At 40.2% G+C, this 60,948-nt stretch overlaps 1 protein-coding gene and 1 non-coding gene across 3 annotated transcripts; one reads left to right on the top strand and one right to left on the bottom strand.

Moving 5' to 3' along the window:
• Window positions 1-4,016: 4,016 nt before the first annotated feature.
• On the bottom strand, window positions 4,017-4,123 carry LOC148864977 (small nucleolar RNA R71). Its single transcript, XR_016112141.1, has one exon. It is a non-coding gene; the product is annotated as a small nucleolar RNA R71 (small nucleolar RNA).
• A 7,125-nt stretch (window positions 4,124-11,248) lies between these two features.
• Window positions 11,249-17,674, top strand: LOC148864976 (actin-depolymerizing factor-like). 2 transcript variants are annotated; one of them, XM_088977030.1, is made up of 4 exons: window positions 11,249-11,841; window positions 11,969-12,083; window positions 12,918-13,183; window positions 17,248-17,674. In XM_088977030.1, the coding sequence occupies exons 1-4, from the start codon at window positions 11,687-11,689 to the stop codon at window positions 17,396-17,398; spliced, it is 687 nt and encodes a 228-aa protein (XP_088833156.1). In that variant the 5' UTR covers window positions 11,249-11,686; the 3' UTR covers window positions 17,399-17,674. The 2 variants fall into 2 exon arrangements, with proteins under 2 accessions (XP_088833156.1, XP_088833155.1); XM_088977029.1 differs by lacking the exon at window positions 11,249-11,841 and having other exon boundaries at window positions 11,891-12,083.
• Window positions 17,675-60,948: the final 43,274 nt, after the last annotated feature.

Genomic DNA, 60,948 nt, shown 5'->3' with positions numbered 1-60,948 from the left:
TAATTAGGTTAGATTTTAACTCACAACCCATAAAGAAAATATGGTTCTTTGAAAATTTTTCTAAAACCGAGAGAGATTGCACCAGAGAATTATGGTATAACGACATGATAAAAGCAAAAGACAATATTCCATTTTGGGACTGGTTCTTAAAACAAAAGCAATTAAAAAAATAAAACCTCCTATAGAAGAATTGGATCTCTGTGTTATGGAAAAACTTTCTAGGGCATGGAAAACGGTCTTTGCTGGAAAGATAGTAGAGTCACTCCATCCATCGTTAGAAGCAATAAAGATAGGGAAAGAGGAGCTAATTGCAAACCCAATAAAAAAATTCAACAAAAATAAAAGAATAAAAAACAGTTATTCCAGAACATTGCTCTCAAATTATAGAGCAAAATAATTATACAAATATATGTCTTAACATGTTACACAAACAAATCAATAGAATAGAAACCCTCTTAAGTTCCTTAGAGGTTTCTAGACCTAGGACAATAAGTAAAAGAGAAAAGCCCATGGCAGTAATGTCAAGTTTCCCAAAAGACATGAAAATATAGAAAACTCCTCTAGATCTATCAAAGGTAAGCTATAAGGAGCTATCTACGAGACTAATTTCCTCATAAAAATGGGAGCAATGAGAAACATCTAAACCTTCTAAAAGTGAGAAGGAAGATAAGGCCTCAGACTCATACCCAATTAATTAACTGAGTGAAGGATTTGACGAAGAAAAAGAATAAAAAAAAGAATTAGAAAACTCATTAGATCTAGATAAGCACACCCCCGTGAACCTATTATTTGAAGAACCAGCTAAGCCCCAGGTTGGCTATGACTGGAATAATTGTTTTGAGTGAAATTTGGATAGAAAATTTAGATATCAGATTCATGAAATGATATATCATATGACGATGTATGCTAGTGCTAGCAAATTGGCTGGGAATGGTGAAAAGGTAATCGCCACAATTACTGATGAATCCTTTACAGGACAATTAAAGGGATGGTGAACTCACTATTTGACTGAAGTAGAAAATGATTTTATTTTGAATGCAGTCAAAAGAGATGAAGATGGAGAAGTGGTCTTAAGTCAAGGCCAACCCATTCAAGATGCAATCATGACTCTAATTTTGAATATCCTTAGTCATTTTATATGAGAGTCAGATAATATGGCAAAAAGATTAAGTGAACAATTAATAAACCTTAGATGTAAAACACTATCTGATTTTAGATGGTATGAAGATGTTTTCTTGTCCAAAGTTCATAGACTTACCGGCTCCAGACAAAATTATTGGAAGGAACAAGTTATCTATGGCCTTCCTCCAGTATTTGCTGAAAATGTTAGAAATTACCTTTGAATCATAGGAGGCGATAGAATGCTATATCCTCATTATACCCATGGATATCTGGTCCAAGTAATTAAGTAACTTGGATTAGACTTATTATGTAATGATTTATGCTTAAAAAGGCAAATTAAGAAAGAGAGTTAGGAGATTTCTATTTCCAGTTTGGAATGGCCCCTGAGCCATCTCGTCCTAAACCGATATACAAGTTTATAAAAGGAAAGAAGAGAAGAAAAACAAGAAACCAAATTTCTCTAAAAGAAGAGAAGAAAAACAAGAAACCAACTTTCTCTAAAAGAAGAGAAAACAAAAGCCCCACTTGTTTCAAGTGTGGAAAAAATGGACATTATGCTAATAAGTGTCTTAAAAATACAAAAATGATTAATGAATTAAGAGAATTTAAAGAAGAATATATATCTAAAAGAGAATTGTCAACCTCTTCAGAAGAATGTTGCGGCCATAGAATATGTACTTGTAAAAATGAGACAAGTATAGATGAAGAAGAATCAGGGGAAATCAATGTATTAACCCTGGATGAAGAACACCTCTTAGAGATTCAGGATGAAGTTCCTGATGAAGAATCAAAGAAAAAGCACTTGCTTATGGCCTTCCAAAACAAAGAAAAGTAAAGTAAAGAAAAATCTAAAAGATCATTCGAAGTAAAAAATATAATATCATATAGTGAGATTATGAGAAGAGCTCAATTAGGAACCTCTAAGCCCCCTTCTTTGAATTACCTCAGACAAGAGGTTAATGGCTCAAAAAAGAAATTAAAACCCTAAAAGCTAGGGTTGACCAGTTAGAAGTTGAAAATTTCTGGACGAAACAATCTGAAAAATCCTCAAAATTAGAACCCGTTGAATTTATTGGAGATGATGAAGAGTTTATATACTCCATTGAGGAAGTCAAGTACCAAAAATGGTATTCAAAAATCACCATTAGAATAAAAGCTTTCAATTTCTTAGTTATCACCTTAATTTATTCAGGTGCTGATATAAATTGTATTAGAGAAGGAATTGTACCTTCTAAATACTTTGAGAAAACCTCTCAACAGGTAAATGTGATGAGAATGAAAATTATCATATTTGTATCCCTTAATATTCAGTCTTTTTAAACTTATTTAGTGCCTAATTGAACTCACTATTCATATATTTCGATTTAGGGCACGAAAGGAGGCGTTAGGTGAAAAATAAGGCTAATCGGGTAATTTTGCATAGTTTCAGCACTGTGCGGTAATTTAGGAATAAGTCTCTCATCCGGACTCCGATTGAGATGATTCAAAATGCATTAAAAATATAAGGAAAAAATATACAACTTTCATGTTTTGAGTTTTGATAGATTTGGACTTAATCAATGTCAAAATCAGGCCCAAAATCTCTGCAAATTCGTAGAAAAGCCCCAATTCGCTGGAGAAGACCAACCCAATTCAGCATGCAGTAATAGGGCCCACCCACCACTCCTAATAGAATTCGGTTAAGAGTCTTAATCAGATCTGATTTTTATTGTAATCTTAAAGAAAGAAAAGAGTTAGAGTCCAACTTAATTAAGAGTTTCTATCTAGAGATAAGGGTAAGATTAGATTTGAATTAAGCTTTATCCCATTAGGAGATAAGACTTTCTATTTTTGAGAAGGAACTCCTAAGAAGAGTTGGAAACGGCCCCTCCCCTTAAGGCTATAAAAAGGGGGGTGGATTATCAAGAAGGCACCACTCAACCTTGGGGACAAGAACTCAGCAAGAAAGATAGAAAGAAAGCAGATTTGGAGCAGTCGAATCTCTTTTCTCTTCTCTTCTCTATTCTATGATTTTTCTTGAGTTTTCACCATGACCATGCATGGCTAAACTCTAATACTTAGTACAAGGAAACAGAAGCCTCAGAATCCACCAAACTATGAGATCTAATTTGATTTTTATTGTTTGATTTATGCTTTGAATATCGAATGTTCTTCTGTATTCTTGTTCATGATTGCTTCGTTTGATTACTAGGAGGCCTAGTAGTTTATTATTCGTTACGATCTACTGCTAGATTAGATATCAAATCCATAATTGTTTGATCCCTCTAATCTGTGAAGCAACTATGCTTTAATGATTTGCTACATCAGAAATCGTTAGATCTAAGGAAGAACACTCGACTAAATTAAGTTTCCTTGATTTATGCATGTAGCTCAATTCTCTAAGAAAGGTGATTTGCAGTTTGATCCAGAAATAGAGGGGACTTTGCGCAAGTTAAGGAGGGAAGCTTGGAGTCATTTTGAAGAGAACGAACCAGATCTTGATTCCTTATTTGTTAATGGTTCTGATTTGAGAGAAGAGGACATCATGATTGGAACGAACCTTGAAAGAGCTTGTTGCACCTGATTTGAATAAGCAACCCTTATGCATAACTTTTCCTGCTTTAGATGTTGATGCTAATTTTGAATTGAAATATGGATTGATACATCTCTTACCCACTTTTCACGGTCTTGCAAGTGAGGATCCTCACAAGCATCTAAAGGAGCTCTATGTGGTATGCATGAGTATGAAACCCATGGGGGTGATTGAAGAACAAATCAAATTGAGAGCCTTTCCATTTTCTCTAAAGGATTCAGCTAAGGATTGGTTCTATTATCTATCCTCCAGGAGTGTTACCACATGGAACGAAATGAAGAGGCTATTCTTAGAGAAGTATTTCTTAGCTACAAGGGCGGTCAACATCAGAAAAGAAATCTGTAGTGTAAGGCAATACAACGGGGAGTCCCTACATGAATACTGGGAATGTTTTAAGAAATTATGTGCAAGCTGCCCCCATCATCAAATCAGCGAGCACCTACTGATCTAGTATTTCTATGAGGGTCTTCAACCCACTGATAGGAGCATGATTGATGCTTTTAGTAGATAAAACTCCCAATGCCACGAGAAATCTGATTGCAAATATGGCGGCCAACTCTCAATAGTTCAGCTATAGGCTCAACCCTCCATCAAAGCATACTAATGAGGTAAATATCTCTTCCATAGAACAACAAATTGCAAGTCTAATTTCTCTTATTTGTCAAATGGCTATAGGTAACATGCAAACGATAAAGGCTTGCGGGATATGTTCGGTAGTAGGGCATCCAACTGATATGTGCTCAACTCTTTAAGAGGAGCCCGTTGAGCAAGTAAATGCAACATGTGGTTTTCCAGGGCAACCGCATAGGAAATATGATCCCTATTCAAACACGTATAATCTGGGATGGAGGGATCACCCCGATCTCAGCTATGGGAATCCATAAAACTGCCTGACTTTTCAGTAGTATCAGCCGCACCCCCTTGACAACAGCTAGCCCAAACTTCTAATTCAGGTATGTCTTTAGAGGATATTGTCAAATCTCTTGCCACTAACACTTTGCAATTTCAACATGAGACAAGGGTCAGTATCCAATGTTTGGACAATCAGATGGGCCAAATGGCGACCGTAATTAATCGGTTAGAGGCACAAAGTTCGGGGAAATTACCCTCTCAAACGGTTGTGAATCCAAGAGAAAATGCAAGTGCGATCGTTTTGAGAAGTGGTAAAGAGGTTAAGACTCCAACAAGGGCATCCCTCGCATTGTCGAACCAAGAAAAGGAGAAAGACATCACTCCCGATGGTGATGAAGTACCTAAGCGTAAGTTTCCGCCTCTTTCCGATTATAAACCGGTACCTCCTTTTCCTAATGCTTTAGCAGGTTCTAGGAAAGATAAGCAGTTCAAAGAATTTTATGAAACTTTCCATAGATGTGAGGTAAACATCCCACTCTTAGATGCTATTAAACAAGTACCTTGTTATGCTAAATTCCTTTAAGAATTGTGTACACATAAGAGGAAACAAAAACGAAGAGGATGTGAAAAGGTGAGAGTAGGGGAAAAAGTTTATGCAGTGCAAATGTACAGGTATATTCACTATCCCTTGCATGATAGGTAGCACTAGAATTGAGAAGGCCATGTTAGACTTAGGAGCTTCTATCAATGTCACAGCATATTCTATATATGCTTCTTTGAAACTTGGACCTTTAAATAAGACTGGTGTAGTGATTCAATTGGCTGATAGATCTAACGCTTATGCTAAGGGTGTAGTTGAGGATGTTCTAGTAAAAGTAAATGATTTGGTTTTTTCCTGCTGAATTTTATGTGCTTGATATGGATAATGGTGAACAAACCACTCCTATTTTGCTAGGGAGACCATTCTTAAAGACATCCAAGACAAAGATAGATGTTCATAATGGCACACTCACCATGGAATTTGATGGTGAAATTGTTAAGTTTAATATTTATGATGCCATGAAATATCCTGCTGATGGTAATCCTATCTGTTCTATTGATGCGATTGATTCTTTGGCACAAGAGGTTTTTGAACTTGATGGGAATGATGGATTAGAAGTTTCCATTAGTAAACATCTTGAGAAAGAGGAGCCAATGCTGAATGCTGATTTGCAGTAAACTATTGCAGCATTGGATGATTCTCCAGAGTTACAACAATCAGGTAATGCTCCTAATAGTATGTTGCCGAGTTCTGACAAGAAGCCTTTACCCTCTGTTTTGTAGGCCCCCATTCTAGAATTGAAGCCTTTCCCTAATCACCTCAAGTACGTATTCCTTGGAGACGGAGAGACATTACCGGTGATCATCTCTAGTAGCCTTAACGCACCACAAGAAGAGCAGCTTGTGCAGGTTCTCAAGGAGCATAAGACAACTAAAGAGCAAAGCCATAACACCTTCGAAGTCTAGCACAATCCTTCTTTTGATCAAGCTTCCAAAAGGAATCTTAATCAAGCTCGAATAAAGCAGTTCCTCTTTGCCTTTCTCTAGAATCCTCGACAGTCTCTATAAAATGAACGCTTCCTCCAGTTCTCGGTGTGCAATGCTTTTTGGTGCAAAAATCTCGAGCAAAAGAAGAGTCCAGTAGTCTTATTTTCCTTATGGGTGTTTATAATAAGGATTGTTGTAAAAATTTTCTAAGCGTTATTGTACTTGTGAGTAGACCTGTTCATGGGCCAGGTCGGGTCGGGTTTTTACTATTCATTAACAGAAATATGTTAGGCCCGAGCCCGAGCCCGACCCAACCAACGGGCCTACAACTTGGGCCCGAGCCTGGCCCTAATAAAAAGCCCAAAGCCTGAGCCCGAACCCAAAGACCGACCTAATAAAAAAATTAGAAAATTTCCCTATTCAATAATCAATATACATAAGAATTTATTTACATTAAAAAATATATAAATTCAAAAATTATTTATATTAAAAAAATATTTAAAGAAGGGAAAGAGGTGAAAAAAAGAGGGGTATTCAACTAGGTTTTCTAGGTTTATTTATAGGTCGGGCTGGGCCGGGCTCGGGCCAGGGTATTTTGGCAAATCCCTAGCTCGGCTCGAATTTATTGCGAGCCAGGCTTTTTGGCTCGAGGTTAAGCCCACGGGCCTATATACCTATTCAAGCCCGTTCGGGGACCGGGTCGGGCTGGGCCGGCCCGTCGGGCCACCCGGCCCATGAACAGGTCTACTTGTGAGAAAGAGTGTTGTTTTTAAAGTATTCTCGATATCCTTCTATAAGTACTATCAATAATATATTTCCATTACGTTGCTTTCCTACTATTTCTGGTTTTCTCTACATATTTCCATCGTTATGGTTTTTCTTAGCCTATTGATACTCTACATATAGCAATCGTGGTGACTTTTTCTTGAGAGGATTGGTATGAGAGCCATTGATACCACAATTGGTATCACACCACAATTGGTATCAGAGCTAATTCAAGCCAATACATCACCTACTCCGATTTTGTGGTAATTATTTCTCGAGAGGAAGCCTCCTCTGTTTCTTCTCATGCCAATCCCGAAGGGGCGATTCCAATAAACCCAGATTCATCACCAAGCCCATTGGCAGAAGACCTAGGATGTTCAATTATTGGAATTATCAAGATGCTTGGTATAAGGTTTTTGTTGTTACAAAACTCCATTTTCAAACATTCGTGTTTCATCAGATTTTCAAAAGAATTCTAGGGTCCCTATCCTAACTGGGCCTATGTGTGGTGGACCACATGGAGAGCCTCGGACGACATCTTTCCCCAGCAAGAGATAATTAACAAATATAGAGCTTTTGGGAAAGGAAAAAGTTATTTATAATTTGACCATGTAAAACAGATCGAATTTTTTTAAACTTTTTTTCTCCCGTGGATATTAACATGGAGTTACCATTTAGATGTCTCTTGGATGCCTCCAACCATTAATAGAATTATTGAAATCAAGTGGTTGGATAAATTTGATCTCACTGAGACCCTAAAGCCATCAATAGATGGATATGACATATTTCAGTCTCTCTTTGAATCCTACATGGACAAGCTTCGAAGCAAGTTTCTTAACTTAGACCCCTTGGAGCTTGAAGATATGTCTCTCCACTTTGCTGAACGGATGAAAGAGAGAAGTAAAGGAATCTCGAAGGACTTAGAGATAGAAAGCATTAGGTCACTTATCCCCCACTAGGGACAATTATTAGAAAACTGTTGAGAGATTCTCTTTTATCATCAACAGTAAAAGAAGATCAATAATGCAAAAGCATCACCAATCGGTCCTGATAGGACAAAAGAAAAAGATAAGGTCGGAAGAAAGCATCTCAATTATTTAGATGCTCAAAAGAAAAGTCCAAAAGGAATCTTAATAATATAGGCCTTCAGGATAAGCTCGAATAAAGCAGTTCCTCTCTACCTTTCTCTAGAATCCTCGATAGTCTCTATAAAAGGAACGTTTCCTCTAGTTTTCGGTGTGCAATGCTTTCTGGTGCAAAAATCTCGAGTAAAAGAAGAGTCCAATAGTCTTTTTTTCCTTCTGAGTGTTTGTAGTAAGGATTGTTGTAAAAATTTTCTGAGTGTTATTGTACTTGTGAGCAAGAGTGTCGTTTTCAAAGTATTTTCGATCCCTCTTTGTAAGTACTATCAGTAATATATTTCTGTTACGTTGCTTTCCTACTATTTTTGGTTTTCTTTGCATATTTTCGTCATTATGATTTTTCCCAACATATTGATACTCTACATATAGCATACACATATATATTCACATTACTTAACTGTTCACTATTACTATTAATTATTACTGTTCACTTTTAATGTTCACACCACATTTGGTATCAGAGCCATTAATCCCTATCTAACCTTCCTTCTCCGGTACCTACCTTATTAGGATTTCCTCTTAACTAGATACCTCTTAGAACCTTTGGCTAGAACCCAAAGACTGTAGTTTCTTTGGAGATATCACTTGGCTAGAACCCAAGTTGGATAGCCTAGACATCTGCCAGTTTCACCAAGGCTATAACCCTTGAACCAAGGTCGAAGTCACGTTTAGGCCGTGAAGAATTGAAGGCCGTTGTAGTTAACTAACAATTAATTGGTAAAAAACCATAACGACGAGAATATGCTCTTGTACTTCAAAAAATGGTGGATATTTTTCCTTCAATTGGGCTTTGAAAGCTTGATCAAAAGAAGGATTGTGCTAGACTTTGAAGGTGTTGTGGCTTTGCTCTTTAGAAGATGGGGTATGTGCTTCATTCTTCTCAAGAGCCTTCTTACTTTCACTAGTTTTTTTTTTTTTCCTTTTACCAAAAGTCCCCTCTCTCTTAATGGGAACCCTTATTTATAGATTTTTTTGCTCTCATCTCTTAGTCCCCTTGATTAAGGATTTGATTGGCTCTTCTCACCCCTTTTAGAGAATGAGAGGTTGTAATTATTGTCATTCTTGGAGAGAATAATTTATCCTCCATTATTGCCTGTTCAATTATTAACTAATTTCCATCAATGGGAAGATGTGCTGATTGACTGGGTTTGATTGGCTCTAGTCACCTTTTATAAAGAAGAGGGTTGGGAATCTATCATTTATAGAAAGAATGATTTTTAATTATTGACTAGATTTCCATATTTATGACTTGAGATGGGTTTAGTTGGATTATTCCATAAACCAATAAGATTTGTAATTCACAATTGAATTTGAACTTGACTTCATAATATGTCCCACATAGACCATTCCCTTATGCTAATGGATTTACAAAAACAAATTCCCGAGTTATGCCCATACACATATTTAAAAGTATGGGGTAATGATCCAAATAGAAGGACCTTTACTAAGGCTCACGAGTAAATTTGAGTTTATGGGGGTAGTCCCATTTAGGAGCTCATGACAATTTTAATGTCTACAGTCCATTCAAATTTTAAATTTAAGATTGGAAAAGGTTAGTAGAAAAACATGTCATCATCTTCATCATTTAAGACTTATCCGGGCTGGCTACGTGAGTCCTATTCATCAATCTATTCTATTATCTTTAATGCAATATCTATTGCTTAATTATAAAGTCTTAAATCATTTCTTACCATTTTGACCCATGTCCTTTAAGGATAATATGCTCAATATATTTATATTGACATGCACAAGTGCATAATAGTACTTGATATTTAGCAATTGAAGCTTGGCTCAGGAGTCTAATCAAGTTTATATATATATAGTTTTTGTTATATGTATAATAAAAAATAAAATTTCTATGTATCGTTTTTATATATATAAATTTTTAATTATTTTATATGAAACTTGATTTACTGTTGAGTTCAAATTGAACCAACTTCAAACATATAAGCTTTTGAATCGAGTTGAACGTAAACCAATATTTCATCAAGCCTGTGCCAAAACATTATGCTTTAATGGAACTAGAATAGTCAAATATCCAGTTAGACTTGACCCGTATCCACCCATCAGACGGTTGTAGTTGGTGGTTTATCATGGTTACAGCTTACAATCAATTCTTTGTTAAATTTCTCTATTTTTTCAAGCTCTTAACTTTCTCTCTCAAATATGGAGCGGATAACGGTAGGCAGGGGGGAGCGGCCCATTAACGTGCGCAATTGCAAAAGTAAGGCTGCGTGGGTTCTACGCACCGGCTTCGGATGTGAATAAAGATAAAAGATAGCGATGCGATGATACATCAACAATTATTAAGAGCGTCGGACTCTTGGGTACCACTTTGATGGGCTCCCACTTTTCGGTCAGGACTCAGGACTCAACTCCCATCCAAAAATCCTTGGCCCATGGGCCGTTGCTGTAATTTGAACTTTTGAGACTCAACGGTGCCCAGATTGGACTGTCAAATTGTCAAACAAGCTGACCTGGGGCTCAGCCCTTGTTTTGAATTTTTAATCTCTCCATCTTACTAATACAATTTGCAGACCTTTTAAATAATCACTGATTCAAATGAATTAAGCATTTTAGGCTGTGTTTGGTTTTATAGAAGGTACTCAAATAGGAGAGAAACAAAAAGTTGAGGGAACGCAGCCTAAAGCTCTTAAGAAGTTCTTCAATTTTCTGTTTCTCTCCATTTCTTTCAGACCAAACAGCTGTGTTTACTTATATGTAAAATAAAGGGAAGATGAATCATATTCCTTATTTTTTTGGTGTTTTTTCTTTAATTTGGAGAAAATCTATACTTTGAGAAATATATAATATGAATCAAGAAAACCAAAGTTTGCTTAGAAAAATGATTTATGGGATCATACATATTGAAAAACACCCCCTATGAATATGGCAAAGAATGGTTGTTAATTAAGTCCCTGTTTGTTACAAAAAGCCCTTTTTTTTTGGAGAAGAAGTAATTTTTGCAAGAGCACTCGACCATGAATTTCAGACATTCTCTGCCATGTGCAGATGCAGGCTAGTACATGGCGGGGTTTGATCTTTTGAGGTCGTATGATTTTTAGTTGCCCTGAAACCAAATTCTTTTATTTTACATGGTCAGCCCCTCTTTCAATTTCAAAGGTTTGTACTCTTGCTTTGAATATGGCAAAGAATGGTTGTTAACTAAGTCCCTGTTTGGGAGGGCTGAAAAACTGCAGTGTTTGGATTTCGAAGGCGGGTCTCTTGTGGACAGCTTATAAGCTATGTTTGGTGAAAAATTTGGAGAGCCTAAATTGGCCATCAGTCAGTCATTTGAAGGAGTCTAGATCTCTTACTAATAAAATACATTCCAAAACCCTTCCAATATAATCTGACACCATACATCTCACCATGAGATGTGAAGTGTAAATTCATGTTGGAAGGGTGTTTGAACGTATTCTTCCTGCTTCAGCCTCTTTAAATACTTCATCCAGAGTACTTTAAAGCAGCTGAACCAATTTAACCGAATCTTCAGCTGGGCACTCCCAAACGGGCACTAAACTTCCAATTGGGTTTTCTATGGGCCGTATCTAGACATTCGTTACGGGGTCCATGAAGTGGCCCATAGCGGCCCATCGAGAGAATGAAGTATACGTAACTCAGGTTGGAGAGAGGAACCGACACGAATGTTGAGACTGGTTGGCAGTCTTGTCAAGAGTAAAAAAAGGAGTAAAGAGAGAGAGAGATGGACACGACGCGCCTCGTCCCTTTCTGTTTCAACACGAATCTCTTTGTTCTTTTCTTCTTTCTCAGTCCTCCTGAGTTGGGCGGTCATCTTTCTCTGGTTTATTATTTTCTCAAAAGAAAGAAAAAAAGAAGAGGAGGAAAACTACTGGAAAAGTGAGAATAACTTTATATAAATTTTCTTCCTTGGCTGCTTTTGGAATTTGGATCTCCTCTTATTTCTTTTCTTATTTGTCCGTTGGTTCTCATTCTCTCTCTCTTCCTTCCATTGCTTCTGGAGCAGAACCAGCGCCTTCTTTGTGTTGGTTTTATCATTTTTTTGGATTTTATTTTTGTGTTTCGATATTCTTCCGTCGTCTGCATCCAAGGGTTCGGCCATGTCGTTCAGAGGAGGAGGGGTGAGATTCTTAATACATTTCATATTTGATCACTGATATTGTGTTCAATTTATGTACTTTATCGATAATCTAGAGCTTTTGGTTATGGAAATGTGTTTTGGACTATATTTTTTCTTTATATTCATGTCAGATGCATCTCTGTCAGATCCTGGTTTGTTTATTTTAGGAGAATAATTTGGTATTTCTCTGTTTTTTTCCCTCCCAAATATGGCTTGATGGATTTATCATTTGACTTCATTTTCCTATTTCCGTATGAAAGAGAAAAAGAGTTAAGAAATACTGGTTTTGTACTGTTGGGGTTTGCAAATTGGTGTAGATTCTATGAAGTATGAACATCGGAACATCCTCATCATTTTGTTTCTTTCTAAACGTTTTAGATAGCTGTCAATTAACTTATTTGATCAAATTCACCATATCTAAGCTTTTTTTTTAAGCATTAGGTAAAGTTTGAGATGTAGGATCTAATTCTGTAGTATTGGCCGGGGGGGGGGGGAGAATAATTTAGGAATTCTACTATCTGTTGCCCCTCCCCCCTTTATTTTTGCCTTTTCCTCTCCAAATCAGGCAATGATTAGAGTATTTCCTGAGTTCTGAATTCTGTAAAATTTTCTTCCAAATGTTGGGGCTTTAGGAGCATGTGATTCAATAATCGGCGATGTTTCGTGCTACCTTCAAAAAATGCATCCTGTGACCTTCTCTCCACAAGGAATCTCTCTCTCTCTCCCTAAAAAACTTGAATATATAAATATCCTTGTAAGAAGTATTCATAAATTTTTTTATTTTCTCTTCTCCTGATTCAGACAAAGTTCTTATGGATTAGGTTTCAAATTGCAGGCAAATGCTTCTTCTGGCATGGGAGTAGATGATCACAGTAAAAACACATTTTTGGAACTGAAGAGAAAGAAGGTGCACCGTTATGTAATCTTTAAGATTGATGAAAAGAAAAAGGAGGTTGTTGTTGAGAAGACTGGAGGTCCAGCTGAGAGCTATGATGATTTCATAGCAGCATTGCCTGAGAATGATTGTCGATATGCAGTCTATGACTTTGATTTTGTGACTTCTGAGAATTGCCAAAAGAGCAAGATCTTCTTCATTGCATGGTTAGCTTTTCTCTTCAAATTTCCAAAATTTGGCATCTGTTTTGTATTCTTGGTAGTTGATTAGCTGTTTAGACTTATTGGATTTGGAGCTCATCTGAGTGATCTTTTCTATGATAATGGGAACTGAGTATTGTATGGTGATTCATTTCTTTGTTGTCTTATTTAAATTGGTAGGGAGTCTTTAACTCCGGTTTTAGCAGTTTCTGCAACATTAGTGGTTCATCCTGTCATGTTCATTTCCAAAACACAAGCATGCATGCATTTACAAAACATATGCCACTATTTATTGGTGTTATTTTACTTTCTTTGTTGATGTGATTTATTTTCATGTTATATTATTGGAATGGATTTCCATGGCAAGACTTCCATTTTTTATTCACTGTTTTGATACCCATTACTTGATGGGAAATTCATACTCTATCATATCTTTATTTGTCCTAAATTTTATGATGTTTGCATTTTTCTTGTTTTAGACAAGGATCAAAATTTTGCAGCATATCAGCTGGTATGTATTAAATCGGAAAGTCACTGATTCTAAATAAAGGTCTTTTGGGGTTTTGACCAGTTTCATGGGGTAGGGAGGCCTAAGACCAGCCCCTGACCAATTTTGAAAAAAAAAAAGATTAAGTTATAGTTGGTCGAAATACCTGATACTCAGGTTTGTGCATATCAGGTGTATCAATACTTTGAAGTTTGAACCTGGGTTTTAGATAGGCACGTGCTCTTTACCTGAACATAGTATTAACAATTATGTCCTCTTTTTTTGGTTCTATCAATTACCATATCATGAAGCAGAAGTTTGTTTGGACATTTGTATATATAGTGCATATATTCTTTTTCCTTTTGGCATAATCATCAAACATAGATTCTAGGAAACAAATGCTAACTGCAATATGATACACCCCATATTGGGCATATTGTATCAATATCTTAATCCATGATCTTCTGTTAAATCTGATTTAAAAGCTAATAATAAGCAATAGAAAGGCAACTAGAAGTAATTCGGTACTCAAGTTGAATTTACAAGATAAAGAAATTGATTGCAGTTGGTTTGTGGGAGAAGATCTATTTTTTGCAGGGGAAAGATACGAGGTAAGAGTTGTGGTTAAAGGAGTCATTCAGACTTTTGCTTTGGTAGAAGTTCTCCAATATGATGAGAGGGTTATAGGTGAAATGAACGTAGACAATGCAAATGATTTCAGGGAGCTGGAGGTTGAAAACGATGGTTGGTGATGTGGAATTGGGGGGGGGGGCGAAGACAGGCCCACCTGTCAGGTGGAGAAGAGCATTGAGGAAGGTTTTGAAAATAGGAAGGAAGATTCAAAATTTGAATTTGAAAGTTATTCTAAGGGTGGGCCAAGATTTTTTTAACAGTGGGGTTGGGCTGAGCAAATGTAGGCTCCATTCAAGGGCTCAGTTGGTCCTTGTAATGACTTGAGGACTGGGCTGAGTAAGAACAGGTGGACCCCGAACTGGAGCCAGGCGGATTATCTAAGTAATATGGGGGTTGTATCGCGAATAATTAAGTAGGCTGATGTTTGCTAGAAAACTCAAGAATGGAAGGAGGCGTTAGAAAGTCTCTATAGAGTGATGATTGCGTCTGGTATATCACAAAATTTATGCACAAGGACTGACTAGTGAAAATTTGTTTACAGGAGAGAGATTTGAGCTAGCCTGAGAAAAACGATGGTTTCAGGGTATGTTGGAAAAGGATCTCGTGATTACTGTTACAGTGGGTGAAAAGGGAGTGGGCACACCTATTCTGTCTGACCTTGAGCAACCTTTGGTTTGTGTAGCTACAGAAAAAGAGTAAATTGCTATTGATGTGGTTATTGAAGGAAAAGATTTTGAGTTGTCAAATTGAGTGAGGGAGAAAGTAAGTTGTTTAGGCCCTAGATCCAGAAGTGTTGAGTTTGATGATTGTATTGGAACTCAAAGGGAAAGCAGTAGGGGGAGGGGAGAAGAAAGGTAACCTATGAGAAAAGGCAGGGGGAATTGTCTTGTGATTCCACAAATAAGGAGTGTGAAAGTTACACTATGATGGGTTATTCCTATTCTGGATTGAGCAAAAGGGGGGACACAGACTTTGTGGTTGCGGCCTAACCGCCCAAGGAAGACATCACAACATAGTCTGGCTCAAAAATGTACAAGAGGACCTATTGCACTAAATCCTTAAAGGAAAGGAAGGGTTTTGAAGTTGATAATGAGGAGGAAGAAGAATACAATGAATCTAGTGATGACGATATTTAAATTGATTCTCATGTTATTGAGTGGTTTGTTGATTTGGAGACTGGCGAATCTTTGGGTCTTTTTTTTTTATAGGGAGTTAGGAATTGCGAGGAGAACTTTTAGGGAACTGGAATAGAAATATCAAATGCCTACGAGGGAGATTGGTGGAGAAGCTGAAGGGATTTCTTTAAGGGTTGAAGATAATCTTATTGGTCTGAATCTGGTTTGATGTGGTGGGGTTGCCACTGGAAAGGGCGGATAGGAGATTGCAGATCGGATTTTTGAGAAGAATGTGATTTTTGGAGCAAGATCAATGAGAATTCTACGTGACTTTGGGTTGAAGTTTGGGGTACTTTGAATGTTTGATCATTGTATTTTGGTTTAGTGGTTCTTTTTGTCTTTTTTTGGGATCCAGTATTGTATGTTGGTTTGTGACACCTGGTTACCTACGTCAGTGTGCTTATTTTTAATGAATGTTCTTCTTTATTTATCTTCAGAAAGAAAGAAGGTGCAGAAGCTAAAGAAAATACCAAAACACTTTGGTGTCAAAAGTTTTTGCTAGATTGAAAGGGGGTCCATTTGGGATTGGGCCAAACAAGAAAATGATGAAATCAAAGAATGCTCTAAGTAGTAGATCCTTGTTCTAGCTTGTCTTTGTCTGCTTGTCTTTTGGCTCAGTTGGGGCTTTGTTTAGGTTGTTTTTCAGATGGCTTGGTTCTGTTTGTTCAAGTCGTGGTTTGGGGGTTGCTTTGGTTGGGTTGTAGTTGTCCATTGGGGTTTATTGTTTTTGAGACGGTCTTTCTTTGGTTGGAATGATCTATGTTTGGACTTGGTGATATTTTGACTGGTTGATGTTGGAGTTTGTTTGGTAGTGGTCTTTTTTCCCTCTTCTCTTGGGTGACTTGGTCATCTTCCTTGTATACATTACAACTGGGCATTGTTGTGGCAGATCTGATATTCTGATTCCGGGGACTACCCTAGTATATCCTTATCATTTGACACTACACTCAGGTTAAGGTGTATTGTGTTGCATCCGAGGGACGCCCTCTAGGATGTGATGTTAAGGTGTGAATGTCTAGTTTTACTATGCTAACAAGTACTTCTTTTACGAGCTGGGACCACACATTAAGTGGTTTTATGTGTTTGGTAAAAAAGTGGAGAAGTACTTCTCCAATAAAATGGGATGAACCAGTCCCTAGTATTTTCTTATAATACCTAAATACTCCAGCGCGAGGGTTATACCTCCATCTCCTCTCATTCAAACCAAGTGGTGGCGCACCCAATTATGTCCACCGGCAACGATTGGTGGTGAGGAAAAGTGGCCGGCGGACCTGTCGTTTTTCCACTTTCTTCTATTTTGTGAAGTTATTATTCTCATTGAAGGAAGTGAGGGCTAAAATTGTCATTTGAGTCAATATAAGCACTACCAAACAACCTTTAGTGGTTGTTAAAATAAGTACTTCTAATGCAAATTATGAAAGCCATACATTTTAGTTCTAGAACGGGCATTCATCATGCAATTTATTTTTCATGGGATTCCTATTAAAGAGCTGATCTGTTGTAAAGGAATCATAAGGAGCATTTGTTTAGTTTGGACTATTTCAGCTTTCGGTATGAGCATCTGTTTTCCTTGAGCAAAGCAAACCTCTTTGATTAATCAACAAACAATCCGCAAGTAAGCACACCTTTATCCCTGTAAGAGTTTCTTGACACGGTATTTTGTGCACTAACGATGAAAACGCATCTATCCCTCTGTGCCTGTGAAAAGGGAATATTGCTTTGACAATATTCGTTGTGGTTATTTCACTTCATGACTGGCATATACTCCTTTGCAGGGCTCCATCAGTCGCTCGTATCCGTGCCAAGATGCTTTACGCCACTTCCAAGGACAGGTTCCGGCGAGAGCTAGATGGCGTGCACTATGAGATTCAAGCTACTGATCCTACGGAGATGGATCTGGAAGTGCTCAGGGACCGTGCACATTGAGCCGTGAGAACCGTGGCTTGCCATTGGCGAATGAAACAGTGGTTCTCTGCTTTCAAATTTAGTCACTGATCATCATCTCTAATCTTTGTTTCTGAAAAGAGATATATATAGCTTAATCATTAAATAATTTGGCACTGGGAAGGCTGATGGGAGGATCCTGTTTGTTGACTACTGTTAGAACTTGAGCTTCCTTGTTATCATGATGCTTCTCAGACTTAGGTGGTTTGGTTGTTGTTTTCGATCAATCTACTTTGAAATGTATTTCTTTCTTAATTATTTGCCGTGTTAGCATCGTCTTAGCTGTTCGTTCCGATAATTCGGTTATCTGCGCAAGATGGACTAGACAAGGAAACATCAGGAGGGCTAAAACTTGTCAGGCCAAGATTTTGCTCTTTCACCAAGCAATGACCATTATTTAATAGATTCTTCAACCACCAAATTCTTGGTCCATAATCAGCCAATCATGCGGAAAAATGTGGCAAGATGGATAAATTCTCATTAAGAATGCTATCTAAGCCAGACTTCAGATATGGTATATAATCACGCTGAGAAGTGCTAGACCTGTTTTGTGAGTTATAATGATGATCCTCAATACCTGTAGATCATAAACCCATGGAGTTCACATCTCCTCCCCACTGGGGGCCGCCCCATTACGTCCCACAGCACATCGGGAAAATCTCCCGATGATGACATCATTGGTTTTGCTAATATCATTGAGAGATGTTCTTAATACACGGTGGGGATGTGCTGTGTGACATTGTGGGGAGGCCCCTTAAATCAAGCTTGAAAATTACGACACAACGGTGTATCATATTGTATCGGTGTGGCTGTTCCATACTTGAACCACAGGGTGAATGGGAGTTAGGTGTAAGGTACTCATAGACAAGGCGTGTGTCAGACAAAAAAAATTATAGTAAGTTTCTTACATCAAATAAGCGTGGCTTCCACCTTGTTGTTTTTCTCTTTTACTTAAAATATTACTATCCTAGATATGTGATTTACCATCTTTTGAAAGGAAATTTAATGTTCTTAGGAAAGATAATCGTTATTTTTTTTCAATTAATATACATGTTGATAGAGGTGTAATGTAGGCTGTTGTTGGGCCGGGTCACGAGTCACATGATTTTTTAAGAAAAATTGAAAAAAAACGACGAATTAAAATAAATTAAAATTGATTATATATGAAATAATAAAATTGATTATATATGAAATAATACAATTGATTATATATGAAATAATAAAATGAAATTGAAAAAAATTACACATATACATACACCATAAACCTTCGGCCCAGCCTGGCCTCGGAGATCGTATCGTGGTAGACACATCTTGAGCTATATTGGCCCATGGGCGGTACATTCTGTTTTACACCTCTAGAATGGCATAAAAATTTAATTTTTCATTTTATAAAATTTTCATCACTTAAAATTTTGTTTACATTGCAAATACGTTATGGATTTCACCCATGTTATGTTTTGGTGTGTAATGGTTGATACAAGATTGTATGAATTAATACAAACTTGATATGATATGTTGCCCATGTGTTTTTTATAATTTAGGCCAAGTTTGAGAGTGCTTAAAAATAAGTATTTGAATAAGCACTTTTGAAATCACACCAATAAGCACTTAGTGGCGTTTGGAAATAAACTTGAAATAAGTTGCAAGTGCTTATTTTGAGGATAAACAATTATTCAAGAAGCCCAAAATTTCAACTTATTTTTAAGTGTTTATACAATAAGTACTTATTGAAAAATTTCCTTCCAAAATACTCCTTGGTTATATTTCAAAATGCCAGCATTGCCCTTTCCTCGAAGAACATAGGGTTTTCTCTATTTGGTGGAGCTTTCTCCTCTAGTCTTCTTTGTACAGAGTCCATAGTAGTGACGACATTACTCCAAGCTCGAACCAAAAGCTTGTGCGTTCAACATTCTTCTTTACTCCTTTTTTTTTTTTTTTTTTTTCATTTTCTCATCTCGAACTGAACAACCACTACATTCGTCCAACACTATTACTTGCTTTTTCCTTGTGAATACCGGTTTCTTCTTCTTCCTAAATGTTGGGGATTTTCCAAGCTCAAACCAGAAGCTCATGCATCCAATTGATGAACATTCTTTTTGATATTACACTCTTAACATGAAGAGTAAATTTGTATTTTTAAATGAATAAGTGATTATTGGAGAAAAAAACCACCAAATGCCCAATATGAAATAAATGTTTATTTTTTAAAATAAGCACTTGAAAAGTTGGGTGACAAACATGAATAAGCACATATTTTTCAAATAAGCATCCCAAACTTGGCCTTAATATCATTGATTTTATTAATCTAAATCATTCGGTTACTCACTCCAGTCTTGTTAAATGACCCTATTAGCTTCACTCTTACTCCATTAAGCATTAACTATTATCTAAAACTTACCATTACATTTTTACACTTCTCTTAAATTCACCATGGCTTTTGAAAACCTCCATGGGGCTCCATGTCTTTAAGTTTTGTTGTTTAATACTCACCTTCCCTTAGATTACAATTAGTGATCATTAAACACTACTCTTAATGGCCAGCCGACTTTACTAAATATTTTTATGATAATATTACCTTGATTGCCCATATATAATAATTATATATACATATATTCATTTGTTTAATCGGAACTAGTAGAGACTCTTGCAATGCACGACATTTGTTAAGCGAATGCTAAACAATAAAAACACAAAAGAGTATACAATTGTTTTATATTTTTATTTTTTAAATAATTAATAATTATTTATATTTTATATACTACTTTTAATAATTTTTTTTTACAGTATAAAGATAACAATAATTTATTTCAACCAGGGTTGTCATAAAATTGATGAAACCGACCAAATCGGGTTGAGTTGGTCGATTTTCCAGCATTTTTGGTTGGCTTTGAATCAATTTCACTTTGGCCATTTGTAAACTGACCAAAATCAAATGACCTGACTAGAGATATATATTAATATTTTGTATTTTAAATATAATTATTTAATATGAGAAAGTGGGAAAAATCTCATATTTCTTAGTATAAAATATTTTATCTCATAAATTTAATTTCAAAATTATATTTTAATAATGCCACTACAAATTTTAATTTAAATTTAAATTTTTAAGTTCAAGTCTTTTGAATTGACCGGCCAAACCGAAAATCGATGCAAACTGATACAACCCGAGTTGGCTAGTTTTCCCTAATGGTCAATTGGTTTTGGGTGACCAACTAGGGGTGTTCAAATTTGGATCAGAAACCAAAAACAGAACTGAACCAAACTGAATAAGCTAATTCGGTTATTGGTTTGGTTCAGTTTTTGATGTGTTAAAATTTTGGTTTTCGGTTTGGTTTGTCTACAAGATTTAACCAAACTGAACCGAAAACTGAACTACTATACTATATACAATTGTATATTATATAATTAATTAATTATTTTAATTATATTGTGTTTTATTAATTTAACTATTGTTTTATATATTAAACTTTTTCCTAAATCTCCCTTTGAGCTTTAGGCCCAATCGAGATTGTAGTTAGTATCAGTAATAAATAAAAACACTTACGAATTTTTACTTAGTATTTACCAATAACTAGTAAGTGGGAATTGGGGAACTCAAAAGACAACCAAATTGGAGTTGCCGAGTTGGGTTAGTAGTCAAACTATTAAAGAATAATTAGTAATTACTAGCTTTTATTTGTGATATTTCCCTTCCCCCCTTTCTACTAACTCAATCCTTTTAATTTTAAATTGCCAAAAAAAAAAAAAAACCCAAAATGAATTAAATTTGGTTTGGTTTAGTTTGTTTTAAACCCATGTTTGGTTCGGTTCAATTGAGGGATGCAACCAAATCAAATCGAACCGACCAAATGTACACCCCTATGATCAACTCCCCAACCTGAACATGTCAATTTGGTTGGTCAAAAACCTACATCTGAATCGAACCAACTGGGTGAACGCTCCTACTTTTAGGTAAGTTAATATTCTAATCTCTAATAAATAACGATAGCTTAATATCCAATAATTATTGAAAATTTATAGTGAAAATACAATAAATAAGTAATAATATCACAACAATTACAAAAATACAATAAATACTAAAAATATATTAAATTAGTCAATAGATAGTGTAATCTCAAATAATAGTTTAACCTCTAATAAATATTAATCAATAAGTTATAAAAAAATACAATAAGTACATTAAATTAAATCTAAAAAGTTAAATAAGTAGTTTAATGTCCAATAACTATTGAAAATTTTCTGTTAAATAACAAAACAAAATTAGATTTATACATAATTATTGAAAATATATTTATCAGAAAAATTGTAAATAATTACTAAAAATACAATAAATATTACTTTTAGTATATATTAATATATAATAAATATAGATTAAGATTTTAACATTATTATTAATAAATATTATTGTTTTTGAAAGTTATTTTCTAAAATTATTATCGATATAAGTGAAATTAGTTATTTATAATATTATTTAGTTATTTAAGTAATATCATTTTTTAAGCTTTAAAATATTAATTATTTATTGAATTTAATAATCTATAAAATTATAATTTATACTATTATTACATAATTTCGTTATTAACTTTGTAAAGTATTAAAATATTATTAATTTGAATATTGTGTTATAATTATTTTTCTACTTTCATAAAAAAATTAAATTTAATACATAGTTTCATTATTTTAGCTATTTAAAATCTAGTTATGTTAAATATTTTTTTTATTTAAAATATTTAGTTATTTAAATATTTAAATAATATATAAAATGTTTAAAATTTTTTGTTTTCTGAATTTTGTTTATTTTAAAGTTATTACATAATAATTAATATTTTTATGTAATTATTTAGCTGTTTTTATTATTTTTTATTTAAAATATTTAGTTAGTTAAATATTGGAATAATTTTATTAATAAAATAACATTATTAAATCTATCATTATTTTTTTTATATTTTTAATAAATATTTAAAAATTATTATATAATTCATAATAATGTTTAAATAATTATTAAATTTTTTTAATTCAAACATTGTATAGATAGATATAAATAAAAAAAGTGAGAGAGAATAATAGGAATTAAAAATAATTTAGGAGAAGTGAGGAGATAGTTTATGAAAAATTTTACGAAAGGAAATTATTTATGTTATTGAGTGAGGGGGAGAGAGAGGAAATTTTGGCTGTCTCCTGTTGACAGGTATTCCTGTCAACTTTCTACCTTGTTGTAACATGTGTTTATGACACTCTATACTAACTTTAATTTCTTTAACAATATTACATAAGAACTCCACTTGCCCATGTCTCTTCTCTTCCTCTCCTTTCCGTTGTCTTTCTCACGGTCTCACCCAGTTGTTCCATCGGCCCCAAAATCCCCTCTCTTTTCTCTCCATTACCATTTCCTCTCTCTCTCCAACATTCCCAAGATCCCCCACTCTAATTCCTCTCTTTTTCGTTTGTCCCATTCCTCCTCTCCTCCCCATTCTCTCAGCAGAGTAGCCATACACCACCGATGGTCGGAATTTTTTATGGTTGCCATTGCCATTTTCTCACCATTCCATAGTTGCCATTGGAATGTGGAGCTGCACCTTTAACGAAATAACAAGACGAAGGCCACCCTCTGGTCGTCCAACGAGAAAGTATTTCCTCCTCTGATAAAGGATTCACTATCTTCCCAACCCATTCGACGATTTCATAGTCATTTCCGTGGTGGAACCCAGTAAGACAACCCAAGGATGAACAACAATCAATTCGGTGCTATTCTTGATGATAAACCCATGAATCAGTTCAAGGTACCACCAAAGTTCATTTATCAGGCATGCATGTGATGTGCGAAGAATACCTGATTTGCTTACAATGTGTTCCTTTTGTCGCTTTCTTCAAATATTACATTCGGAGATTAGAATAGAAGCATGCCTTTGCCAACTACAATTAACCTCGCCTACACCAGACGAGTATCCTTTGATGGAGTTTTTTGCGGATTATCAGTGTCTTCGACTGCAGCTAGCTCTACCAGCGGCAGTGACTATGACTGGTTCTCTTGGATGGGTTAGGTGTCAAGGGGTGTGTGTGTGTGAGAGAGAGAGAGAAAGAGAGGAAATGGTGATGGAGAGAAAAAAGAGGGAGAGGGGATCTTGGGGCCAATGGACTGGATGGGGTTGGGGGAGAGTGAGACCGTGAGAGAGACAAAGAAGAGGAGAGGGAGAGAAGAGACATGGGCAAATGGAGTTGCTTTGTAATTTTGTTTAAGAAATTAAATATGAAATAAAAAATAAATAATTTTTAAAGTTTTTTCTCATTCTGTGTAAGTTAACGTTAGTATAGTGTCATAAACACGTGTCGCAATAAGGTAGAAAGTTGCATGATAGGAATTCGAGACAGCGCCCAAGAGTTAGACCTGCTCATAGGTTGGGCTGGGTTTTGTCTCTTTATCAGAAAAAATATGTGCAAGCCCAAGCCGAGCCTGCCACACCAACCATTAGACCTAGATCTTAAGTCCGAACCCGACTCTTATATAAAGTCCGAAGTTCAATCTATACACAAAATGCCTTATTTTTAGTGTACTTTTATAAATTAATATTATATTAATATAGTGATAATGTAATAAATTAATAAACTAATTTGTATTTCTTAATAGTAAATTAGTATTTTTATTATATGTAATAGTATCGGGCTGTAGGGAGAATCACAAAATCAAGCAAATTATAACCAAGTTTCAAAAACAGTGAAAAAATATTTTTCTCCCTCTTTGTGTGAATCTGTTAGGAAGCAATTTAGTAGAGCTTAAACCAAAGAACAAGCACACAAGAACACAACCAAATTTACGTGGAAAAACCTTCCCGGTGTGGGAAAGAAAAAAACCACGATCACTCAAAAACTTTCACTATCAAGAAAGTGGTTGTACAAGGGTTTTCTTTAGATAAAACTAGAGGCATACAATCAACAAATCATCAAGAAAATATGTTTCTTGAAAACTAACGAATATCTCAAGATAATGGAGAAATCTCACCCAAAACGGAGGTACTGTTCGCGGACTCAGATCTCACAAACCAGTGAGCCAAACAATATCTCGAAAAACTGCGTAGATTGGAATTTCAAGAATCCGCTCATTTTCTCTCTCTGTTTTTGCACGAGATTCTCTTCCTTTTTCTTCTCTTCTCCCAATCTTTTTGGTAACTAACACCACTAAAAGGTTATTTCCTTTTCCTATTTTCGTTTGAACAAGAATACCCTCATCCATGGGCTCAAAAATACCACATGGGCTTCTTGGGCCATCCTCCACAAAAGAGGGAAACCCAACACGAGCGAAGCTTATTTGAGAAAGCCGAGCTCGGCCCAAAAAAATGATCGGGCATGGTATTTAAAGCCTAAGCTCGAGCATAAGGGCTTGAAATTTTGTCGAAGCCTGAAAAATAACGGGCCGGGTACCATGATCAAGTCTACCTGTGAGAGAGAGAGAGAGAGAGAGAGAGAGAGAGAGAGAGAGAGAGAGAGAGAGAGAGAGAGAGAGATTTTAGGTTTTATGGGGAAGGAAAGCATTTCATTGGTTGTTTCAAAAATGACATGGGGTAAAAAAAATTTTCAAAAAAAGGAGAAAATTCCTACACATTTATATATAAAAAATTCATTGGTTATATATATATATATATATATATATATATATATATATATATATATATATAAAATAAGGTTGATTACCATTGTAGGTTAGTTTGGTAGTATAAAATATTGACATTTATATATAACATATTACATATATTTAATATTTTATATTAAATGGTATATAATATGCATGTACATCTATTTTATACATTATATAATATAAAACATTATATATAATGTATAGCATAAAACAACATATATATATATGTATGTATGTATACATTATGTATAAATATATTTAAAAAATATTTTTAAATATATGTAGGTTGGGCTAGGCTGAGGCCCGACTTAAAGTATTAGGCTTAGGCCCAAGTCAAGGGTAATTTTGTCGTATAAATATTTAATTAGGTAGATTGACCATTCTAGGTTAGTTTGGTCATATAAAATAGTTAAATCCTTATGTGGACGACTTCAATTAATGATTATTACTAGTGATTTAATGAAAATCTAATGGATGGTGAGTTTTGGACAATAAAACTATGGGGGTTTTTACTGTTCAGTCCACCCTCATAAATCCTAACTCCAACGTACAGTTGGGGGTAGGTTCCAACTCGGAATTGACGCCAATTCATGGGCGGGTATGAGTGTCATAGGTGAAGATGTTCATAATTTTGAATTGTTGTAGGTCTATAATTTAATTCAGAATTCTGAAGTGGAGTGCAACTACTTTTCCCTAAAACTTATTGATAGGGGGCTCTATGGAGGTTTTGAGAAGACATGTTAAGTTTAATAAAAGTGTGAAAAAGTCATGGCGACCAGTTTTAAGATGATATCCCAAATATGAATTCAAATAACTCATTAATTAAACTCACTTCGTTGCTCTTAAATAACTTGTGGATATGCTTAACATTTTAAGCCCTTAATTGGATGAACTTTCTCCTATCAATACTATATCAATAAAAAAAAGTAAAAGGAAAGTGTCTTTATAGTTTATACTCCATATATATACCATCATATATAATATATTTGGTTATTTTAATTTATCATTTCTTTCAAACCAAATATAGGGTTAGGAAGAGAGAGGTAGGGAAATGTCACGAACCCGTGCTTGAGATCTCGTGGTAAGACATGGGAGCTGAGGAACTTGACCGGAAAGTGGTACTAGAGATGGATAGGAATACTTCTTGATGGAGCGTGATCCGGCTGGTCTTAGCTGTCTGCTGCCTTGCTTTCGAACGAGGTAGCAGGGATCCTGAAACGGGAGAGATGGGAAAGCTCCGGGGGGAACCCGGTGTAGAGGCTCCGAAGCTCAAGTTAGAATCTTTCAAAAGCAAGGTAATACCAGATAGCGCAAGGTTTTTGCATACCTCTCTTATCGGGGGGGCAGGGGGCTCTTATAGTCGCTTCGCGTACTCGCCCTGAGGCCCTTGTCAGATCGGGTATGATTACTCTGGCGCTTGTCAACTCAGCTGTCATCCCTTCTGCTGAGACAGAACCGTCACTGCCTAACCGTCACTGCTTAACCGTCCAACTGGAGATGGCAGCGTTAGTGGCGGTGGCAGGTGGCCGTTTAGAGTGCAGCTGCCAAATGTCAGATCTCAAGTCAGTCAGGCATGGCGCCCTCGGGCACGGAATTCCCTGGTGCCAGGCGTGGTACGACTTGTTTGGCTTTGGTGCCTAGAAGAAGATGTGAAGTGCTGAGCGAGGCGGTCTTGAGCTCGGAGGTATCCCGAACTGTAACAAGGTGGGTCAGTTCGGCGAAGTCTGTCCCGAGCTGTTACAAGGTGGGTCAATTCGGCGAAGTCTGTCCCGAGCTGTTACAAGGTCAATTTGGCGAAGTCTACCCCGAGCTGTTACAAGGTAGTTCGGCGAGGTCTATCCCGAGCTGTTACAAGGCGCAGTTCGGCGAAGTCTACCCCGAGCTGTTACAAGGCGGTCAGTTCGGTGAAGTCTACCCCGAGCTGTTACAAGATGGTCAGTTCGGTGAAGTCTACCCCGAGCTGTTACAAGATGGTAGTTCGGCGAAGTCTACCCCGAACTGTTACAAGGTGGGTTAGTTCGGCGGAGTGTGCTCTTGCCGCCTAGGCTTGACCCCTTTTGCCGAGCTGTCGTTTCTGCCACGTGTCTCATAATAAAGAGGTCGGGCCAAATTTTCCTTCATCAATTGCCCCCCACTCCTTGCGCCGAGGGCCTTGCCATGGTGCGGGGAGTTTTCACGAGGTGGTTGTAGATTTGTCCCATCCTCCAAACCTTCACTGTACGGGATGCTTTTGCTAGGGTTTTTTCGGTTTTCGAGAAGGCTGGAAACGTGCCTTACTCAAAAACGCTGGTGGTTGTGACCGTGCGTTTTAAATTTCAAACCAACTCGCGCCGCTGGGACGTGACAGCGGGTCATTTCAAAAAGACACGCCACTGCTGTACGTACGCCGTCGACTGTCAGGGAGACGTGCGGCGCGTTAGATACGAAAAGACGCGTGTCGAAGCGACGTTGGTTTCAGAAAGACGTGCTGACGTTCGCTTTTTTCGGAAAGACGCGTGCCAATCACGTCTCGACTTTAAGGGTTGCAAGGTTGGTAAGAACGTGGGCCGTCGGATCGTCTTCAGTCTGCACGGTCGATTCTTGGTTACTGTAGCTATAAATAGTGGGGGACCCCGGTTGGTTTGTCACTTCTGCGGTTGTCTATCGAGTTCGCGTCCAACCTTCCAACTCGCGTCTTTCTTCCAGCTTGCGTCGAGGCTGGTTATACAGTCTTCACGGTTCTTTAGCTTGTTCTCCAAACTTTCCGGTGAGTACTTTCTTGAATCTATCTTTTCCCCAATGTCTAGCTTTGATAGCTCAGACGATTCTTCGAGTAGGGCCGATGTAGGTTCCACCAACCGAGCCGTGTCCCCAGACTGCCTCAGTGACCCCGAGGTGGAGCTTGAAGACTATGAACTAGTGGGCCGAGTTGCTTCGGGCAGTTTGGCGTCTACCTCCCGCCGAGGTCGGATGCTAGACAGTTTTGGTCCTTCGACCATGACGCCTGAGGGGCTTCAATCCATACTTCTGTCCTACAATCTTCCTAGGGGGTACACCTATTTCATTCCTTCGGGTAGCTTTCCTTGGGAACACGGTCTCGACGAGATCGTGATTTTTTGAGAGCAGCTCGCCGCAGGGTTGCGACTTCCTTTCCATCCCCTCCTCGTCGAAGTCATAAACCACTTTGGTGTCACCATTGGCCAGCTTCATCCGAACTCTATTCGGAACCTGGTGGGGACGATATCCCTTTTTTGTGAGCAGAATTTCCCCTTGGACTTAGAGATATTCTCCTCTATCTTGATGCTCAAGAGACAGGCGGGTCCTCTTCCTGGGGGGAGACGGGCGTATTACCTTACTCCTCGCCAGGGTTTTAAGCTTCTGCACGATCTCCCTAACAAGGTCCCGGTGTGGAAGCGGGACTATTTCGACGTGCGAAGTGCACAAGGATGGCCCTTTTAGACCGGGTGGGGTGAGGCCGCTCCCGACTCTGGCGTAACTCTTGATAAAGAGACGGTGAAGGGTCTCCGGCAGTGGGCACGGCAAGGCTTAAAGTGCCACCACTACTTAACGGAGGCTAAGCTTTTTGCAGCCGGCCTGAGTTCGGGTAGGTTTCTGGCTATGCGGTTTCTTGCATGCTCTGTTCCTTCGTTTTTTCTGATGTCGAACACGTTCTGCAGGTGTGATGGATGCGGAGAGGACTCGCGGCGGGCGTTTGTTCCAAGGTATGAAGAGGAGGAAGCGGGTCGCCAAGCGAACTCGTACCGAGCTGCCCCTGGATGAGGAGCCCCAAGCCCCAGACCATACGACAGAGGATCTGCCCAGGGAGCCCAAAGTGACTCCACCGGTGCACGAGACTGCCGGGGCGCCTTTCGCTGAAACCACTCATACGGGCGCTCTTGCGTACTCAAGTGCTCCTCACTCCAGGTCTGCTCATACGCGGGCTGGGCCCTCAGGCTCGGGAGCTCAAGGGGAGTTTAGGAGCGTGTTGATGCCGAACTACGCTCTTCAAAAGAGTAGGGATGCTACTTTCCCCGAGGAGGTCACGACGTGGACCGATCTTCCCTTGAATCAGGTCGCTTGCCGCGCTGTAACACATGCCATGGTGGTAAGTGAGATGCCGTCTTCCTTTTTTATTTTGTTGCTTCTGCTGTTATTTGCTCACTTGTTTCTTTTGGTAGGTGAATTCTTCAATTCATGCCTTGGCTACCCAAGTGGAGAGGAGCTCGCGACAGGCGCGAGCTGCTGAGGCTGCTGCTCATGCGGCTGAAGAGGCCTTCCGTGCTGCAGAGGCAAATACCCGGGCTGCTGAGGCGGCTGCTTACGCTGCTGAAAAGGCTGCTCGCGTCGCGATGGCCAGACAGGCGAGGTCTCAGCGTGACGCTGAGGCCATGGGGGTAGTTGTCAAGCACATGGCGGACTTAAAGTTGGATTTGCAGCATCAAGTCGAGTATCATGAGGAGGACATTAGGGAGAGAACACAGATTTTCTCCCAAGGCATTGAAGACGCCAAAAAGAAGGCAGTTGAAGACTACATTGCCTCCCCGCATTTTGACGATCTGATGGTGGACTCTTACAGGAGGGGGTTCAGGTTGAGCCGGTGGATGATCCGGAATACATACCCCGACCTCGATGTAAGTGCCATAACCATTTCGCGCATAACTCAGGAGATGGCCAATGCTGCCGATGGCGAGCCAGACTCTGAAGGAGAGGCAGGGCCTTCGGGTGTTGTTGAAGTGCCTTCCGATGGCGAAGAAGTTGCTCCGGGCATGTAGTTTTTTTTTTTGCCAATGTACTGTTTCTTGCAATGGAGTGTCTTTTTCCCCTTGCTCATCTTCCCCGAGCTGTTTCTTTGCCGGGTTTTTATATTTCCATGGTCTTTTATGCCGCGAACTGATTTTTTGCCGAGCTGATAATGTGCTGAAGTTCCTCGGCTTGCCTTGTGGCACGGCCTGACTTTTTCCACTTCGCTAGGTGGTTTATAGGTAGTATCGCCTCAAGTTCACGATGTTCCACGTTCGGGGTACACGTTTGCCTTCCAAGGTTTCGAGTTCATATGCGCCCCCGAGCGCTATTTTTACTTTATAGGGACCTTCCCAATTAGGTCCAAGCTTGCCGACGCCGGGTTCGGGCACCATAATTTTCCGGAGGACCAGGTCGCCGACTCGGAAGCTTCGTTGCTTTACTCTGCTATTGTAGTAGCGGGCTACTTGCTGCTGGTATGCCGCTGTTCGGATGTGCGCGAGGTCCCTTACCTTGTCCAGTAGGTCGAGGTTGGTGCGTAACTCGTCTCCGTTCGTTCGATCGTCGTATGTTTCTAATCGCAACGTTGGTATTTCGATTTCCGCCGGGATCACCGCTTCAGTGCCGTAAGTGAGGTTGAAGGGGGTTTCTCCCGTGGCTGCTTTTTCGGTTGTTCGGTGAGCCCATAAGACACTTGGTAGCTCTTCGGCCCACAATCCCTTAGCTCGATCCAGACGTGCTTTCAGTCCGCGTAGGATGGCTCTGTTCATTACTTCCGTCTGACCATTTGCCTGTGGGTGCGCGACTGACATGAAATTTTGCCGAATCCCCATGTCCTGGCACCACTCTTGGAACTTGATATCCTCGAACTGTTTACCGTTGTCAGAAATTAGAACCCGAGGTAATCCGAAGTGACATACTATGTTCTTCCAAAAGAAGTTCTGTATGTTTCGGGCCGAAACAGTTGCCAGAGGTTCGACTTCTACCCACTTCGTAAAATAATCTACCGCAACAACTAAGAATTTTCGCCCGCCTGCTGCTGGTGGGAATGGCCCGAGGAGGTCGATGCCCCATTGTGCAAAGGGCCACGGGCTGGCGAGGTATTTGAGGTCGGAGGCAGGTTGATGGTGGATGTTAGCGTGCTTCTGACACTTGTCGCATTTTCTGACGAGTTCGACAGCTTCTGCCTTCATCGTTGGCCAATAGTATCCTTGTCGAAGTGCCTTTTGGGCGAGTGCTCTGCCCCCCAAGTGTCTGCCGCACAGGCCTTCATGAGTGTCGCGGAGTACAAACTCGGCTTTGGTAGGTCGCAGGCACCGCAAATAGGGGAGCGTGTACGACCGTAGGTATAACCGTTCGTCTATTATGACATATTTGGCCGCCTGGCGCTGCACCCTTTTGGCGGCATTGCGTTCTACAGGGAGGGTTCCATCTATCAGGAAGCTCGCGAGTGGATCGATCCAGCTCGGCTCTGCTTCTAAGATGGGAGCGACCTCCTCTGTCCCCCCGAGAATACTAGGCCGAGGTAAGTCCTCTATGTACACGGTTCTCATATTGTTGTGACTCGTGCTGGCTAACCGGGACAGGGCGTCGGCCTCAGTGTTTTCGGACCTCGGGATTTGCCTGATGATGTGTGACCGGAAGTTGAGCAGGGCTTCTTTTACTTTGGCCAAATATGCGATCATGGAGAGATCGCGTGCTTCGTACTCGCCGGTAACTTGGTTTACCACGAGCTGAGAATCGCTGCAGATGACCAAGTGTTTTGCCTTTAACTTTCGCGCTAGGTCCAGCCCGACGATTAGTGCTTCGTACTCTGCCTCGTTGTTGGATGCCGCGAACTCAAAGCGTAGCACGTACTCTACTTTTGTGCCGCTCGGGCCGCACAAGACTATTCCAGCTCCGCTGCCCTGCCGGTTCGAGGAACCATCCACGTGAAGGATCCAAGGCTCCTCATCCCAATTCGCTCTTCGCCTGATCAGGAGAGATGCCACACTGGATGCTACTTCACGGGGTTTGAACTCTATGGGCTCAGGAGCTCCGGGTTCGCCGCAAATGGGGACCTCGGGCTTGACCTGCGGGGCTTCGTGACTGAAAGTGCACTCGGCGATAAAATCTGCCAGAGCTTGGGACTTGATAGCGGTTCTCGGTTTGTACTGGAGATCGTACTCGCTGAGTTCGATGGCCCATTTCGTCAGTCGACCGGAGACTTCGGGTTTGAGTAAAACTTGTCTGAGAGGCTTGTCAGTTAGGACGATGACTGTATGAGCCTGGAAGTACGGGCGGAGTTTCCGAGCTGCTATTACTAGGGCGTATGCTAGTTTTTCTATCTCCAGGTACCTTGCCTCTGCTCCCTGCATAATCTTACTAACATAATATATGGGTCATTGGACCTGGTCTGTTTCCTTTATTAGTACCGAACTGACTGCCTCGTCGCTCGCCGAGAGGTACAGTTGTAAGACCTCGCCCACCTCGGGCCGGGCTAAGGTTGGTATATTAGCGAGGTAACCTTTTAGTTCGTCGAACGCGAACTGGCAGTCCTGGGTCCATTCGAACCCTTTGCCTTTGACTGCCTTGAAGAAGGGTAGGCAGCGGTCTGCTGACTTGGATAAGAAGCGGCTTAGAGCGGCTATGCGGCCGTTTAGCCTCTGGACCTCTTTTACTTTCCGAGGTGGTTTCATATTTAGAACGGCTTTTACTTTGTCCGGGTTGGCCTCAATATCGCGCTGATTGACAATGTAGCCTAGGAACTTGCCCGAGGTGACGCCGAAGACACACTTGTTGGGATTCAACTTCATGCTAAAGTGTCGCAGGATTTGGAAAACAGAATCTAAGTCTTGTATTAACTCTTGTGAAAACTGAGTTTTGACGACCATGTCGTCTACATAGCACTCTATCTTCGTACCAATCAGGGGCCGAAACAGCTTATTTACAAGTCTTTGGAAGGTTGCCCCGGCGTTTTTTAGTCCGAAGGGCATGACTTTGTAGCAATACAGGCCGAACTCGGTAATGAAGCTGGTTTTTTCCTCATCGGATGGGTCCATCCTAACTTGGTTGTAACCCGAGTAGGCGTTCAGGAAGCTTAGCAACTCGTTTCCCGAGGTCGCATCCACTAGGCGGTCAATTCTGGGGAGGGGGAAGCAGCCTTTCGGGCAAGCTTGGTTCAGGTCGGTATAGTCGACGCACATGCGCCACTTGCCGTTTGCCTTTCTTACCAACACCGGGTTGGCCACCCAGCTCGGGTAGTGGACTTCCCTTATGAAGTTTGCTGCGAGGAGCTTCTCAACCTCCTCGTCGACCGCTCTCCAGCGTTCTGGGGCTAAGTTGCGTTTCTTCTATCTAACGGGTCTGACTACAGGGTCAGTATTAAGCTTGTGAGTTATCAGTCCGGGGCTAATGCCGGGCATGTCGGCCGCGGACCCGAGTTCCACAGGGACAGTTATTTTCCCGAGGGGCCTAACTTCCTCTCCGCTGAAACCTACCAGGGGAGTGTTCGCGGGCTTTAGCTCGCTCCTCTTTAACTGCAGCTGGTCAAATGCCAATTTGAAGAGGATGTCCGCTGAGCTGCCCGAATCTACGAGCACGCGCCTGACCTCGAAATCGCTAATCCTTAGCTTAATGACAAGCGCGTCATCATGGGGGTAGTGGACTCCTCGCGCGTCGTCCTCTGTGAAAAAGATTGGCTCTTCGGTCTTTGGCCTCTTTGGGGGGTTCCTTTCTTCGAGGGCCACTTCGCGAACTGAAGTCCGGGCTGCTGCCGAGGTACACCCCGCTACTACGGATCCTCCCACTATTACATGGATGGTTCCCCGAACTGGCCTCTCTTCCGGAGGCTGCTTCTACAACGGTTCGACAGGTCTGTTGCTAGACTCGGGTGCATCCTTTTCTTGCTCCCCTTGCCGACCTGCTTTGTTGTTATTGTGCTGTACAAAATTTCTCAAGTATCCGCGACGGATGAGTCCCTCTATCTCGTCGCGGAGGTTATTACACTGTTCGGTGCTATGACCATGGTCTCGATGGAAACTACAATACAGATTCTTGTTTCTATCATTCGGATTTCCCTTCAGGCGAGGTGGCCACTTAACGTACGGAGCGTCTTTGATCGTCATTAAGATCTCTGTCCGCCTCGTGTTCAACGGCGTGTAGTCCGTCCGGACTGCTAAGGGGGCCCGGAAGGACTGGTTCAGCTTCGGCTCCCGGGTCGGGTTTTTTCTACTCACCGGGTTGGAGAGCTCGCCTTCTCTCTTTCTTTTCTTGTTCCCGCCTTCGGTTCGTTGGTTGATCTCTTCCTCAGTCCTCATGAACTTATCCGCGAGTTTGAGGAATTCGGCCACGGTCGCAGGCTGGTTGGCCACCATGTGCCATTTGAACTCTTTGTGCGTCACCCCTCTTTTGGCCACCGTGAGCTGCACTGCGGGGTCCAACCGTGGTATTTGCAAGCATGCCTCGTTGAACCGCTTGATGTAGCCCCGAATAGACTCTCCTTCTCTTTGGACCACTCCGAAGATGCTTTCCTCTGTTCTGGGGCACCGTCGACTGGTGACGAAGTGTGTGGTGAAGACTTGCACGAACTGGGCCCAGCACTTTATCGACCCGGGGGCCAGGTTCCTGTACCAAGTGCGGGCTACCCCCCTAAGGGTGGTGGTAAAGGCCACGCACATGCACGATTCGCTAGCCCTGGCGAGGTGCATTTGCGACTGAAAGGCGTCAACGTGGTCGTTGGGGTCGAAGGACCCGTCGTACTTGTCCAGAGGTGGGAGTTTGAAGTCTCTGGGTAAGGGGACCGCCAGGAGTTTCGATGCGAGGGGGGAAGGAACGGAGAGAGCCGGGGTAGCTCCTACCTCGTCCGAGCTCGTGGCTTTGCCTCTGACTTTCGACAAGGCGCGAGTGGCGGTCTGGCGGCTTCCCCGGCGCCTTCGCCGTTGAGCGGGCCTTGTGCTGACGCTGCTGGCCTCCGTGTTACCGACCTCGATGGGCCCGGAGTGCTGGTAGTCCGCCGCCAGGGCGCTGAATCGATTTTTGGTGAGGGGGAGCTCGGGCTTGGAGCGCCGGGGTGCCGACCTCGTGGGCGAGGTTCCCGACCCACCCGCGGGTTGCGAGGCGGGGATGACATTTCTCTCTATTCGGCCTGGGGACGAGGCCTGGCTGTTGGGGTGGTTTTGGGGCCGGGAGGCCTTCGCCTGGCGGGGGCGCCCATCCTGCGGGGAGGCCTTGACCGGCCTCGGAGCGGGGTGGCGAGGTGGAAGTAGTGGTTGGTTCAGTGGCAGTTGGGGGAACTGCTGTTGGTAGTGATACTGGGAGATGCTGTGCAGCACTTGGTGCTGGTGAAGTTGGTGTTGCTGGAACTGTTGCATTTGGGCTTGCATTGCCCGCATGCACTGCACCAGGTCCTCCAACCGGTCTTGGCTAGCTGCCAGGGGGACGGCAGTTGGTTCAGTGAAAGTTGTCTCAATGGGGAGATGAAAGGGGACGTTTGTGGTAGGAGGGTTTACGGGTGCCATTGCTTGTGGCGTGTTCAGGATGGGGATCCCATCCGCCGAAAGGGGGATGGTGAACTGTCCAACGCACACCACGGGGACCTGAAGTTGCTCCCCGGTGGCGTTTGTCTCCGTGCCGCGTCCGGTGTTGCTGGAGGAGGCCATGAGTATTGGGATTTTTAAACAAGAAAGGGGGGTATCGAAGTTTGGAGGGAGGCTTTTTGAAGCGTTTTCCCATAGACGGCGCCAATTGATGGAGCGCGATCCGGCTGGTCTTAGCTGTCCGCTGCCTTGCTTTTGAACGAGGTAGCAGGGATCCTGAAACGGGAGAGATGGGAAAGCTCCGGGGGGAACCCGGTGTAGAGGCTCCGAAGCTCAAGTTAGAATCTTTCAAAAGCATGTAATACCAGATAGCGCAAGGTTTTTGCATACCTCTCTTATCGGGGGGGCAGGGGGCTCTTATAGTCGCTTCGCGTACTCGCCCCGAGGCCCTTGTCAGATCGGGTATGATTACTCTGGCGCTTGTCAACTCGGCTATCGTCCCTTCTGCTGAGACAGAACCGTTACTGCCTAACCGTCACTGCTTAACCGTCCAACTGGAGATGGCAGCGTCAGTGGCGGTGGCAGGTGGCCGTTTAGAGTGCAGCTGCCAAACGTCAGATCCCAAGTCAGTCAGGCGTGGCGCCCTCGGGCACGGAATTCCCTGGTGCCAGGCGTGGTACGATTTGTTTGGCTTTGGTGCCTAGAAGATGATGTGAATTGCTGAGCGAGGCGGTCTTGAGCTCGGAGGTATCCCGAACTGTAACAAGGTGGATCAGTTCGTCGAAGTCTGTCCCGAGCTGTTACAAGGTCCCGAGCTGGGTCAGTTCGGCGAAGTCTGTCCCGAGCTGTTACAAGGCGCAATTCGGCGAAGTCTACCCCGAGCTGTTACAAGGCGGTCAGTTCGGTGAAGTCTACCCCGAGCTGTTACAAGATGGTCAGTTCGGTGAAGTCTACCCCGAGCTGTTACAAGATGGTAGTTCGGCGAAGTCTACCCCGAGCTGTTACAAGGTGGGTTAGTTCGGCGGAGTGTGCTCTTACCGCCTAGGCTTGACCCCTTTTGCCGAGCTGTCATTTCTGCCACGTGTCTCATAATAAAGAGGTCGGGCCAAATTTTCCTTCATCACTTCTTCTTCCCTATTTTGATAGAGAATTGAGATACTTTGGGTTAGTTTTAGGAAACCCAAACCTCTACTAATTTTTGTATTAAAAGATAAGAATCAGGTATCCTTCGTTGAGAAATAGGACTATAAATAGTCGATTATAAAGAATAAATGAGGGTCCAGCAACTACAGATAGAGAAAATAGGAAACGACGGTTTGATAAGAAGAAATAGTAGGACTATAAATAGTCGATTATAAAGAGTAAATGGGAGTCAAACTCCTTATTAGAAGCAACTACTGATAGCGAAAATAGAAAATAACGGCTAAATGATAACAGCTAAGAGATAACAGTAAGGGAAACGGAAACAATTGGTATCAGAGCTAGGCATGGATCCCAGTTTTGAGCACCGGCTTGCACAACTGCAAGGAAAGATCCGATTGTTGGCCATTAACGAACAGCGGATGATGGAGCTGATGAATCACATGTTAGAAGGCTTGTCAGTAAGATTGGACCACTTGGAGTCTTTGCACTTAAAGGAGAAGGGCGAAGTCACACACCATTGCTGCAGTAGTGAACAGTTTGTTTCTGCCATGGCAACTAAAGGAGATGCTACTACAGTGATTACCAGCAATCAGTGGAGCTCAAGACCAGATAGTTCACCTCCTCTCTCTCCCTTCTTATCTGAAGAAAAATCCCAAGGGAGCAGTAAGCTCTGTGAGTTGGAGAATACTGCTTGGATTTCAGCTCAATCCTATAAAAGAACCGACCCTTTTGAAGTCACAGTCGGGTTCGACATCACCTCTCATTAGGATTTAACACCGGTCTAAGTCCGAAGCATATAGAATTTAACACCGGTCCCTTCAACTACCTTCCTGAGTTCAGATCCAATTTGAAAATGGTGAAAGAACTTTGAGTAGGTGGTTCCATGAGTCTTGCATGAACAGCAAGTGTCATCGTCTCCCCTGGGGCCCACAGGTGAATAGGCTGGAGTCTACATGGACAATGCCCATCCATAAAGGCGTTTCCTTCAATCTCACAATCTTTATTGAGTTACTTGCATACATGGAAAAGATATATCCTATTGCTGCTAATTATCTTTGACATACCACACGATTCTGAGACTGATAGTGGGTTTAATAAAGCCATTCTTCTTGCCAGAAAAGCTGATATCAAGCTGGTGAAGGCCTACACATATTACTGGGCTGCATTGGGCTTGTTGAAGGTTCTGATCTTGAGGACAAGGTCCATTTTAAGGGGGTGGGAATGTCAAAGACCCACTAATGGGCCAACCTATCGAATGTGCTTTAACTTGGAAGAATTCAGTAGGAGTCTGTATATATACTTCCTTTGTTCTTTGAGAAGAGATATCAATTGTAGAATTTCTACCTAGAACCATTTGGTTTTTATCGGATATCTCTCATCTCCCTCAAAGAAGACGAAATTTATGTTACGTCCTATTTAGGTTCGTGACAGGAAACCTATACAAGGGCTCTCTTCCTTAATCGTTTCTTTCAAACCATAGTGTCATCAATATATTTTTGGGATTATTCAAACTCTCACAGGGTATCTATCTATCTTAATTTGAATTTTCTACCGCACTACTAGTCCCAAGCCTGGATGAAGAATGGGATTATATATGTTAGGCTGGCAGCTGGCATTTAAAAGTTTTTTCGAACTCTAATTATCACTTTCTCGTGAAGAAATAGTATCTGTGTAGTCTTAGGGGTGGATTCGAGCTGAATCGAATCGAATAGTATCAGGTGTGAGCTCGACTCGAGACTATTCTATAAGGCTCGAGATCGAGTTCAAGATCGAGTTCGGTTCGAGTTAAGAGTTAATAAGTTCGAGCTCAACTTGTTTTATATTTTATAAAAATATTAAAAAAAATAAAATTATATATATAAAAAATTTATTTTATATTTAATAAATTAAGAATTATAATAATTAATAATATAATATTTTTATTATATATATATATCGAGCTGAATCACGAGCCTTGTAATTGATTGATGCACTAATTGAAGCAAGAATTGAATTTATAATATTCTGTGGGCCAGGTTACCCAAGGCTTTTTAGTTTTAATAGATTTGTTTCTTTCTTTATACAGAAAGGAATAAAAAAAATGCAACATCTTTCTTTACGCTGTAATTGATTGATGCACAACCACTCAGCCAGCTCTCGAATCATAATCTAGTTCTCATGGGCTAGAAACAACATATATTTGGTTGCTTTTCCCTCTTGCCCATAAGAAATGGCGTTGTGTTTGGTTTTAATGCAAATAAATTTGAATTTAAGGTTGTGTTTGGTTGCAATGCAAATAGATTTATATTGATGCAAAACTGTAGCAGTGAAAATGATTTGAATATAATTCCTGACCTATTTTTGTTTCAATTTTTAGCTTATTTTGTTTGGTTGCAGCACAAATGAAGTAAATTAAGACATGCAACAAAATAAAGTAAAATCTAAAATAAACTTAAATGATAATTTACATTTTTTACATTTGCCTCTCAGACATTTGTACTAGTACAAATAAAATTGCACAGCAACCAAACGCAGACTAAACGACTTTACCCCTTAAGAGTTCCTTCACCGTCTGTCCATAGAATCAGGCTGAACTTTTCTGTGTGTTGTGTGTGGGTGGGGTGTGGTGGGGATGGGGAACCTGACATGCATGGATGAAAATCCTTATTCCCATTTTGACATCGTCTTTTGCATGGCCTTAAGGTCATGTTTGGTTTGAAGGAAATGGTAGGGAAATTTATACAAGGTTTATAAAAGTTCCACTTCCTTTTCTTTCTTTTTCCTTCAAACCAAACATAGCCTAAGTGTTTTGAAACTTGGTCGGATTCCAAACCACAAATATCCTGTTAGGAATTTGTATATGATCCATAATAAACCATCCATATCCATCTTGGAGATGAAACTTGGGTGGACTGGATCTGATCCACCTAGATCTAACAAAGGTTCAAAATTTTGATACGTATCAGGCCATATCAGCTGAAACGTATCAATTTATGGGGTAGACAGGCCTTGACCCCTTTGAACCAAGTTTATAAAAAGACTAAATAAAAAAAAAGGGGGAGCGAGCCTTGATACAATCTAATATGCCCCTATTGGCGTATCGGATCCAAAGGTCCGATCGGATCTCACAAATAGGGATTTGAATTTGAATCCGATTAGGAAGTGGGATATTTGGATATGATGCAATCTGATTTATTTTTTTTTAAATTTAGTAAATTATTAATAAATATAAAAATAAAATATAACAATTTAAATAAAGAAAAACAAAAAAATACAATATCTTTTCAACTATTTTTATCATATATATATATATATATTTTTTTTTTTTTTTATAAAAAAAATAATATAACAAATTTACAAAAATGCAATATAAATAATACATTTATAAATAAATAATATATATATATATATATATTCTATTATCCCATGTGAAAATCGAAAATGGAGATATCCAAATGTAATAAAATAGGGTCGGACTTTGGATCGAATCGGATGATGCATTTACACCCTACTCGGTTTGCAGCTATAAAATAATGAACATTTTTAAGGAATTCAATTTAGTTTGAAGTTCAACTTCCACGAGTTTGAAAATTTTGATGTCAATGCTTGTGTAAATTTTTTGTTTGCTTGCTTGTTTTTTTATAAGAAGGGCTCGAAGGTCAATTTCATTCAACAATATGATTAGATGAGGGGAATTCCTTACAAAGTAAAGCCGAGGTGGTTCAACACTTCAACTGAAACCGTCGATAATTTTTGAGGAGACAAGTGTAAGGGTACATGCTGTTCATGTTTAAACTGAAAGGATGAAAATATAAATTAACATTATATAATCAAATTTAAAAAAATTTGGAATTATGGTCTGTCTTCAAAAATTGCGGTTTTTATGTAATTAATCTGGCCATTGTGTTGATGAAAATATTAGAAAAAAGGACATTTCTTTGGCATTAAGTGTAGGAGGTGTTAGTGGGATTCTGGGCGTTTTGGCTGTCAAATGTTGAGAGTACTTTGCAAAGACTTCAAAATTACTCTTTATAGAACTCAGCATGTGTTAGATAGGGTAAAGTGGTGGTGGAGCTTACGCAATAGGAAATATTGTCATCGAAGCCAGATTCTTGTTCTTTTGCCCATTCCTTATCCTTTTATCTCTTGGGAAATTTGGAAAGAGAGATGTAAATGAACTTTTTGATGGAAAGGCGAATAAAGATTTGGCTCAGGCTTGGAAATGATGATGTCAAGGTTTTTAAAATTGATCTGGACAATGAACCGGTTAGGGGTTTGGTTCCTGTGTCAAATGGTTGCCTTCTGTTTGGACAAAAAATAAAAATAAAAAAAAAACAAAAAACAGTTAAAACTGTAGAATGGTTTGAACGGTTCAAACCATCCGAGTTAATGATTTACTGATCAAATCAACGTTTTTTAGAAAAATGGAATCAATCACCTAATTGGTTCCTGGTTTTTCCAATCCAGTCCGATTTTGATAACCATCGCTGATCCTAATTCTCGATGGAGTATTTCCATATTCGATTGTAGTTGCCTCTAAAGCCTGTAGTGATCAAAGAGAGTTCATTGGGTCAAGTAGTGGCATCCTCCTGAATAAGATGAGTTTAAATTGAATACGGATGAGGATTGTGAAGGAAATCTTGGCCATGATGGTGGTACAGGTCTTATTAGAGACTTTCAAGGATATGTTATTATGGCATTTTCTAACTTCAATTCAAGCTGAATGCTTAGCTATTACAGACAGCATTATTAATATAAATAATATCATATTAGAGAATGACAACCAAGTGTTAATCGAGGTTTTAAATAGAAGATTTGCTGCATCTTGGGCTATTTATTCATTATTATATTAATGGGATCACCCACTGTTGTGATTCCTTTAACATAAGGTTCGCTCACATATTCAGGGAAGCCAATAGGCCACTGGATTATTTAGTTAAGATGGGTGATGAAGGTGCTTCTTATCTATACTATATAAAAGTGTGAAATATTTTTTAGACTAAATTATCTTCTATTTCTTTGTTTGAGAAAATGTATAGAAGTTATTTTATTATAGCTTTAATGGCTATTATAATAGTCATATTTGTGTATTTAATCAATCTCTAATTGTAAAACATGAAAACGTAACTTCAATTATTACTTTGCACCTTATTTAATCCTCTCTCATTAAGTCATATACTTAAAAGGGTACTAACTCTCATATTCTCTAATTAAATTCTATATTTAAGTTATTTTTCACCAATAAATGGTACTAGTTAGATCTATCTCAATATTTTAACAATATAAACTCATATATTTTAAAACGGTCTAAAAAAATAAAAAAACATTCTTTATCCAAGTGATGGCTAAGCAATTCAACCATTTGAATCAAATTGATAAATCTATGAAGTCATAATTAGGTAATAAAATTTTTAAAATAAAAAAATATAAAAAATTACAAAAATGTACAAAAATTAGACACATTTATGATGTTTTTATTAATCAAATTAAAAAAATAAGTATAATAAAAAATATTTTAATTGATATTGAAAATGAAATATACTCTAAAACTGACAAAAAATGAAATTATTTTATTGTTTGGTAAAGACCAATAGTTCAAATTTTGCGTCAAATGTATTAACATTTAATGTTATAAATAAATAATAAAAATTAATAAAATATAAATTACAAAAAAAAAAATACATGAATGTTGAAAAAAAAACATCCAGGCACATGTATAATATTAATTAATTATCATATCAAACAAAAAGTGTGACATACTGAAATTATTTTTACATAGAAATATAAAACAAATATAGAAAAAATTGAACACATCTATAATTTTATATTTACTTACTATTAAAAATATAAATAAGATTGTGGAACTTTCTTTTAACAAAAATCAATGTTTTAAAAACAACCCAAAAAATGGAACTGCTTTCGCTTTGGTTTTTGAGTTAACAGTTCAACCGTCGCTACAACATCGTTTGCCCTCTTCTTACATTTCTCTCTTCTTTCTAAATCTCTCTCAAATCCCAAATCATTTGATTCATTGTTGTATCTCATATTTTAATATAACATCGGTGTTTGATCTCTCCTATTGCATCAATTTTTCAATTTCTTCATTGGAGTTGCAATTTCTTTTTTTTATTATTACAACTTAAAAAGAATCACATAAATGAGAAAACTCAAAATCAAAATGGAATAACTAAAAACGCTAACTAATTTTGGCCATGGGGAATAATCGAATAACATTTTGAGATATGAAAGTTTCTTTTAGCATTTATTTTTTATTTTTTAATTTTATTTTTAAAATAAATAAAAATTTGGAATTAGTTTGAAAGCAGCCCGAGAACCACTAATTGGATTGAACAATTTAATGGTTAAACTGTCTAGATCAATAGTTCTCTGATCATTTCAAGTTTTTTTTTGTTGTTGTAAAATAGCAATTCAAGGCCAAAGCGGTTCGATTGTTTGGTCTAGTCTGACTTTTAAAACATTCGCTAAAATACTGAATTTTGAATTTAGTCCCTATTTAATTGTAAGGTCTAAATTGTAATTTGAACTACTACTTTTATCTTACATTTTTTTTTGATAAATGAACAAAAGAAAAAAAAAATCTATACTATATATAAAAGTGTAGATGCAGGGTGAAAATTTTTTTGGACTAAAATTATCCTCTATTTCTTTGTTTGGTAAAGGGTAATAAAGTCATTTTATTACATATTTAATGCCAATTTTTGATGACAACTAAAATGCCCATATTTATCTATTTATTACATCTCTAATTGTATGGATTTAAAATGTAACTTCATTAAGTCTTATTATCACTTCCACCTCATCTAATCCCCTTTCATTAAGTTTTATACTTAATGGTATTAACTCTCTTTTTTCTCTTATTAAATCCTATATTTAAGTTATTTTTCACCAATAAATGGTACTAATTAGATCTATCTCAATATTTTTAACAATATAAACTCATATATTTTAAAACAAGCTAAAAAACAAGAACATTCTTCATCCAAGTGATGGCTAAGCAATTCAAACTAAATTGATAAACCTATGAAGTCATAGTTAGGTAATAAAAATTTTAAAATAGAAATAAATATAGAAATTTACAAAAATAAAGAAAATTAGACACATTTGTGATACTTTTATTAATCAAATTAAAAAATAAGTGTAATAAAAATAATTATTTTAATTAGTAATGAAAATGAAATACATACTTTAGAACTAACCAAAAATGAAATTATTTTACTATTTAGTGAAGATCAATAGTTCAACTTTTGGATCAAATGTATTAAAACTTGATGTCATTAATAAATTATAAAAATTAATAAAATATAAAAATACAAAAAAAAAAAGAAAAAATACATAAATGTTGCAAAAAAATTCAGGGCACATGAATTATGTTAATTAGTTATCATATTAAACAAAAAGTAAGTTGACATACCGTAATTATTTTTACATAGAAATATAAAAAAATAGAAAAAAATGAATATATATAATTCTATATTTATACTACTATTAAAAATAAAAATAAGATTGTGGAACTTTATTTTGACTAAAATACTAATTTTTGAATTAAGCCTCTGTTTAATTGTGAGGTTTAAATTGTAAATTGAACTACTGCTTTTCACCTCATTCAATTCACTCTATTTAAATCTTAAATTTTTTGATAAATGACAGAAAATACACCAAAATGATAAAACATTATAAAAATAAGAATATAACCAAGCAGGTAGATCTATCAATGATACTTAAAACTTCACAATTCAAGTCGATTATCACATATTTAGATGATGTGTTTATGTAATCAGATTTAGATTTTGCAAAATGCACCTGATTAATAATAAAAAGCAAAAGACATATAAAAACAAAAAATAGAAATGCATATTTATAGAAATTTGTGAATACATTATTATTATCATTATCATTATCATCATCTAGAATTATCACGTGTAAAGGATGCACACTCACTAATAATGTTTATATGAACGAGAATGATTTGAGATTTCAACTACGAAGATTGATCTGGGAGGATCATTTTGGCTGGTATGTGGCTTGGGTGAAATAGTTGCCTTTTCCCCTTTCTTTTTTAGGTGTTGGGCCAAGTTGGCAAGGGAAGTTTTGTATTGTTTGGGTTTGGGGAAAGGCGGCTACATCCTCCCCTGTATTTTCTGCTCTTCCACGTTTTTTTTTATTAGGCTCAATTTGGAAGGAGTACAAATGCAAATTTGTAGAGTGGAAATACATACCAAATACAAGTTTTTTACACTCTACAAATTTGCATTTGTACTCCTTCCAAACTGAGCCTTAATAAAATTTCAAGGTGCTGCCCCTTGCCTCGAGTAAAGTTTGGGGTTATAAAAAAACATTTTAACTTTTATGACGTGCACCAAAATTTTTAGTTGGATGATAGAGAAATGAATTACGTAATAATGTGTTGTAACCAAATATTAAAATTGTTAAGATGACTTCACATCATTTGTAATATGGGTTATGAGCGGTGGAAGTTTAATTATGTTGTGTTTGGTTGCAATGCAAATAAATTTGCACTGATACAAAACTATGGCAGTGCAAATAATTCAAACGTAAATTCTGGCATATTTTTATTTTAAATTTTAGCTTATTTTGTTTGATTGCAGTGCAAATGAAGTAAATTATGACATGAAGCGGAATAAAATAAGATCCAAAACAAAATTAAATGAAAATTTACATTTTTTCATTTGCACTCCCATGCATTTGTACTAGTACAAATAAATTGCACTGTAACCAAATACAGCATTAGGCTCTACCAAATATATACAAAATATTACAAAATACAAGGTTTTGTACTCTACATATTTGTATTTATACTCCTAGACTGAGCCTTAGTGGCAAAATGTGGCCTTTTGACTGAGTAGTAATGTGATTAGACCTGCTACCATTCATGCATTGGGTGCTAAAATCCTGCTCTGTTCCACTGCAAATAAAGTCTGTGTCTTTGCATAGTTCTCATTCTTCTTTATTCTCCAAATCACAATCAGCCATGGCCAAGGCCGTGACTCTCTAAGGCCGCGTTTGATTTGAAAGAAAAGGTAGAGCAACCTATACAAGGTTTGTTGAGGTTTCTCTGTCTTTCCTTTCTATTCCCCACCTTCTCTTTTAAATCAAAAACAACTTAAAATTGTTTCACATTATGTATTGATAGACTTGTTCATGGGTCAGGTTCAGATTAAGGTTTTGCCAAAATTGAATGGGCCAAGCCTGAGCCCCAAAACAGTGTAAATTTTAACTCAGCCTGTGAACAGGTCTATTTACCGGTCAAAGAAATTGAAATGCATTATAAGGTGTAAATTCAATAACTACTGAAATCACAAAGAGAAAAATTGCACGCTAGGTTCACGTTTTGGTGTTTTAGAGATGAGGGGCACCACTGAAAATAAAAGAAATTTTAAAGGGTAGTGTTGAAAAATAAAAATAATGAGGAGAAACATTACAATGGACGGTCAAAAGCTAAGTGTAAAGAGGGGTAATAATATAATTGAAAAAATGAATTATAGTATTCGACCGGGATCCGTTAATCTCAGTTTTATTATATGCTCATACATAACTTAGTAGAAAACATTAAAATTTTAAAGATACACACATATCATATCATGTATATTATACGTACGAGGAGTGACTCAGTTGGGGAGGGGGTATTAGTGCCAGAAAAATGCATATATTATATGTATTAATTGTATCATATATACTAGTAGGTTGAATCTGTCGTTGGGTATGGTCTAGCTCGAACTTTTCTTTTATGTGAGGGTTGGTTCATGTTGAAACAGCCCAATAAGTTGCATCACCACCTATATTCATCTTAGTTAGGGTTGTCGATGGGTCGGCTCTGGCTTAGAGTATGGTCTTGAACCGGTTATTAATCAGATAGATTCAAAGCCATTTTGATTATTAATTGGGACAATCCGGTCTGACCCTATTATACTGGCATCTATAATTATCTATGTTAATAATAATTTAAAGATTTATTTTTTTATAACATAACTTTAATAAAAATGATAGTAAATTAGTAAATTGTTTATATGTTAATAAATAAAGTATTTTAACCAAAATTCTTATATATTGGTCTTGAACCGGTTATTAATCAGATAGATTCAAAGCCATTTTGATTATTAATTGGGACAATCCGGTCTGACCCTATTATACTGGCATCTATAATTATCTATGTTAATAATAATTTAAAGATTTGTTTTTGATTACATAACTTTAATAAAAATGATAGTAAATTAGTAAATTGTTTATATGTTAATCATTTAAAGATCTATTAAATTTACCTTTTTAATATAAAATATAATAAAAACTACAAGAAAAATAAAAAACCTTTATATATTATTAACTCAATAATCAGCTCGGGTCTTAATTGGTTCAGAACAGAAAGAACCGGTCCTATGATCCAATTATTATGTCCACAACTGTAATTTGGCTTATAAGTCAAAAAGCCCTAAAATCCCTAACCTAAACATGAACAAGACTGAGAATCATCTCTTCAGTCCCTCTTCCTCTTCGGCCATTTTGCGCTGACAGCTATCCTACCAGTAGTACCTTCCTCTTTAGAGCTGTGACGGTGCTCCGTGCTCGTAGTCTTCGACGGTTCGGCTGTTGGCTTGCCCGGTGCAGTTGGTCATAATTTTTGAGCACTCGAAATTTTGCACTCTGTGCGCCTGTGGTTGAGTAGCTAGAGGGCGAATCCAGTTAACCCATTGGTTCACAGGGAGCGTGCACCCTCCAATGGGAGGTGTGCACGTCACCCTTTTTGAATCCAGAAATTCGGTTAAAGTTAAGATTGGTTCACACTCCTGTTAAAGCGAGTCAATCCGGTTCAACTGGTTAGAAAAAGACAAAATCAGATGAAACAAGTCTTTTTGCCTCTCATTTGTTCGAATTCCTCTTTCTTCCATTTTCATTTTCACCCAAACCCTGGCTCATGAACAAGAGACCACCAACGAAAACCTCACCAAGCTCTGACAAAGTAGAGCCAACTGGCAGTAAGCATTTCTTCTTCTCCTTTCCCTTCCAACCCTGTTATTCCTCTTCCTTAATACCTTCCTCCTTCCTCTTCTTCTAGTAGGAGACTATCGGCGACGATTTCACTGTTTCACCGAGTTCCCACCTTTAACTTCATGATTCTCATTGCAGAGAATATCCTTTAAGAGCTATGATTCATATGGCCTGGTCCCTTCCCACCTTCTATGTATACAGTTAAATTTAACCGTCACGGCTCTTGTATAGGTTGCCCCAGAAGATGAAACTGTAAGAAGCTCAAAATTAAAAAGTGGCTCCAATGAAATCCCCATATGTTCCCATGACTTCAAGGGCATCAACTTCTTTGCCCAGAACATATAAACAACAAACACTTGTACCCCTTCAATGGAAATCAGGTTCTTTCCGTTTTCCATTCAATATCGTTTGGGTTCGTCGTAGCCGACACAGCATGCAAAAGCTCGGAGGCACAATTGTTTCTTCGAGTTTGACGGCACCAATCTCCTGCTAGGTGACATGCCATCAGAATTGGAAGGCAATCGCAGTCTGAGCTTGGTGAAACAATGAAATCATTGCCGGTGGTCTCCTATAAAAAGAAAAAAGGAAGAAGATATTAACGAAGATGAATAACGGGATTGAAAGAAAAGGGAGAAGAAATTTATTGGATTGGATTGGACCTGGTCCATTCATAATGAATTAATAATAGATTGGGTTGGATTGAGCCAATATCTGGCCCATTAACAGAAGATAAGAATATATGTGTCAATGGACCATGTTTGAGTTAGAACAGATTTAAATTAAAACAAATTTAAACAGATTGAATGTTGTAGACATTGAATTGGACTGCTCCAAAATATTCATTGGATTGGATTGAACTTAGCCCATTTGTAATGGACTAACATTGGACTGGATCGGATTGGACCAAATCCAGTCCAATTGATTACTGAACCATGAGTACCTTACTAACTCTTTGTTCCCCTCTTAGTGCCAAGCGATTTTCTTGGCTCAGAGTTGCTGCTTTAGGAATATTTGGTCATGCTATTAAACATGTCTCTTAGGCTGCTTTTGATTGCAGTGCAATTTTATTTGCACTAGTACATATGTGTAGGAGTGCAAATGAAAAAAAATGCAAATTCTTGTTTAATTTTGTTTTAGGTTTTACTTTATTTTGCTTTGTAGGTTAATTTACTTCATTTGTACTGCAATCAAACAAAATAAGCTCAAATTTGAAATAAAAATAGACCAGCATTTACACATACTCAAATCATTTGTACTGCCATAATTTTGCATCAGTGCAAATTTATTTGCATTGCAACAAAGCACAGCCTTAGTGCTAAGAGCCATTTCTATTAAATATTTAACCTCAAAACAGTTACAAAATTCTATCCATGTCCGGATTTTGTTTTAAACTTTTCCACCGGGGTTTCTCCCATATCAATTTTCTTCAATTTTTCACCCCATTAACAATTGCAAAATCCGAATTCCATCTTTACGTCCATTTCGTTTTAAACCCTTCCAAGTAGGGTTTTTCCGTTGCAGATTTGTAATATCTCCTACAACACAACACAACACCACAGTGGATTCATCAAACACACACACAACAAAAGTACACAACAATGGCCACTACCTAGTGACAACCTATTGCAATATCTCATTACAAATTCTTGTCATCCCATTATTGATTAGGTTCTGTTTGGTAAGAGTAATACAAATACAAATATGTAAAGTGCAAAGAGAATAGAAGGTTTAAAAATACAATATACAATGTTTCAACTGTACAAATTTGTATTTGTACTCTTCCTAAACTAAGCCTATGGAGTGTAAATCCCGGTTAAAGGTAAATTTGCACTCTAGTTCACTTTTGCCTGTTGATGAAGGGTGATTTGGCACGACCTAGTAAGAAGAGGTCACGTGGACACAATCTGTTCGAAGGGTGACAACTCAGCCAAAAGAACCTAGTCTGTAACAATTAGATCTCGGGTATTTAGTCACCTCGGCCTGAAACCACATTGGCATAATGGCACCTCGACACCCAATCCAGTTTTGGGCTAAAGAACTGAAATACCGATTCGGGGCTAAAGAACCGAAGCGCCACGTAATCAACTCCAGAAGCCTCCCCAGTGGACCCTGAATTTCTTGGGATCACGACAAGACTCATTATAACTCTGCCCAAATCGGAGGAAAGCGATAAACCTTATCAACTGACACATTGTTCTCCTTAAAAAATGGAACAGATCTTATCTACACAGCCCAGAGATCCCAAAGCTTTTTCGTAAGATCAAGGACTACTACACTATATAAGGACATCAAACTTCAAGGCAACGGTACGCGCGATTATTTGCTCACTAGCACTCTAGCATTCAAGTATTCAGTTCGCATCTATTGTCTTGCAGCTTGGTCAAGCTCGCCATGCAACTAGTGTTCAGATCATCTTCTAGCTAGGAGTATCCAGATCGCACACCATCAATTGGCGTCATCTATGGGAACCGATCAAAAGGTCATCCAAATTTCAGTTGTAGTTCTAGCTTTCAATTTATCTCAATGGATTTTTCTAGCAACCAGGGGGCAAGATTAACAACCAACCTTCCCCCAAGGTCCCATGGTATGCATTGGCTAGTTTACTATTCTCCTTATAGCTTCAGGGGTCCCATCAATGTCTGTACTGCAGGGCACTATGCAAGTGAGCGTCCCGCTTCCCCTAGTGAGCATAACTTTCTCTGAGCCATCCATAGTCCCCTTGGAATTGAGCACTCCAAATTCCATGACCTTGTTTAGTGTGTCTAGACAGTACAGATCCAGATGCAGTAGGTCCAATAGTTCCAATAGTATCAACAGTACTACGTGTACCAGCAGTTCCCACCACTATAGCCGAACTAGCAGCCAATTCCACCCTGACACCCAGAGTTGTGTCAGGGCCAGAACCAGAATCAGCCTGGAACTAGCCAGAACGTCCACCGATCCCTCCATCAGGGTGAGGGGACCTCGCAGGTGCCAGTTCATCCCAGGGGTCAGGCTTCACCCTGTAGGAGGAGAGACAGTCATCACACTCCTCTAGTCTCACAAGGAAATTTTAGAAATAGAACCGAGCATAGTCAGCTCAATAGGGCCAATCTGGCATGACACTCCCAGTAGGAAAACAACAGATTGCGAGGAGATAACAACCAGCTTGGAGTTCAAGGTGCGAACTCGAGGCAGGACCCCTCGGTGCCTCGTGATAGCCGGTGCAAACTCCACAACAAAGAGAACTCAACAATAAGGAACCAAGATCCACCTCGTGGCAATGTCCGTAAGGATGCTGAGATACTAGATCAGACCGAGGTCAACAACACCAATGCTGAGCTGGTGAAGAAGCAACAATGACGACACTGCAAGACACGTTGCTCCTCGGCCAGAAATAGTCCCCCAGCGAAGCCAAGCCAACAAGCAGAGCGAGCTAAAGAAAAGGAAGAAGTGAACTCGGTGGCCATGAAGACTGCGCCTCCCTTGCTTTGCTGGTCATCTCCTCTGTCTCCTGAGCTCCTAGCAACCCCGATGCCGAAGGACTTCAAGGTACCCCCGTTGGATAAGTATGACGGGTCGTTTGACCCCAACGATCATGTGGATTCTTTCTAGTCTCAGATGCACCTAACTGGGGCTGACGAATCCTATATGTGTATGGCCTTCACCACGTTCAGGGGGGTAGTCCGAACTTGGTATCGGAACCTTGCGTCGGGCTCCATCAAAAGCTGGGCACAGTTTGCCGATCTGTCTACTGCGCATTTCATAACCAGTAAGAAATGCCCGAAGTTGTAGGAAAGCTTTCTGAATGTGGTTCAGAGGGAAAGGTGAATCAATCAGAAGCTACATAAACCACTTCAATGATATTTGCTTGTAGATACCGGACCTCGATCCAGCAGTGCGACTCACTACAACACAGAAAGGAATCACCCATAAAGAGTTCAAGTGGCACATAGTAGTTAACAAACCAAAAGATATCACCGAGTTTCTTAAGTTGGCAGAACAGTTCATCGGTACTGAGGAGGAGATCAACAAAAAGATTGACAATCCACCGGTGGAAAAAGAGAAAGAGAGAGAATGAAGGGACGAGTAATGGTGGGCAAAAAAGAAAGAAAAGCAAGTCCCCAAGCAAGGGAAAAAGCAAGTCAAGAAGTTGGTCCCCTTCGCGTCGGCATAAATCAGGTCGGCATTCTAGGATCCCACCCATGGAGAGAACAACCTATACACCTTTGAATGCTAAGCGATGAGAGATCTTAATGGCTATTAAGGATTCCTCCTTCGTTAAATGGCCTCCCAGGTTAAGGGGAGACCTGGCAACGAGAAACTCGAATATCTACTGCCATTTCCATCGAGATCATGGATAAAACATGGAAAATTGTAGGAATCTCTGCGATGATATCGATGAACTTATTTGTCATGGGTACTTGAAGAATTACATCATGCGAGAGGAGAAGGGGCAAACAGACCGACAAGGGGACCAGAGGAGGAATTCCCCCAAGACCAACAGGCATAATGAGTAGCCACCTTGACAGTTGCTAGAGGAAAGGCTAGTTGGCGGAGTGATCAATATGATCACCGGTGGGTCCATCATTGCCGGATGTACATCAGCAGTTGGGAGGACCTCGGTTTGCGAATTGGAGAACGAAGGCGAAAGCCCGCCTCAAAGAACCGATCTACTTCATAGAGGACAATGCGCGCGAGATCCAGTACCCGCACGAAGATACTATAGTAGTGAAGCTAAGGATTAACGACTTCGAGGTGAAACACATCTTAGTAGACTCAGGTAGTTCAGTAGACATACTCTTCAAGGAGACCTTTGACAAATTACAATTATAGCAGAGCGACCTGAAACTGACATATACACCTTTGATATGGTTCAGCGGTGAGGTGGTCAGGCCTCTTGGTCGAGTCACAGTACCCATGGAAGCAGGCACGTGGCCAAACATTGTACGATTTGAGCATACGTTCTTGGTAGTCACGACTCCCTCCCCTTACAATGTGATAGTATTTAGGCCTATCACCCACATTTTGCGTGCGATAGTGTCCACTTACTACTTAGTGATGAATTTCCCAACTGACTACGGGGTGGGAGTCGTGCGAGGTGACCAGCTTGAATCCTGCAAATGCTACGTGGTTGCTTTGGAAGGAAAAATAAAGCTAGCAGAGGACGTTGAAATCGAGCAACTAGTAGAGTATACCGACGAGTGAGCTGCCCCGAAAGAAGAAACAGTCCATATACTAGTCTCTGTAGCTGAACCAGCCAAAACTCTTCAGATCGGTGCCTCAAGTAATGAACCACTTCGAACCTAGCTAGTAAGTTTTTTACTTGAAAATTTAGATATTTTTTCTTGGTCTGCGGCAGAGATGCCCGAGATTGATCCAAAAATTATAACTTACAAGCTTAATGTCGACCCTTTAGTCAGGCTGGTAAGACAAAAGAAACGCAACTTCGCCCTGGAACGTTGGAGGGTAGTCGATGAGGAGGTCAGGAAGCTCCTCACGGCAGACTTCATCAAGGAAGTCCATTACCCGAGCTGGGTGGCCAACTCAGTTCTGGTGAAAAAGGCCAATGGCAAGTGGTGCATGTGCGTCAAATACACCAACCTGAACAGATCTTGCACGAAAGACTGCTTCCCGCTGACCAAGATTGACCGCTTAGTGGATGCAAACTTAGGGCACAAGTTGCTAAGTTTTCTGGACACCTATTCCGGTTACAACCAAATTAGGATGGATCCCACTAACGAAGACAAGATTGCTTTCAGAACTAAGTTCGGGCTCTATTGTTACAAGGTCATGCCCTTTGGATTGAAAAATGCTGGGGCAACATTCCAACGACTTGTAAACAAAGTTTTTGAGCCGTTGATTGACAATAAAGTAGAATGTTATGTTGATGACATGGTCGTGAAGACCCAGTTTTCAAACTCTTTGTTGAATTATTTAAATGATGCTTTTCAAATTTTAAGAAGATTTAACATGAATTTAAATCTGAATAAATGCATCTTCGGAGTCACTTCGGGTAAATTCCTAGGCTGACTGGCCGGATAGCTGCCCTGAGCCGCTTCATGTCTAAATTGGAAGACCGATGCCTACCCTTTTTTCAAGCTATAAAAAAGAGCAAGAACTATGAATGGACCAAAGAGTGCCAACTCGCTTTTGATGAGCTGAATAGGTAATTAAGTACCGCTCCAATTTTAACTCGGCCTGAAGAAGGGGACGTGTTAAAACTATACCTCTTCGCAAGCGATGGAGTAGTTAGTTTGGTACTGATCAAAGAAGTAGATCGGGCCCAACGACCTATCTACTATGTTAGTAAAGTTTTGCAGGATGTAGAGACTAGGTATTTGGAGATCAAGAAACTAGCGTACACGTTGGTTACAACAACCCAGAAACTTCGCCCATATTTCCAGGCCCACGCTATCGTTGTTCTCACCAACAAACCCTTGAGGCAGATTCTGCTTAAGCCCGAGGTGTTTAGAAGATTAATGAAGTGCTCCATCGAGCTGAGCGAATACAATATCCGGTATGAGCCACGACCAGCAGTCAAAGCCCAGGTCTTGGCGAACTTTGTCACAGAGTGCACGTTCGACGGAGTGACCTCCGAATTGACTGAGCTCGCTCACACGACGGGAGCGTCAACTAGTGCGGCATCAGGCTCAATCAGAGTGGTACTGACCTGGGACGAGGAGCCCTGGATCCTCCACGTTGACGGCTCATTCAACTAGCGGGGAAGCGATGTAGGATTGATACTATACGACCAAAGTGAGGTGAAGCTGGAGTATGTTCTCCGGTTCGGATTTGAGGCATCAAAAAATGAGGCAGAGTATGAAGCACTGATCGTCGGGCTGACCTTAGCAAGGGAAAACGAAAGCAAAGCACCTCATCGTATGTAGCGATTCACAATTAGTAGTCAACCAAGTCACTGGCGAGTACAAAACCCGCGACCCAACTATGGCAGCTTACCGGGCCAAATTCAGAGAGATCCTGCATAGTTTCATCGCTTGCTTTATCAGGAAAAATCTGAGGTCCGAGAATGCTGAGGCCGATGCCTTGTCACGTTTAGCGAGCATGAGTGATAATACTATGCGAACTATGTACGTAGAGGACTTACCTCGGCCCAACATTCTCGGGGGGGGGGGGGCAGAAGAGGTCACTCCCATGTTGTAAGAGGAACCGAGTTACCCTACCTGTAAAACACAATGTTGTCACGGGGCTAGTCGTTGGGATCCCGTGCGGCTCTCGAATGCGATGAGTAAGCCTAAGCAACAAGCAACAACACAAGAAAATGCAACAAAGATGGCACACGAATTAGCAAAAGGCTACTTGTATTGCATTAATGGATGGCAAGCATAAGCACACAGTTCAGTGTCGAGGGGACCTCGTGCTTAACATTTACATGCTCATGACTCACTCGACTACCTACCTCCCCTCAAAGAGTACGTTAAGCTTTCGGGGGAGTGACAATAGGAAACATCAAAAGGATGAAAAATCATACTATATAATTACAATAATGCCATTGGAGGTTCCCCCTTACAAAATACATGCATAGCCCACCCATGACACACATGTTGACACCATGAAGGCACGCGGTAGGCACTCTGATGGCACACGGTAGGTGCCTGATGGCGTGGCGAAGGAGTCACTTGTGACATTCTCCTCCACTCAATTCAATCTACGTCATCGGAGATCAACTTCGGCTGGTCCCTTAGAGTCACTGTTGCGGAAGGAAGGTTCTTTTGCTGCTCCCCGAACCGGATGTCATCCAAGGCCGAGGTGTATATTTTGGTGGCATGGTTGTGTTGGCTCATTCTGTTGGGGTTTCCTATGGCTAAGTCCTTTCCTGGCAGCCTCAAGGTATGTTAGTGACTGGTTCAGTTTGGCTAAGGGGAAGGTTTGGGCCAGGTAAGGATCAAAATGGTGTTTTCGATTGTTAAGTTGTGGGTTCCCATGCATTTTTCCCCAAGGGTGACTCACAGGGCTACTATAGGAATTAGCCTGAGGGATGATGTGAATTTGGTCCCTAGATGGCTTGGGTGGCACTTGCTCTCCTAGGTGGTTGTGGTAGTAGATGTGGGCAAGGTTTGACACGGCCTTGGGTCTTCTGTTGGGCCCATCAATTGCAGGCGCTTGCGGCTTCTGCTGCGAAGTCGACTTACGCTGATGTGGTTGGTGTTGAAGCTGATGCTGATGTTGATGTTGGTGCTGACTTGGGCGCTGGCATTGGCGTTGGCGCTGGAATTGGAACTGTCTTGGGGGAGACTTCCTGGTGACGACTTCCCAACCAATTCTAGTGTCGCTGTGAGGTACTTGACAAGGGTTCATCCTTGTTGACGCGATGCTGTCTTCATGGTTGCTGGTTTCTTGGTACAACTGCAAGGCTGAAAGCTGCTTCCCAAGTATCTGCAAGGCTGATGAGACAGGAACAATGCAAGGGGAGTGTTCGTCCAAAATAAGTAAGCTGCTGATGTGTGGCATAAGTGCTGCTTCGGCCTGTGTGAGGAACTCCACTCCAAGAACAATCTGAAAATCATCCAAGGGTACCACAGATAGATTGATGGGTCCTTTCCATGGTCCAACTTAGAGTTCTACTCCACGAGCCATGCTTTCTATTGCTTTGGCCCCGGAGTTGACGGCCTTGACCCACTCTATTTGTTTGGTGGTGGTCAAGACAAGTCGCTTTGCCTCCACAAGTGAAATGAAGTTGTGGGTGGCCCCAATGTCCACCAAGGCTAGGGTTGGCCTACTGCCGAGGGTGATGTCTACATAATTCAGCCCCTTGTGGGCTTTGGTGGGTCGCTTGGATATGGCCTCTTTCTTGACCTTGGCATTGATGAGCTGGAGGGCGCCTATTCTTGGCTCCGCTGTGGGTTTCTCCTCATCACTCTCTTCACTATCGCTGAGTTTGGCAATGAGGGCAGTTATATTCTTTCGGGTTAGATAGTCACTCGTCCAATGCTTCCCATTGCAAAGGTAACAAGGCGCAGGAGGAGGTCTCCTAGTGAATTGGTGGCCTTGATAGCTTGGGCCTCCTTGTGGCTACTTCCCTTGTTGGTAATTGTAGGTCTTGTTGGCAATCATTGGTTTCTCCTTTGTAGAGGTTGATTGATCTCCCCCACTCAAACTCATGGTATGTGGGCTGGATGGTTTTTGCACGTCTTCCTTAGGTGTTCTTAGATCGACAAGATGCTTAGCTACGACCATGGCGGTGGCGAAGTCCTCAACCCCACGTTGCTGGAGTTCGAGCTCAGCCCATGGATTGAGATTGTCCATGAAATTGAACAGGAGATCCTTGTTTGACATGTCGGAGATCTCCAACGTCAAGGCCGAAAACTCCTTGACATAGTCATGTAGTGATTCTTGATGTCTGAGATTCTTCATTCTTTAGCGTGCCATGTACTCCACATTTTTTGGGTAGAACTGACGCTTGATCTCACGCTTGAATCCAACCCAGGTGTCAATGGTGCGGGTTCCACGTTCAATGTCTTTGCAACACCTACGCCACCATAACATTGCAATATCAGTCAAATACATAGCAGTTGTACGTACCCGAGTTTGGTTGTCAATGATGCCAGTGGATTGCTCCAATTGCGACAAGAAGTTGTCAAGCTCCCTAGCATCCCGGGCACCCGAGTAAAGTGTTGGCTCACGGATCTTGATGTTCATGGAAACTAGGGTGGAGGGAGTGCTAGGTGAGTTGGCCACCGCCCTCTTTTGGAGAGTCATCTCATCTCTCATCTCATCCAATTGCGCTTGAAATTTGTCTAGCAAGCCTTGTAGGCTATTTTCGGAAGGCCCAACTCCCAAATTTTGTATGGTGGTATGCATGTCTCTGAAGGCGCATTGAAACATCCTTCTAGTTCCACCACTGCATTCTCAATCGTCTCTAGGTTGATGTGGAGTTCATCGACCCGATCTCGGGTTTCTCCCACTATCGCCTCACAACGTAGGAGGCGCATGTCCATGCTAGCTAGTTGGTCGACTGATTTGTCGCACTTGCTAGCTTTAGTTGTGCGGCCCTTTGGGGCTTGTGTCTTGGTAGGTTCACCAAGTGGAGCTTCATTAGTGTCGTGGGTTTGGAGCCGCCCATGTGGTGTGTCATCGGCAATGCCATGGTTGCTCTTCATTGTATTGACGTAGGTACGAAGACAAGGTCCAGAGTGTGTGTAGGAGCTCTTGCTCTGATACCAACTATCACGGGGTTAGTCGTTGGGACCCGTGCGGCACTCGAATGCGATGAGTAAGCCTAAGCAACAAGCAACAATACAAGAAAAGGCAACAAAGATGGCACACGAATTAACAAAATGCTACTTGTATTGCATTAATTGATGGCAAGCATAAGCACACAGTTCAGTATCGAGGGGATCTCATGCTTAACCTTTACATGCTCATGACTCACTTGACTACCTACCTCCCCTCAAAGAGTACGTTAAGCTTTTGGGGGAGTGACAATAGGAAACATCAAAAGGATGAAAAATCATACTATATAATTACAATAACGCCATTGGCAGTCCCCCCTTACAAAATACATGCATAGCCCACCCATGACACACATGTTGACACCATGAAGGCACGCGGTAGACACTCTGATGGCACATTGTAGGTGCTTGATGGCATGGCGAAGGAGTCACTTGTGACAATGTGCTCAAAGGGTAGAGCATTAGTCTGCCATGTACGTCCTCATAGACGGGCAGCTGTACAGAAGATCCTTCACGCTCCTTTACCTATGCTACTTGCGATCCTCAAAAGCAGAGCACGTATTTTGCGACACCCATGAAGGCTTGTACGGTGGACACTTGAGGGGTAGAGCCCTCGCACAAAAAGTGTTAAGCCAAGCTATTATTGACCCACAATGAAGGCAGATGCACTCGAGCTCATTAAAAAGTGTGACAAATGTCAGAGACATGCCAATATCCACCACCGACCTGCTGCTGATTTGAAATACTTCACCAGCCCGTGACCCTTCCCACAGTGGTAAATCGACATCTTTGGTCCCTTCACGCCAGTAACAAGGAAGATGAGGTTCTTGGTTGTAGTAGCAGATTATTTTATGAAGTGGGTGGAAGCCGAACCCCTAGCAACAATCACAACCCGTAACATACAGAATTTCTTTTGGAAAAGCATAGTATGCCGCTTCGGACTATCCCAGGTGCTGATATCGGACATTGGGAAACAGTCATTGGAAAACAGTTCGAAGATGTTAAGTTTCAAAACTGGTGTGCCAAGATAGGGATTCAGCAAAACTTCACATCGGTGGCACACCCCTAAGCGAATGGATTGTGGGTGAACGAATTGAAAGCTCACCTAGCTCGAGCAAAGGGATTGTGGGTGGACGAATTGCCCAGTGTCCTTTCGGCCTACCTAACTACTATCAAGACCGCGATGGGTGAGACTCCCTTCAACCTCATGTATGAAATAGAGGCGGTTATCCCGGCAGAGATCGAGGTACCCACAGTGCGATTTGAGGCCTATGATGAAGAAACAAACGACGATGAGTTCCGTACCCACTTGGACTTGGTAGAGGAGGTGCGAGACCTGGCCTACATTCAGATTGCAGCTTACTAGTAGAGAGTAGCTCGATATTATAATGCCCGCGTCAAAAAATGACAGTTCCATGTCGGTGACTTGTTTCTCTAGAAAGTTATGGTACCTGAGCCCGGCGTAGGTAAGCTCTGACAAAACTGGGAAGGTCGGTACCATGTAAGGTGGGTGTTCGGGGAAGGCACATATGAGCTCGAGACTTTGGAAGGGAAGCAGGTACCTCGAGCATGGAACATCGATAACCTAAGAAGGTACTACTTATGAGCCCATGACTCCAAGGTAAAATTCCTCTAAGTCTATGGGACCACCGAACTGGTCAAAAAGACGACGAACTGGAGAGAAGACTATGAGTCACTCCCAGAAGCCTAAGGGCCACGGTGCCGAGTTGACAAAAGTCCTCAGCACTACAATAAGTCCTAGTCACCCCCTTGGCATAGGCAGCTGTGTCCTAGTCGCCTCTTCGGCATGGGCAGATAAGTCCTAGTTGCCTCCTCGGCATAGGCACAACGACCCCCAATCACCTCTTCGGCTTGGGCAAGTAAGTATCCCATGCATAGATAGGTCGGGTATTTACCCTGTAGTGTCTATGCACCTCAACGTACAACAATACAAGGTTATTCCTACTTGGAGTCCAACTCGCTAGCTTGGCACTTTGGGATAATCGACACTTAGAAAAATTTTACTTAGAAAGATTTCTGCACAAATAAGACTTTTGAATTATTATGCTTCATTAACAAAAAGTTCCGAGTACATGGCAATTATTACTATAACCGAGCTCGGAGGCCTAGGACATACACTATATATGGGGGGGCATTCCAAGAAAAGAGGCATGATCAAACATCAAACATCAGACTTTCCAAAATCTCCTCTAGCTGGTAGGTCAGTCTCCATGTGGTCCTCCTCCACGTCGTCTCGACCTGCCTCCTCTGATGGTCTTGCTTCGAGGAGTTCGTCATCACTTTCTCCCTTGGAGGAGTCAGGTTCCTCGTTAGCCTCCTTCGCCATCTCTGGAGTAACGGAAGACATGGAGATGGATCCAAGGTTGATCTCGGGGAACTTCTGCCACACCAACCACCTGTAGAGCTTGAAGCCCGTTCGGTACGAGTCGGAACCATACTTGACCTGAAGGTCATGAAACTCGAGGGACAAATTGAACTCCTTTACGACACGATCTCTCTCCTGAATCCTCGCCTTCTGAATTGCAGTATCAAAGATTTTAATGCGCTTCTTGATCATTGCCTCATGGTTTTCGTTCTTCCGGTGGAGAGCTTCCTTCTCCTCCTTGAGTTTCTTCTTTTCCTCCGTTAGTAGCAGAATGAACTCCTCCTGGCTCTGAGCCCCCTTTTTTGCCCTAAGAATTTCACCCTGAGCTAAGTCCAACTCGTGGTAAAGCTTCTAAGCATTCTCTTCAGCCTCCCAAGCTCACTTCAAGCGGATCTCAAACTGATAGACTAGCGAGTGGATAATAGAGTTCAGCTAAAAAGGAAAGCAAGCGTAAGTATCATTGACAAAAGGATAAGAAAATAAACAGAGAGGCAGGTTACTTACCACTATATAGTAGCTAGCTGCTCTTCCTCCGAGCAAACTTGTTGTTATGTCATCCCACTCCGTGACCTCCGCAGGAAACTGCGTCTTTGCTCTTAAGGAGCCCAAGCCTTGGAGTCATTATGCTTTCCTTTGTTGAGGGGGGCTGAGGCTTGGGCACTGAAGTACCTTTGGGCTCGCAAGGTGGGGTCTCCTCATCTTGATCTTCTTCTAGGTCAACAATCGGAGGTTGGGGATGAACCTCTTCCCCTGGGAGCTTGGCAGAGGTTGGCTCTAGCGCTGTGACCTCGGGTTCGAAAAGAACCGAAGAGGTACCCTCCTCTTGATGGGACCTTTTTGTGGCCTTTCACTTCTTTCCCTTTTGAACACTCTTTAAGAGGTTAGCAGCGTCAACACCCGTCATAGCTTCTGCAAAAGAGAATTTTTTCCAGTCAGCTACGAACTGAAGTAAGTGCAAAAAGAAA

This window comes from Nelumbo lutea, chromosome 3 (genome assembly GCF_056320005.1).
Source record: "Nelumbo lutea isolate HS-2025 chromosome 3, American lotus-T2T, whole genome shotgun sequence".
Classification (NCBI taxonomy): domain Eukaryota; kingdom Viridiplantae; phylum Streptophyta; class Magnoliopsida; order Proteales; family Nelumbonaceae; genus Nelumbo; species Nelumbo lutea.
Note: the sequence above shows the minus strand (reverse complement) of the source record. Positions and strands in the feature narration are given on the sequence as shown.

Bases quoted from the DNA above. Each gene is read 5' to 3' on its own strand.
- LOC148864976 (XM_088977030.1), top strand. From the start codon at position 11,687: ATGGACACGACGCGCCTCGTCCCTTTCTGTTTCAACACGAATCTCTTT. The intron at 12,084-12,917 runs GTGAGATTCTTA...TTCAAATTGCAG, and splicing joins TGTCGTTCAGAGGAGGAGGG to GCAAATGCTTCTTCTGGCAT. The intron at 13,184-17,247 runs GTTAGCTTTTCT...ACTCCTTTGCAG, and splicing joins AAGATCTTCTTCATTGCATG to GGCTCCATCAGTCGCTCGTA.